This window comes from Juglans microcarpa x Juglans regia, chromosome 3D, assembly GCF_004785595.1.
Source record: "Juglans microcarpa x Juglans regia isolate MS1-56 chromosome 3D, Jm3101_v1.0, whole genome shotgun sequence".
Classification (NCBI taxonomy): domain Eukaryota; kingdom Viridiplantae; phylum Streptophyta; class Magnoliopsida; order Fagales; family Juglandaceae; genus Juglans; species Juglans microcarpa x Juglans regia.
This window is the reverse complement of record NC_054598.1, coordinates 31,959,999-32,032,087: the sequence shown is the minus strand read 5'-3', so window position 1 is coordinate 32,032,087 and position 72,089 is coordinate 31,959,999. Positions and strand designations below refer to the sequence as shown.

Below are 72,089 nucleotides of genomic sequence, written 5' to 3'. Positions count from 1 at the left end.
AGGACCACGCCCAGTTGTGAGTGGCGCATGAGGACCACACACAATGATTTTCGCAAACCACCACTATCTTTCGAAAGATTTGCAGCTTGAGAGTCTTCTTGTGCTACGCATATCTCTCGAGAGTTTCCAGAAAATTGTAGATCTGTCTTTTTCGACCTTGAGGGAAACAAAATAAACTAAAAAAATAGAACTACCTTGGTAGACAAAGTGGGTAGATGGAGAAAGAGGGAATGAATAGGAGAAAGAGTCCTCATCCGGCGAAAATCACATCTGGAGGCTTTTTACGAGAGAGAGAGAGAGAGAGATTGCATTTTTATCTAATCAATTCCTAATTGTTATCCAAACACAAAACACAATAAAACTTTTCCAAACTTCCAAACAAAATATAAAAAAATAATTTTTTTTTCAAATTTTAAAATAAAAATAATATTAAAAAAAATATATTCATCAAATTTTTTAACTTTATAGTATTTTTATTCAATTTTTTTCTCACTTTTTACAAAACTCAATAAAACATCTTATCTCAAATTATTTCATTACTATTTATAGAATTTTTAAATATGCTAAAAGTGTGTAAACCAACCCTAACTCATTACTAAAGTACAAAAACAAGAAGCCATGGACCATGGTGGATCGTTTTAGGCCTCGTTTAGAACTTGGACTGATCAATTCAGTTTAGTCTAATTTTAAACTGAATTTAACATTCAAACACTCAATTCTCAAATCACTAAACTTATCTCAATACAAAACTTCTTTACATGTGGGACCCACATCCTTTTTCAACTGAACACCTCTTTACACTTAGGACCCACAACTTTTTTCAACTTCTCATAAATACATCTAAACTCATTTTAATATTCAAACACATTTAAACCCATCTTAAGGAAGTTTTATAAAACTCAATCTATCATCTCAACTCACTATTATTCATAAAGAATTTAACTAATTTCAATTCAGCTTAATATGCAAACCAAACCTTAAAGTTGTGACTAATAAGTTCCAAGAAAGTGGTATGATGATGAATGTTAACCAGCCTTGGGCAAGCTCGTGTGATGTTGGGAATGAGGTGAGGTGGATAAAGGGTGGGGTACTACATCGATGAGATAGATAATGTTAGGGCGGCACTATAACCACCGATATCGAGATCCAGGTCCTGATAAGTTATTTTATCTTTTATTTATTTACTTTTTTAATGTAATTTTTTAACACTCTTAAATATTTTTTATTTAAAAAAATTTATAATATTATTAAAAAAAATATTTACTTAATCATTAAGTTAAAAAATAAATAAAAAATGGGACACACTACCAAGACCCAACATCGGTGATTTTAGCATTTCTCATCATGATAAGTATTCACGTGGAGGAGGGTTGATAGATAGTAAACAAAAAACTGATTATTTGTTATCAGTTCGTGCCAAAATAATATTTGTCGTCAAAATTATTCTCAACATAAATAATATTTTAATTGAAAATAACTCGTTATAAATAATATTTTTCTTACAGTGAATACTGATCATGAGAGACGGCCAATTAAGAAGAGTCAGCTCCAATTAAGAACATGGGAGTAACAGCGTCAGGCAGAGTTGGTTGCAAGGAGGGGTCAGGTGTGAAGTGGCTCAAGTACCTATAGACCAGATAAAATGAAATGTGATAAATTAATATAAAAGTTAAAAATAGAATAAAATATTATTAAAATATATATTTTTTAATATTATTTTTATTTTAAAATTTATAAAAATTAATTTTTTTAAAAATTTTAAAAAAATTATAATGATTAAATAAGATAAGATAAAATAAAATAAAATGAAATAAAATGAAATATTTTATAAAAGTAAATGAGGCCTAAATTCTCATAGTATTAGTATTAGTTTCATCAAAATTATCTTTAAAATTTGATAAAAAGTACATGATTTTTATAAATATAAAATCTCTTTAGTCATAATCCTATATCGAATTAGTCATTGAATTTATTAAAATAATAATATAATATTATTTTTTTTTATATTTTACAATTACACTAATCATATGTTAATTAATAATTTAATTTGATTCTTACATTAGTATTATAAGACAGTTAGAGATTAAATGTGAATAAAAAAAATTTTTAAAAATTAAAAGTAAATAAAAAATAGATTTGATGAATGAATAATAACTCTTTAAATCTGAAGAAATCTATCTAATAACTCAAAATTTTACATTTATCTTTTTAACTAATCTAATACAATTTTATTTTACATTTAATTAAGTTTTGATAAAATCAATGTCAATGATTTCGTAGGAGTGCTGCATGGAGATTAATGTTCGGAAGAAAATGTTTCAATCTAGAAGATGTAGCCATCACATCAAGAGGTTTTTGCGGTTTAGCGAGGTACCTAAGCGGTAAGAGCTAGGGAGATCAGTGATTGATTATTATTATTAATTTATTAGCTTATGGTATGGGAAGATGAGGTTACAGACATATTTGATGGCAAATTTCCCTTTGGGTGAGAGATAGAATAAGATCATCTCCATTATTATTTTTAAATAGATAGGAAAAATTCAATTCATAAGTCAGTGCATAATATACTTAATAAAATATTTATATAATATAATTTAATTTAAAAGTGAAGATTTAAAATTTAAATCTTACAAATTAAATCTTACGATTTAACTAATATAGATGTTATCCTCTAGACACTGATTTAAAAATAGAATAATTCAAATAAATAATATTTGTTTAGAGTGAAATAAGGAGTATTCTCGTCATTTTAATTAAATTATGCTAATAAGTAATGAAATGGCCAAAGTATATCATATTTCACTCCAAATGGATACTAGCCAAAAAAAATATTATTTATATTTATAATTTTACTCATATAACTATACGTATTGATGTGTCAATTACTGAAATTGTGAGAATTTTAAAATTTATAATTCAAAATTCCAATTAAAAAAAAAAAACTGATAAAATAGATTTGTCATTGCACGCATATAATATTATAGATAAAGTGGTATGTTTCATATAGGATTACTTTTTCAACAATAAAATTGAGAAAATCTAAATTAATTATTAATTAATATTTAAATGTAAGAAAATGCATGCTGCCTATTTGTCAAAATGTATTAAGCCGACACTGCATGCGTACGATCGATTGGCAATATCAGGTGACATTATTATTTATACAAAAATTTTATTTGAAATTATTTTTGCACACTTCTTTCACATTCTATTAATGTAATTGATTGTATTATTTTTTTTAATATAAAATAATTATTTTGATCAATTACATTAATAGAATGCATTAAAAATTTACAAAAATAACTATATATATCAAAACTCTTATTTATGTACTTATCACACGTATATATATTAAGTAAGAGTTGGCAGCGGCCACCAACTTCTATTATGTTCATGCATGTTGCAATAGGCAATTATTTAGTGTAAATTGATTTAAAAAACTTTTTTTATTTATTTAATTTTTATAACCGTGGATGTTCGGGTCAGCTTGCACACACCTCGACTAATTTCATGGGCCAATAGGTCATGTTAGAAAATCTATTTTTAACAGTAAAACAGTCTGAATGGACCATACTCACCACATTAGGCATGCTTTTCGAAATTAGCTCTTGACAAAAGATTCATAGAAAGTTTATATTTTGTTAAGGGGAGTGAAGCATTAAGTTGACCAACAGGTTATTGTAATTGGAAAACGAATTATATAGTTTTAAGTCCCACATATTACTTTTAAAAAAATAAATAAATATGAAATTCACATGAAAAGTCTATTTTTTTAATGACGAGCTTCATTTTTCAAATAGATGAGTATGCGTGACCTTTATATTTTAAAATTGTATCGAGTGTTGTTCACTATAATTTTATGAAGGGTTTGCATGGAAAAATAATAACAATTTTAATTAATATATAAATTTAAGAAATTAATTTTATTTGTAAGAATGATTAATTTATTCTTTCAAATTTGATCAGAAGTAATGAATTTTCTTTGAATATTAATATTCCTTTTAATACATTTACAAACTTGATAACTTTATCAGGCCTGAGAAAGTAAGTTTTTTTTTTAATTTGTTTTAGGTCGAGAAAGTAAGCTAATGACGTGTGAAAACTTAGAAATTCTTTTGTCAAAGGAGTTGTCTGTTCAATCTATAAGGTAGGTGATAAAAAAAAGAAAAAGTTTGGTAAGAATCTCAGTCTTCTTCGGATTTCTTGCACCTGCACATTGGATGCTGAAAGAATTGGAATCAAAACCTGTACAAAAAAAAAAAAAAAATGATGGATATATATATATATATATATTGTAAACTTTTAGACCAAATCATGGATCTTCTTATATCCTAATATTTTATTTATTTATTGATCTTTTCCATTTAATATCTTATTCATTTATTTGTATTCAAACTATGGACATAAAATTTAAATGATTAATAAATGTCCGTTTGGATAGTGAGATGAAATTAAATAATTTTAGATAAAAGTTAAAAATTAAATAAAATATTATTAAAAAGCTAAATTGTGTTAGCTCAGATTTGATCGTAGGGTTGAAAACCTTTGGAGTGGGAGAGAGGATAACCAATTTTGGTTTTGTCCTCAATTATTTACGTGTCATCTAATCCTTAATTACCTAGCTAGTGGCCTATATGCATGCCATTGGTGCATGAAAGCTATACGTCAAAGTTGGGTTTCCCTTCTAATAATGATAAAGTAAGCATTTATATATGGTCACATGAAAGAGGGAATGAGTTACCTAAAAGTTTGGTGAAAGCTATAGCCTATGATATTCATTTCCCCTTTAAATCCCTCTCAAATATACACACCCAAATCTCATCAATCCAATAAAACCAAAAGAGAAATTGTAAAACTAATTCAACATGTACAACTTTTTTAATATGGGTTCACCATTTTTATGAAATTTACTTAAATTTCGTTCCAAAATGTTTTTACAAGTATTCAAAAACATCTTTACAATATCCATGAAAACTCCTAACATCCGCATGGCCTTGTTTGGATAACAAAATATTTTTAGATAATTTTTAAAATTTTTCATAATTTATTTATTAAACACAAAACACTTTTTAATTTTAAATTTTAAATTTTCAAGATTTTCATATAATCATTACTTAATCATTATCTAATTACAAATTCAATACAACTTTCTCAAACTTTAAAATAAAATATAAAACCTAATACAACTTTTCCAAATTATTTCATCAGGGCTCGTTTGGATAGTGAGATGAGATTAAATAATTTTAAATGAGTTGGATAAAATATTGTTAGAATATTATTTTTAATATTATTATTGTTTTAAGATTTGAAAAAGTTGAATTGTTTATTTTATTTTAAATAAAAATTTGAAAAAATTGTAACGATGAGATAAGATAAAATAAGTTGAGAGTATTTATGTATTCTATTTTCTCTTTAAATTAAGCTTCAAGATTATAAGATGATTTTCTTTAACAAGGACGAGAATGAAAACTCGACTCCCTGATATGGTTCACGAGAGAACGAGACAAATATCATCAAATTACAAGGTCAAATGACAACTATCAAATTGTTAAAGGACTCACAAATAAATGATTTTTTTTAAAAAAAAAACAGAAACATCAAGACTATACAGATCTCATCTTTCTTTTCAACTTTGGTGCGAGGGAAAAAGGACACTTTGATTCGGCACGCAATATTAGAATTTAGAAGTGGTTGTTGCGTAACGGATGGGCCAATGAATACTGTGGTATACCAAGCTGGCAAAATTAACGCTATGATCCGGTTTGGATGGCGAAAATAAATGAGATAATTTAAGATTAAAAGTTGAATAAAATATTATTTTTTAATATTATTATTATTTTAAAATTTTAAAAAATTGAATTCTTTATTATATTTTATATGAAAATTTAAAAAAATTATAAAACGAGATAAAATTAGATGAAACACTTTTACTATCTAAACAATACCTATTTAAAGTAAAGTTTGAAGCATCAAAACTTTAGAGATTTACCATAAAAAGCATGATATATATATAAAAGCAGTTATCAATTGGCAATTGATATCTCTAGAAAGAAAATGCTTTAGCTCCCGAATCTCCGATAAAACATCCCGAAGATGGGTTCCAATAAATTTTTTTTTTTTTATGATATTGTTTTTTTTTTTAAATATATATTAAAAGGGATTAAAAAAATATATGAAAAAAAATGCACTAATAGAGAGAATCTCTGTAGAGCCATCGTGGCTGTAGTGCTTACCTATCTCTAGAAACTTGACCGTTGCCTTAAATTGAACAATCTCAATTGATATGATCCCTTCACGTACTTCTTCACCTTTCTGACTTGCTCCTGATTGAAAATATCAATACAAATATACGACTTGTGAGTCTGTGACTACTAAAAAAAGAAAAATTCTGTTCAATAATTATACACCACACAGAAATAAAATAAAAAAAAATAAAAATAAAAGTAGATTGGGCCACCATATCTCTAGCCACTAGATCGGGCCATCAGCAACTAGCTCGACTGTGCCGCGACAGGTGGCTTTTCTCTTTTTCTTATTTTTCTAAATATATAAAAGATGCAGGAAAAATAATTTTAAAAATAATATTTAAATGTTATCTGAACAGTAAAATAAAATGAGATGATTTTAAATAAAAATGAAATAAAATATTATTAAAATATTATTTTTTAATATTATTATTATTTTAAGATCTGAAATGATTGAATTATTTATTATATTTTACGTAAAAATTTAAAAAAATTATAATAATAAAATGAAATGAAATATTTTACTATTTAAATGATTAAAATTTTTAAGAAGAAACATATTGACGCGTGGCACCCTTTAATTGGGCTCTGCGTTCCCTATTAATGTTGATTGACAAAAAATTATAACAGAAATGGATTATTGCTAAAAACTCTAAAGAACAAGGGAGCTATCGATAAGAAAATCGCATAGCGGTCCTAAAATTCAAACCTATAGTACATGGGTGTCCTATCAAAGTTTTCTAAAAATTAAATGATTCGGTCTTATCTTACAAATTTAGGATAAAAGATTAGATAAACTATATTTACAGTTTTTGAATATGTAGATTTTGAATATATTTTTAAGAAAAAATTGGATAAATTTAGACTTACATAAAAAAAAATTATTATTAATTTTTTATTTATTTATTGTAGATTCCAATTTTTTCTCAAAAAAAGTGTGCATAATTTATCTACTCTAAAACTATATTTAACATTACGCATTTGGTTTTGAATTTGGTTTTGTTGTCGCACGCAGGGTTAAAAGTCATCAATTCCATCAATTTACTTCAAACGCATGGTATGAATACAGAAAAAATAATGATAGAGTTATTACCTTTTTATTACTTATTTATTATTATTTTTGTATTTGATTTTTTTTTAATTTTTTCTTAATGATTAAGGATGTTAAAAAAATACCTGAAAGAAAATAATAAAAAAATAAAAAAACTTCAAATATACTATAAGTAATAAATAAGTAGTAAGAATGTAGTAATCTTATCACTTATACCCATACGCAAAATAGTTCAAGTTCCGTACTAAATGAATACTACCAATTTAAAATGAATATACAAATTAAGGATCCTCTTCTTATGGCATGTCACGACTCTCTCTAGCCTAAATTCATTCCCCCATTGGTTTGTCTATTTGTTTGCAATCAATTTAAAATTGCCTTATTTATTGGACAGAGGATATATATGGAAGAGGTTGGCAAAATATATTTTTATATTCTTTATTTTTATTTTTTTCTTTAGCAAGTATATGGTGTAGAAATGACGAGTATAAGAACTCAATTAATTTAGCAGGAATAAAAAAAAAAATTTAAAACAATAGTGGTGTGCAGTGTAGGCAACTGGATAGAAGGACTCATGCAATAAATACTTTATTCACAAAGTGATTACACGAAAGTAGAAGGACTCATGCGATAAATGCTTTAGTCACAAAGAGGTTACACAAAAAGAATCCTATAAATTTATGTGAATTGATGTAGTTCGTTATATTATAAAGTTATTTTTATTATAAAATAGATCTACAAGATAACAAATTTACGTCAACTTATCAAATTATTTTTATATAATCATTTTGTTGTCGTAGTAGTCCGTCTCAAAATATGCATGTGGGGGAAGCATTTTGCAATTTGAAAACAAATTGATCAGTTGGTCAAAGTCTTGCTAAAGACTCTTTATCACCAATAACCCAATCTAGTGGTCCCTCCCTCCCCTCCAATGCCTTATAGACTATTTTATGAGTTTGCAATTGTTACGGTTCACAAAGTTGTTCCATTAATGTTTCATTTTCTTAAGCTTATGTAAAGGGTCACTATATATATATATATATATATATATATATATACACATATATGCGCCTTTATCTTTGGAATTATTTCTTCGTAATTGTCTCTAGCGTTGATGTAAATGCAATTTCACATTTGCACGAAAAGTATCTGCATGCATGCATGCAGGCAGTTTCACACGTGCACGAAAACTTTATTATTTGCTGTCTCTGTTGATGTAATCGATACGATTCCATTAAACATGACTAAATAATATTTTCAAGAAATATTTATTTATTACATCATTTGCTTTGAAAATAAGAATTAGGAAAGTTTATAAGCTACGAATAAAAGTAGTTCAGTAATCAAGTAATTATAACAATGATTTTTTCTATGGATGCATCTTTTATATGTAGAAATAAAAAAAGGAGAGAGAATTCGTGAATGTCATTGATGTAATCATTATGATAACATGTACGTGTTGCCAAAAAAATTTGTACCGGGTCCGAAGCTAAGACTAGGAGTTACGGCTTCTTTGAAAATGATATCGCGTTTGGGTAGTGAGATGATTGAGATAATTTATAAATAATAATAAAATTATTAATTAAAATTAGATGAGATATTTTACCTCTATATCCAAATCTGCCTACATCTTAAAATTTTTTATAATTTCATTCTCATTATACATCACTTAAATATAAAATATTTCAATTTTAAATCTTTAATTTTTTTATCTAATAATTATAATTTTCTCAAAATTATAAATAAAATACAAAATAAAAATAAAAATACAACAATCTTTTTAAATTTAAAAATAAAAATAATATTAAAAATATATATTCTAACAATATTTTAATTTTATAATATCTTTATTCGATTTTTTTTTCTCATTTTTCAAAACCCAATAAAATATTTTTAACTGGAATAATTTCATTATTATTCACAAATTATTTCACTATTATTCTCATCTTACCTTATTCCTAAAACATTTCTTAATACGAGATGTTTGGGACTAATGTTATTTTGCATAACACAATTAGACACTAGATTCATTCTAGGATTTTATTGTATCTAGGAGGAAAATTTGTTTCATAGAAAAAGATTGTTTCGAAGAAGGCTACACTGTAATGCGTCTTAACGCAATTCTTTATTAATTTTCTACACATAAACTATATATATATATAAAGCAAACACATGATAAGTAGTATTCTAGTTCCTTTCATCTTCTGTTTTCTCCATCACAAAAAGTTTAGACGTTGAATATGCAAAGTAGGGTCTCCATTAGTACCAAAAGTGATTAGAATGCCATGTGCAATGCTTATTTTAGTCTCGAACATGTCCGTATCTCGTACTCCAAATCCTTAAAATAATGAAATTTATAATGTTGAAAATTGGGGTTGGATGGTTGTTTAGTTCACTCATCTGATGTAAGATTAATGTTTGGAAAAGTCTTCTTACAAGTGATTTCATACACCAAATCGCGCATTGATGTTAAATGTAAGAGACATCCGTTTAATAAAATAATACGAAGACAAAAATTATTTTCGTGCGACAGAAAATATTATTCTCTCAAAAAAAAATTTCTTTTATTTTTTTCAATAAAAAAGACTATATGAGTGTCGGCACGCAATTTGATACGCCAAATCAATCGTACCTAGCTGGCCCTTAATGTTTTGACCAGAAATCGGAAGCGCATGGAATTAATTTTGCGATTAGATTTCAAAGGTGTCAGCATAATGGGCCCCAAACGAAGTTAATTTTCGGGTCTAATTACCAATTTGAATTGGGCTTCATCAATATCATTTGGGCTTGAGTTGTACTTTCAATGGATGAACCTAAAAGGTTCGGCAATCGCAGCCCACGAACCAAAAAGGGCAGAGAAATTAAAAAAATAATAATAATAATTTTTTAATCATTTAATATCGCATTATAATGATAAATTATGCTAATTAAAACAATGATGAATAATATTTCTCATTTATTAAGTATAATAAAATAAAATCCCAACATCTATTGGGTTATATTGGATATATAAATTATGAGTTTTGCTATTCATCATTCCCACACACCACACACTATACGTTTTTAAATTTTATTATTATTTTATTATTTAGTTTCATTCTTCTTAAACTAATTGAATTCATCTATTTATCATCTATATATCACACATTTAGAAGAGAAAAAAAAAGTGTAGCGTGTGATGTGTGAAAACGATGAATAGAATTTTTTATAAATTATTAGAAGCTAGATAGGTACTGTTCATGTCATGACAAAGAAGCTCAGCCAATCCAATCAACCATAAAAAATAAATAAATTTTCAAGTAGAAAAGGTGTTCGAAGAGAGATTTAGCTAGCCTCAAAGCAACATATTATTGTCCCTAGGCCATCTGAAATTTACCGCTAACTCTTATAACCTTATTGACATGGCACCATTATATAGTGTCAAGTGATTTATTTAAAAAGAAGTGTCAAGTGATTTATTAAAAAAGCCACAAAAAAATATATTCCAACATCTAAATATATAATGCATTGATGTGAGCTCGTAAGAGGGGGAGCCCATGCTCTAAACTTTGGAAATTAGTATTTACATGCATGCTAGAACATGCTTTTCTGATATACACTACAAGAGATTTGATCTTTAGAAGTAGACCAATTAAATTTCGTCTCTAAAAGTAATTATTTGGGATGAAATTTAAGTTTCGTCTCAAAACATGGATACGATTTTTTATGTATTCAAACAGATACTTATCTGTTCAAACTAGACAAATATTTCGTCTCAAACATAGAAAACCGTTCGAATAGACTACAATCCATTTGAACAAAGATGTAACGACTGTTCGAATGGTTTAGTATCTTTTCAAATAGTAATTTTGGTGGGAAAGTACATACAATTTTGTCAGGGAAGTTCAAAATCGTTCGAATTGAAATGTTATGTTGGAATCGAAGTTTTTTTGGTGGGAAAATCTGGCGATGATGGTTGCAACACGGTTCGAACGTATATTTTATGTTCGAACTATTTCAAACACCACATTTATTTATTCGAACTAGTTGTTTGGTGAAAAATTATAAATAAATCTGGCAGGAAATTGTTGCAACATTGTTTGAATAGATGTGTTACGTTCGAACATGAACATATTTCGTTCGAACGCTTAAATAAGCATTCGAACGGTGGGGTTTAATTATAATAATTTATTAAAAGGTATCAAAATACCTTCAAAATAAATATTATTTAAATTTATTAGTTATCATTTTCAAAATATAAAAAATATAGCTATATTATATAGTAGTATTTATGGTGAATTAATATATTTCATATGCATAAAAAATGTTAACTAAGATTTTTAATTAAATAAACATTACTTTATAAAGAATGTCATTTTTTATATTATCATGAACGGTAAGTAAAATAAGAAAAAATATTTTTAACAATAAACAAGCTAGCAAACACCAAAAATAAAAACGATACACCAATTAAATCTCAAAAATATAATGTTCGATACAATATAAAAAAGTGAAATAAAAAATAAAAGTATCTACTAGGTAAGGTGATCAAAATCCTCATATATGATAGATATGTGTCCCTTCATCTCCTACAGTTTCTCTATGATGCGCTCAACGATCCTCTGTATCTCATGGATCAAACGTCGACGATGCTCCTCAAGCAGGGATCGTACCTTATCCAAAGTAGCCCCAACAACTTGTCTCTCAACACCAACAGTAGTAGAAGTTGGATCACTCACCCTGTCACTATCTTCTACCACTGGAACATTAGCTTGAGTCTTCCGTAAGTGGCCCTTACTCCTGTTGAATGTGATTTTGTTAAGGGACCCGATCTGTGGCTGTCTCTACTCTGTCATTTGGACATTAACTCGTAATTGGACTAAGAGGTTAGAGATCATCAGTGAAAATGGTAGATTACCTCAACTCGAATAGTGTGACTCAGATTGAATGCAGATGAGGAAATATAATGGCAGATCAATTGGCTCTCCTTGTGCTATCCGTAACATAAATCGAGCAAGAGCTTGCTCGATATTGAAATCTGTCTTATATTTCCTCGGATATACGTTATGGGAAACAATATATAACTACTTCGCTTAGATAGTGTAACCGAAGATGAATTCACCTCGTGGTTTGAACATACACTGTTACTAAAAAATTATCTTATTATCTAGGAACTTCATACCACTAAAATAGATATTTTGCTTTCTAACATCTAGAATAATATTTATTATTGTAGGTTGTATCGAAATATGATTATAATTCAGAAGAACTCTCGCCAAAATTGTATGGCACGTGGTTTGTCCAGGCAGGCTATCCAATACTTAGGATGTTTGGTACGTGGATATAGATTTCACATGGCTGACAGAGAACGATACAGAAAACTTAAAATTGTGGGGTCGTAGTCAAATGAAGCCATGCGGAGGATAATATTGACTTCTACAGAGTTGTCGAAGATACCATAGAATTAAATTATGTGGGAGGATATATGATCTGGTTGTTTAAATATAATTGGTAGGATGTTTCAAATCCTAGGTTGAGAGTGCATAATGATAATTATTTTGTAAGTGCCAATACATCTCGCACATGATATGATGACAATCCTTTCATTTTCGCTTGCCAAGCAAATCAAGTTTTTTATTTAGATGATCTGGAGTACGGAAACCCATGGTGAGTAGTACAAAAATTTGCACCAAATGTATATGATTACATTCCAGAGACAGAAGAACAACATGAAAAATTTGATAGTCCAACAAATGAAGAAGCATATCACGAGAACGAATCAGGCATTAATATATTTGTTGATCTAAGCCAATATGACATAGTCCCATTATGTAGAGAAGATGTTCAACCAGAAGTAATTGAGGGTGGAATGTCAGAAGAACATGAGTCAATTGAAGTGTCTAGTAAGGATGATGGTGATTGGTCTAGCAAAACTGATAGTGAAAACAAATGTGCCTTCCAAACGCAAAGCAATTCATGTGCCATCTCCATCCATTACCGACTCACCAATTGGTTCACCTACCATGAGTTGTGGGCCAACATCACCAGACCCAGAATAAGGTATTTTACCAAATTAAATACCCCATTTATTGCTCGATTTAAGTAATATACATTTTCAAGATAAAATAATTTAATTAAAATGTGCTTTAATTACTATACGTATATTTAACTGTTGTAAGTTAGCGCCAAGGTCGAGGCACTACAAGGGGTGTCTGCATAGAAAAAGTAAGGAAAGCGGAAAAAGTTAAAGTTGATAGTCTTGATGATCACGCTGGTGGCTCTGGGGATTCGAGAGCTTGGCTTGCTCTTATGTTAGTACCTTTACTCACTCATATGAACCGATGACTATATCCTCCTATGTTAAAGTTCTCCAAGATGTGAAAGATTACATCAAAAGTCGTTGCCTGGTAATAAGTTACTTAGCAACAAATTACATATAACAGATTAATTTATAATTAGTTTGTATTTATACTAATTGTTTATAATTTTTGAAGGATGAGTTTGAATTTAATTTTGACCGGTGAGAGGATCAATTATTGGTTGAGGAGCTGATGTCTAATGCATTATAGAGGTATAAAAGTCGATGCCATGCACACTATCAGAAGTTCAGTACTGCAACAGAGGTTTGTCAAAACCCATTCCAAGCAATGTCACCGAACAAATTGGAGAAGATTTGTGATATGTTTGAAGATTCTGCATATCAGGAATTTGGCTATTATCTTTTTTTTATAGTAGATAATAGATGTATTAAAAATCTAGATATCATATTTTCTTTCTTGTTTTTTAGCAACGGAGTACTGTGAACAAAGTAAATAGAGCAAATTTAACGATACGCCATCTCGATCTTTTCATCGATTATCTAAAAAATTGATAACGTTATACTAGTCCCCTTTAAATATTAACATATATGTTTTTTCTGATTTAAGTTATAATATAGATTTTGCTTTTGCAGGAAGAAGAAAGTTATACTGACTCTAATTTGACCCAATTGAATGTTGAAGTACATAAAAATCGTGATGGTGTTTGGACCAGTCCCGAAACAGAAGCAAATTATGCAATTTTAAGGTTTTTTTAATTATTTAATTAATTATTTATTTATTTCAATTGTTTAATAATATTTTTGTTACTTATACTAACTTTAATTTTTTTATAGAACAAGATGATATCACTTAAGGAAACTACTGTAGATCCATTTGATGAATCATCTGTCAACGATGCTCAGATATTTTCTCTAGTTCTTGAACCACGTTTTGGATATTTGAGAGGCTTAGGACATTGCGTGAAGTCATCCTCAACATCATCATCCTCTTCTCAAGTCAAATCGAATAATAACTCTTTAGGAATTAGAGAAAACAAGGTTAGAGATAGAACATTTGAGATCCAAGTAAAAAGAATTGCTAACCCAATTAGATCAGACAGCAGATTTAGAGGTGAGATTAGAAGAAAACATGGAGAAGAAGCTGGAGATTCAATCCCAAAAAATGTTTGAATAGTGACAATCAATGATGTCCCAAAACTCTATGCCACCACAATCCTATAACTTATTTTCTTGACTTATCTTTTATTTGAACAAATGTGATGTTTAAATTACATTATTTAATATTAGTTTCATATTTTGAATTAAAATCAGTTCTGAATCATGAGTACTGTTCGAACAAAAAATACCCAGTTCGAACGGTAAATTGTAATTTATAAACCAATGATAGCTTTTTGCCTTCCGTTCAAACTAGAAACCAAAACCATTTGAACGACTTGAGAAAATTTCAGTCCATTCAAAAATCCAAACATAGCGTTCGAACATAAACCCATTTGAACAGTTGTTTTATATTCAAACTGGCAGAGATCTTTTTCGATCATATTAATTTTGTTCGAACATCAATTTATCTGTTCAAATAGACCTAATTTGTTCGAACACTCTGTCCATTCGAATATGATCAAATATATTCGGTCGTTCGAATCAAGTTATATACCGTTCAAATAGGTGCGAGGATGTTCGAACGAAAGGTTTTCCATTCGAACGGTTTTTTGGGGTGAAAATATTTCATATCTAAAAAAAATTTCCGTTCGAACGCCTACGACTGGTTCCACCCAATTTCATCCCTAAAAGATTTTTTGAGACGAAATAATATATTTCGTCCCAAAAAATCTTTTAAGATATACTTTTTGAGATAAATTAGAGAGATTTTTTCGTCTTCAAAGACTTTTTGAGATGCAAATGATGTTTTTTGAGATGAAATATTTCGTCTCAAAAAACCAATTCTCTTATAGTGATAGACAAAATTAAGCTTCGAAATTAACCATTAAACTAGCTAGTCACTTAAGGGTCTTGATTAAATTACTGATCAAGGCTTGATAACATCTTATACCCTTAACTTTTTCGAGTTTATCAGGATTATGATTCTTTAAAAGTTCTGTTCGAATTTCACTTTTAAAATCTAGCACGAGAGGAATTAGATAAATCTATAAAATATGCATATCTTATAATATTTAATATTAAGTATTTAATAATATTATAAGACTAGAAACCCACGTGAATAACAATAAATGTTATTAAATTTCTTTAACATGCATATCTGTATATCATTAATATAAAGATCATCCATCATTTAAGGGCTAGAAAACAAATGTAGCAAACTTGAATTTCTTAAAACAAAAGGAAAATAAAAGTGACGCAATAATTAAACCCCTTTTAGGGGAAAACCCAACATGTTTACAAAGCAATGAAAAACACAAACATGCACGTAGACATGAATATTGTCGACATCTCTATATAGCCAGATCATGTAAGGTTTTGTACCATGCATGCATCATCCTGTCCTAAACATGCATGCATGCCCGCCTAATACGCCTTTTTTTCTCCTAAGAAAGAAGAACACATGCATTTGTCTTCCATTCGATCCTTTCAACCGAAAAAGAAAAAGCCACTTAAATATATTCCTCAATGCATTTTTCTAAACAAACAGCTTTTTGGAAAGTTCTTTTTTTTTTTTTTTAAAGTCATAAAGAATATCAAGTTTACGTTTCCCCTCTCTCTCTCTAGATCTCTCCCATTTCATTAGGGTAAAAAAGATGGAAAAAGAAAAAAAAAAAACAACAACAACACGTTTATTTCGCATCTTATTTCTCCTTTCACAAATTGCATGCATGGGAACATAACATGTATTACGTTTTACGACTTGATCATGTTCTGTTTCTAGAAAAAGAGAAAAAAACAACAACACGCACTAGTTATATATGTATCTTGTCGTGTTTTTTCTTTTTTAATGACAAGATGATTAGTATTATTAATGAAGTGCATGTTAATTAGATTGAAGAGAGTGGATCAAGCTGCTAATAAAAACACCAAAACAGCCGAGGCAATGCGAGACAGAAAATTAAAAAAGAAAATGATACCGATTAAATGGTCAAGTCTCAAATTTAGATGTTGTAAAGATGGTTGTTCCATTAAGTCACTTGTCGGATTTCTTCGACGTATCTATTGCATATGCATGCGGGCGAAATTTCACAATAAGAAGGTGTTGACATTTAAAAAGGAAGGTTGGTTTATATCGGCGTTTACATTGATCTCCATTGATCTCGGCATTTTTGTATGGGCTAGTGAATATACATTATTGCTGGCGCTTATTTATTTGCATTGGTAAATAAGAAGTTTTGCCAATATTTATATTGTTACACCGGTAATAACATACAGAGGAATGTTACGTACAGTCTCTAAATAGAGACGGCATGTACAAGCCTAGTCAATTTTGTTTTTAATTTTTTTTTGAAATTACAATAATATCTTTATCAAAATGATACTTTTTTTCATTTAATGAAGGATTTGGAGACTGTAAATATAATTTCTCTAACATAAAATTGTTCCGAGATATAAGTTGTTGAAGATTTTCAATCTTCATGACTTTTGAGATATAAAATAAATAATAAAATCTAATTATTCCTATCAGCTTAATCTTTTGGGATAAATGGTGATTATATGTGGCATTAGAGTAGAGGTCTTGAGTATTAAGATATAAAAGAAATAATGAAATTTACCTCTTCCCCATCAGTTTAAACTTTTGGGATAAATGATGATTACACAAAATAAACTTTTAAGTTCATTTATTGATTGCTCTCGATCTTCAAAATTTCTTGCATTCCTCTCTTTTCAAATACATCGCGATAGACAAATTGTTTTAAAAATATTTTGGTATAAGTAATGTTTTAGCTAAAAAAACTTGACTTGACATTAGTAAAAAGGTTTTTTACCCAAAAAAAAAAAAAAAAGTGTCAACACACTCTAACCTATTCCTACCCAAAACAAGAGCACCACCATAGCCAAAATAGAGAACTGTGAACGAAATGGCTTTAAGCTTCTCTATAAAATTTTTGAGTCATGTTGTTTGTACACGCTTGACCTTCTATGATTAGTGAGTTATGTAACTTTTTTGTACAAATGTTTATAGCAAAATAACTCTGTTTTTAATAGAGAGTGTCAGATCAATTGCCTAATATCGAGGTAACTAGAGGAAGAGGAAGAGGGTAAAAAATGGAAAGGCTCATCCGTACATATCAATACGAAAGAAAATAAGTTTAATATAATATGTGAGTTTTGATATAAAATTTCGAAGAACGAAAGCCAAAGGTATAGATTAAAAAAGAAAAGAAAAGAAAAGAAAAGAAAAAGGAGAGTCATAATCAAAATGAGAGAGAAAAAAAAAGAGAGATGGAGTGAAGTAGGAAGTAAAATAAGAAAGGAAGCGGTGAAATGGAAAGAGAGAGAATTTAGAATATGAGGAAAGGAAGCAAAGAAGGAAACGTTAGAAAGACAGAGAAGAGAGGGGAGTGGTGGGAGAAGCAGAGAGAGAGAGAGAGAGAGAGAGCGCAGGAAGGAACCAAAACCCGATTTCCCAATTCCCTCCCGATTCGCTTCCAATTCAATTCTATGCGATACAAAACAATACAATTCAATGGGATGAAAACAAAAACCGCCCAACAAACTCAATGAAATCCACCTCCCTTTCCTCTCTCCACAACACCAACACTCCGCCTCTATATACGCGTGTGGTGTGAATAAGATTCTCTCACAAGAGTGAGAGATTGAGCGTTTTAGAGAGAGAAATGGCGAGGTAAGCTCAGAGAGAGAGAGAGAGAGAGAGAGGGAGTGTCTGGGTAGTAGGGCTTGTTTGGGAATCTTTCGGTTCTTCAGCTGTTGGATCGGCGGGGAGATCTCGGATTTCGCAGGCCGCTTGATCCGTGCAAGGTGATATTTGTTTTCTCTGGTTGGCTTAGATTTTCTGTGATGCTAAATTTGCGTAGTTTCTGGTCACTTCTGGGATTTGTTTTTTTGGTTTTGTGGTTTTGGCTTAACTTAGTTGGGTTTGGTGGAATTTGTATCTGCATGTTAATTTGGATGTCACTAGTTTGGTTTCTGGAGTTTCAATTCAATTTCATGTCAGTTTCTGGTTTTCTGTGGATATATCAGAATATAAATGCTTATCCCGAAAGAGAATTTCCTTAAAAGATAAATGTTATCCGTGGGGTCGTGTTTGTTCTCCCTGGAAATTGTTTCCACGAACTGGGAAACTTATTATTTCAATATTGGACAGTATACCGAGGTTATATGTGGATTTTCCATTGGCTGCATGGCACAGATATAATGCCTGTGTCCCACAAAAATCAATTTCGAGATATTATCTTTATATCTTAAAATGATCATGTGAGGTCTTCTCTTTTCTTTACTTACGGCAAAAGAAAAAAGAGTAAATAAATAAAATAATGTTGCTATGGTCTATACTTGTTCTCCAGAAAATGTATCTAGGGAAATTAATTCCGGAGTTAGGTTGCATGGTGGATGTTTCCCTGGCTGCATGCATGGATTGCCTTTCTTGAGATGCATGGAGCCTTTAGGTACAGCTTGCCAGTTTATAGAGCGAGTCTGTTCCCACAATCCCTCAAAAGTTATTTTAACAATATGCGATAAAAAAATAATTGTGGAAGATTTTTAGTTTTCATCGATTACCCCAGAACAATTGGAGATATTATTGTCTATTCTGGGCTATGATTGTTTAGGGGAAAAGGGTGTTTTTTTTTTTCCAGGAAAATATCTTCTCTTTTAGTTCTAAACGTATTACTGACGTGGCATATGGGATCTTCCCGATGCTGCATGGAACAGGATCATGCATTTTGAGATTTGTCGGTTTATAGAGCGAATCTATTCCCACAATCCCACAAAAATGATTTTAGCAATATGCTATATAAAAAATAATTGTGGAAGATTTTATTTTTCATTGATTTCCCCAGAACAATTGGAGATACTATTGTCTATTCTGGGTTATGATTGTTTAGGGAAAAGGGTTTTTTTTTTTTTTTTTTTTCCCAGGAAAATATCTTCTCTTTTAGTTCTAAACGTATTACTGACGTGGCATATGGGATCTTCCCGACGCTGCACGGAACAGGATCATTCATTTTGAGATTTGTCGGTTTATGGAGAAAATCGGCTCCTGGCTTCCCGGAAAATGATTGTAGAGAATATTTTCATTCTGCCACTTCTAATAGATACATACTTTATTAGAAGATATTGTCAGAGTGGAGAATGTTTATGATTTTTGATAGAAAAAATCGGATGTAGAATAAGATTCATGTGAGATGACACTACATAATGGGGATGGATTTGGGATTTGATTTTCATCCTTACCACATTCAGATGGAAAGGAAACTTTTTGGGATATGTCTGTTTCCCTAAATTTGGAGCCTAAGCTTCAACTGAAGAAACAGGAGGAAAACTATATTTTCTTGTTTTGAATAGATAACTGAAGTTATAAGGTAATCTCCTCATTCTGTATGCATGGTTTGACACCTGTTGAGATCTACGGAGCCTTGGATACAGTTTCACAGGTTATGGAGTGAAACAGTTCCAGCTGTCCCAGAAATGATATAGGTTTATTACGGTTTTAACATTAGATTCTGCTGTTATTCACTTTTCAAGACATATTTCTTTGCAGATCTAGTTTTTAGCATGGAGGATATTTAAAAGTCATTTTTTTTTTTTTACACCTGTCAAAACTTAAAAAAAAAAAAGCCTTGGTTTATGAATCTCTACATCTATAATGAACGGGATGAGGTAAATTTGGGATATGATTTTCATTGTTTCCTAAACGCCCATTCTTCTAAGGAAAACGAGAGATTGGTGCCGGAGCTCAAGTATTTCTTTCTTAATGCGCTCTCTCGTTGGATTGTGCTTCAAAATTGTGCCACTTTTATATCTCTACTTTTCAAGAATTTTTGGCACCTTTTCCTTTTGCTAGTTAGATAGATCTATTGTAAGCTTCATGTGTACTTGGGTAACATTCTCTTTTGCCTTAATAAAACTTATGCGACTTATAAAACAAATATATCATTTCCCTAAGGAATGCTTCCTGGGCAAAAGTTTGTCTGGAGGGGAAACTAGGTTGCGTTTGGGTAGTGAGGTGATCTTAGATATTCTGTGAATAGTAATGAAAAAGTAATAATAGAATATTGAATAGTAGTGAATAGTAGTGAATAGTAGTGAAAAGCAAGTGAAAAGTTATAATAAAATAATGAATAATAGTGGAGTATTATGATAACTGACTTTAGTTTTAAATACATTTTCTTTTTCTACACAGTTCAATCAGATAACTGACTTTGCATGATATATCCTCCTCTAAATAGGCAAATCCACGGCCCTGAGTCCTTGGCCCCCTAAAGTTGTGAGGAAAAAATATAGAGTATTCCTGTGGAACAAAGAGGGAAAACAATAGCTAAAAAAGGAAAATCTGTATGGTTATAAAACTTGGTCATACTTTAAAAGAAAATCTATATATACATTCTAGTTTATGCCGAAATCCATATTTTCTTTTTAGTAAATAAGCCATTTTTGTCACCAAATTGATTTTGGTGGTCTGATTGCATATTTTTACTATACACACACACACATATTGCTATCAACTCTTTTATTTTTAATTTATTTATCATTCACAGTGAAATCCAGTATTTGTATATTATTTTGTGTTTGGTTTGATAATTTCTTTTAGAATTTTTTTTTTTTTTTTACAAACAAAACTTACAATTTCTAATGTAAAATTTTAGAGAAAAATAATGGATGCACTTACTTAAATGTTTCGATATCTCAATACGTTTAAAACATGACAAAAATATTTTTTTTATGAATAAAAAACATGAAAATATATAAGAAATTTTTCTATTTTTAAATGTTATTATTTTTTATGTGTGCATCTACTTGAATTATGTAAATTTGTTAATCGAAAAATTACGTGAATTTCTACTTATCAAAGAAAATTACTTGAATTTCATGTTCTTGTGACCCTTCTAAAATCTCTCTATTTTTTTTATATTTATTTATTTTCTATTTTATTTTTAATACTTTGTTAAAGTTCCCCAAATAATTTCCAACCTAACAGCTTATTTAACCCCCAAAAATGCCCGCTCCCTACCCAAGATCACAGTAATGGCTTCGTCTCTGCTCCTCTTGCTGCATGGCAAAGTATAATACACATTTTGAGACGTGTGAAGCCTTAAATAGAATTCACGGGTTTATGGGGAAAGCCTTAAATGCACTTTGTTGGTTTATAGCAAAAAAAACATTGCTGGAGATACATACTTTATAAGGGGCTTAGTTACTTAGATTGTGCCGTTTCATGTGTGTATACTTTATTAGGAATGTAGTGTTTATGAAAATATCTATATTTACATTGTCTAAAAAAACATTGGGTTGGGGGGAACAGATAATATTATTATTGCAATTTATTACAGAAGCTTTTGTTTGTGTGCAATAGAAATTGACAACATTAGTATCTACATCTCAGCCTATGATGTGAGTGGTGAGTTGTAAGAAAAAATAATTATTAAGGCACAATATCACTGCCCTCTTTGCATATTGCTGCTTTAAAGGGCCCCCCCCCCCCCCCCCCCAACCAAAAAAAAAGCGCGACAGAAAAAGATGAAATGGCACTCCTGTCGCTTTTAAGGATTTTACACCCTCAACAAAACCAATTATGACCTTGCGAAGCTTAGACAAATATGAAGTATTCAAGGGATCATCACCGTAACCATCATTGTCCCTCCACCCCCATGGGGCACCTTCCTTTTGTTCTCTAGAAAACTAACTCTCTAGGTAACTACAAAAGAAGAAAATAGTCCTATGAGAGAGGGGAGATACTGGGAGAGAGAGAGAGGACGAGGAACTATTGGGTAACAGCAAGATTATAGTGATGGAGGAGCTCAGAAACATGTCAAGATTGACTGGAAATTTAGATCATCATGATGGTGTGAGGATGAGTGTATGTTACAAGAGTACAAACATGCTATATGGGAGGTCTGAGCAGGATTAAATGTTGTATGAAACATAATTATAAAAAAATGTTGTGTGAAACTTAACATAGATGGTGGGTAGTGCTGTAGGCCTGTAGCCATGAGTTTCTCTTGCTGCAATGATGGTCAGGTTTGACTGCAAAAGATCACCAAATTTTTTGGCTACGTACCTGTGCTGATTGCTTTGCATATAATTAGTGCTGCTAACTTATCTAATTGCTGGGTCATTCCAGGGTGGACTTTTCTGGACTTTTCTGGTTTAAATAAATATGGATCTTAGGAAAACATGCACTTTAATAAGTATCACCTCGGGAAAACATTTACTTTTTTCAGTTATAATTGTTTATGGTTTATCTTTGATAAAATTTACTTATTTTGAATCTCATTAATGGCCATTTAAGGATGGATGTTATTGGCATCCCACACATCAAATGCAACTAGTGAGAGTATTTGTGAAAAGAGAAGGAAACAACAATTATGGTATACATGTTCTCTTAATAGGAGAGGATATCTTATAGGAATGTTGATTTTTATTTAATGCATGCATCTTAATTGTTGATCTATAAGGTTGATTCCCAAAATGCATGACAGTGAATAATTGTGGTTGGCAAGCCCTTGGTAGTTTCTATAATGATATTTTACTGCTTTGCTTTAGAAATAAACAAATTAGTTATGTTGAACGTGTTGGTAATAATGTATTCATCTTTTCTTGTTTCTTTGGCATAATGTGCTTGTCAAAGGTAGAAAACCTGGACATCGTGGGTTCTTTTAAATTTTATGTGCTTTTATGGTGTAAAGTGCAAAATTTTTTTTAATCTTTTGATTTTTCAGTCTTGGTTATTATATATGCATGGAACTTTTGCCATGCAAGGAGGGCCACAGAGGTGGGGACCTTGTGCCTTAAATGCATTAGTGGCTAGGAGTCTCCCCATGCATGAACTGGGTGTGTGGGTTGGGAGAGATGCAATCTCCATCACTAACCTGCCCTATTTGAACAATGCTAAGCAAAGAAAGAGAACAGTCTGCTGACTTGAGTGTTTCTTGCAATTAAAAATGCCTGGCTTTTGAGTTTTGAGGTTCACTACTCTTCAAATTCTGCACTTTGGACCTGTCTGACTGACCCTGTCTAACCACCCAAATGCATGCCGCATCAAAACTGGCAGGTTTCCTGGGTTTCAAGCAGATCATATCTTCCATACACTTTAAACTGACCATAGGTGGAGTCCAAATGGTTCAACTGCCTATGGATTCATGGAATGTCATCCAAAAGCATCGGTGTCGTTTAGAGACCAGGAATCTTTAAAGAGTAAAGTTTTTTTTTTTAACCTATAGTCAAAACCTTGTTAATGCCTTTTTGAGGCTAGCTGTTATGGTATTCAAATCTGTGGATGCAATGCATCAATCAAGATGGAGTGCTTACAAGTTACAGGAGAAGAAAAATAATAAAAATAATGATGGAAGATGTTGTTTGAATACAAAAGAAAAAACACTGATATTGATTATGTTTTTGACTAGTATGTGGCCTTTTAAAAATTTGTGCGCACAAAACTGTAGCACCGGTAACAAAACCTGAGTGATTTTTCTTTTGTCTAGTGTTCTGAGATTGTTTTGTTTACTCTCTCTCTCTCTCTCTCTGAATCTGTCTTTTTACAAAATTCCCAACTGTGTCTTGAGCAGAAAGTTTTTTGTAAGGTGCTAACTATTTTATGCTTTGTTTTCTCTGTTTTGTTGAATGCCATTGACTGCTAGATTTCTTTCGAGGGAGGGGATAAACACGGAATCATATACTTTGTGGTAGAATCATCTTCAGCTGTCTAATAGTTGAGATTTTTATAGTCAGCAAATTTGGGTGTGATTTTATTATATCATCCCTTCTGACACTTTGCTTTACATCTTCCAATTTCTCATTGAACAGTGTCCTGGACCACAAGTTGTTCAAATGGTGTTCAGATATTCTCTTGAGGAACCAACTGGGATAATGGAAGGAGCAGGTCCTGAAGCACCAGCCACAGCTGGTGTGCAGGGTTTTGGTGTAAAACAGCTTCCCAAATCCTATGATCAAGAGTATGGGTACTTACAGAAGGATTTGTTGTTGACAAATTCTCTATTGGCTAGACATAAGGGCTCGAAAGATGTTGAGAAATGCTTGCTGGACAAGAAGGTGCATATTCCTCATTTTGAGTGCATGATACCGAAGAAAATCAAGCCAACAATCATAGCAAGTTCTGGGGAGAAGTGTGATGGTCAGGCATCTGATGATAGCTTCCTACCAGGTCTCACTGATGATGCAGCATTAGATGTGTTGGCCTGGAGCAATAGATCATACTACCCAAATCTGGCCTGTTTGAACAAAAAATTCAAGTCCTTGATTGAGAGTGGAGATTTATACAAATTGAGGCGACGACTTGGTGTGGTTGAGCACTGGGTTTATCTTGCCTGTATACTGATGCCATGGGAAGCATTTGATCCTGTTAGAGATAGATGGATGAGATTGCCCAGGATGCCTTGTGATGAATGTTTTACTTATGCAGACAAGGAGTCTCTTGCTGTAGGGACTGAGCTACTTGTCTTTGGCCACGAGTTATCAGGATTTGCAATTTGGATGTATAGCTTGCTTACTCGGGATTGGTCAAGATGCCATCTAATGAACTGGCCCCGCTGTCTGTTTGGCTCAAGCAGCCTTGGGGAAGTTGCTATTGTAGCTGGGGGAAGCGACAAGAATGGTCATATTCTAAAAGCTGCTGAGCTTTACAATTCTGAACTGGGTACCTGGCAAGCTTTGGCAGATATGAATGTCCCTCGCAAACTGTGTTCGGGCTTCTTTATGGATGGGAAGTTTTATGTGATTGGGGGAATGTCAAGCCATACGAATCGTTTAACATGTGGTGAAGAGTATGACATGGAAATGGGAACATGGAGGAGAATACAGAACATGTATCCAGTTTCTGGTGTGGGGAGAGAGCCAGCTATGTGTTCCCCTCCTCTGGTAGCTGTTGTAAATAATCAGCTTTATTCTGCTGATCAAGCAACAAATGAAGTCAAGAAATATGACAAGATCAATAACTCATGGACAGTTGTGAAGAGGTTGCCAGTTAGGGCCGACTCATCCAATGGTTGGGGCCTAGCATTCAAGGCATGTGGAAACAGCTTGTTAGTGATTGGAGGACACAGGGGACCTGAAGGGGAAGTTATTGTGATCCACTCTTGGGAACCAAAGCAAGGAAACCAAGACTGGCGCATCCTTTCTGTCAGGGAGCGAGCAGGTGCTTTTGTCTACAACTGCGCGGTAATGGGCTGTTAATTGCTTCCTTTTTTCTGTTTTTTTTTGTGTCTGTTCTGTTTTTTTTAGTGCAAATCGATCATTGACTTGTGGAAAAACCAAATAATTTTATCAATTGGGACGGTAAAGCATGTTTTCTCTGGTATCTTTAATTTGAAAGTTAAATTGATAACTTGTGCAGTCTTCTTCTGTCAATGGCGCTTGTTCATTGATCTGCAGCTTCAAAAACAAGCATAATGATGTTTGGTATTTTCTCAGAATCATAATTTTCTTGCCTAAAAATAAAACATGCATGGAACGTCATAATGGACGGACGTATCCCAGATCCCTTCTCGAAGTTTTTACCGATACACTCATCTCTGTTTACCGATACACTCATCTCTGTGTGTGTCTGCAGGTGTTAACTGGTCTGTCTCTAAAGTACCTATGTCGCTTTTCACCTCGTGCATAAGTTTAATGTCAATTATTAATAAAAACAACAAAGGATAGTGTAGTTCTTTCTTTAAATGCTGTACACGTACGTTGTATTATCTGAGAATTCAATGAATGAAAGCCGGGGGTTGAGAGTTAGAAATATATATGGTTGATGTAAAGAGGATTGATTGATGAGTTAATTTCTGGTCGCTCAAGCAGCTGTTTCAAGTAAACGAGTCGTTTGCTTTGCACGTGCCTAGGTTTGCCATTGCGGTAAAGCTACATTAATTATTTGAAGGCCAAAGTCGGAGCTTTCATTAAGCACGCACACGCACACGCACACGCACATATTTGTATGAAAAGCAATTCAAAAACTGTGTATATATAGGTTCGAACATTCACTCGAGTGATGAATTTCAAGTGTCCTTGAAGAGTTTGGAGAAAACACCATCTCACTTCTTCATAAATCACTTTGAACCCTGATAAGTGTTGCGAATGTTTGTGAATAGTTGTGAAAAAGTAATAATAGAATATTGAATAGTAATAAAAAGTAGGTGAAAAATAATAAAAAATAGATGAAAAGTAATGTAGGTAAAAAATAATAATAAAGTAAAGAATAATAGTGAGAGTGTTTGAGAGTACTTGAGGTACTTTTTGCCGCCAAACCCTTTAAATACGACTCTGCATGGCCCATGCACGCCAATGTCTCCTGTTTCATCAAAATATCTCATCTCCCAGACTATCGGTTAATTGTATTCGCCTTGTTCGATGTACATGACGCTAAAATGAGAATATGTAATACGATGTATTTTACACCATGGAATAACTAGAAGTTAACAATCGACATCATCGTGAGAGATGACACCAGGAATATTAGGGTTTAATATTGAAAGCCAAGCATCCAAGTAGTACGGCACCGAAGGAGCAAGCTTGATGGAAATAGGGTTAATAACTTAAGGTGGTGGTTGTTGGATTGATTGTATTGGATGAGCATAACTATGATAAGTAGGCGAGCATTGGCTGCAGTGCTGGTGGAGGTAGTGGTGGATGGTTGCAGCAGATGGAGGCATTGGCGGTTGAGGTTGAGGGGTTGCTGGCTTCAACGGTGTGGGAATTATAATAAGATACTGGGTCGCATATCACTGGAATGGTTTGATCTTTCTCTGTTGTACAGACCGATCGTAGAGAAAAATTAAGTGAATGAAAAACAAGGTAAAATGCACCCATCTGTATTGATAAAGCGCAGAAACAGAAGGCTTTCATTACACTCGAAACATGGTTCTTGTTCATTTATTGGATCAGCTCGACGTTTTTGTACTTCTACCACTCACCATTTTTATTTTCTACTCAATCTCAAAAGGTAGTGGTGGAAAAAGAAGTGGAGCCAGAATATATATATATATATATATATATATATATATATATATATATATAGACACACACACATACATATATTCTCTCAAAAGGATGTTAAAGGATGCAGATAACCTAGGATTTTTTTTCCCTTTCTTGCTAATCTCCCTAATGGAGAAGAGCTGAGTAATTAATCCATTACACAGATAAATCTTTGAGCCCCCGGCATCTAATAAATTATGTTCTAATTTTAATAACAACTTACTTAATATAAGTCATCATCGTTATTCATGGGAAATAAAATAAACAACGAAGTTGGAAATATTAATATAACCCCACTGTATAGTACTCGTGTAGGGTGAATTTGCAATGCATCCTCTAAATCTAATTTTTGACAAACCACCTCTGATTGTTATAATTTCATTGTACACGAGTGATCAAACAAGAATCTATAATGTACATTATAATATACATTAACATAAATGACTTTTTTTAAAAAAAAAAATTGATATGATTATAGAAAAATTCTATTATCAAGCCGATGCGTAAAAACTAGTAAAGTGATTACATGGCATAACTTGATTTGGAAGATAAATTTTAGAATTTGAATCTTAAAATTCAAATTTTACCATTTAAGTTATGTGTATAGTTTGCTTTACACACCGATTTAATAATAGAATAACTCATGATTATATAACATTTTTTTTTTGGGAAGCAATGAGCTTTGCTACTGTTCATCCACATATCCAACCTCCATTCCATATTTAAATGAAAATGAAATAATATTTCAAATTAAGTTAAAAGTTATTAATGAAAAATGATTGTCATCATAGGGGTGTTACCCACACCATACTATGTATGATAGCCCTCTCCACGCCCCTCGCCCCGCATGGGCCGAGAGGTGGGGTTTTCAGCCCCGCCCTCACATCCTAGGGGCAAACTCCCAATCCGCCCTGCCTTCCACCTACTTCAATAAGAGACTACAATCCACTAGACCTAAAAGTTATTTCTAGGTCCAAAAGTGATAAAAACACATTTTTAGACTTAAATTGTAAATTTAAATTTGTAAATATGACTATAATTTTAAAACTATGTAGTTTTTAAATTTGCTTGTGCATATTTTATGTAAGTTGTAGTGTAATACAAGAGTTCCATATTATTTAAGTGTGAGACTTGTATTGTCAAGACAATCTATAAAAATGTCACCCTACTGCACTACAACTTACACAAAATAGTAAGTAAAAGTTCTACTTAATACATATCAATATATTTATATGTAGTGAAAATAATAAATATTTATATAAAAAAAATTTGGGTGCCGGGCCCTGCTGCCCACCCTAACCCTAACGGATCACATTCTCAGCTCATGCTTTTTTAATCTTGTAACCAATGAATTCGTAAAAGTTCATTAAACTTCAAAGGAAAGTGGATTAAAAAAAAAATTAAAGGAAATCAAAGAACTTGTTAGTTATTACTCTTAATCATCAGCATTACTCTAGCGCACCATACAAAAGAGCTTTTGGTTTGGAAGATCAAAGATTTGGAGAAATTTTTCCGTTGTGAAGATCGAAGATTTTGTTTATTATATAATGGCTAAAAGTTTACATATGCTGTTTTTACATAACTACTGCTTAAAACGTTTGCTAATTCTCTTAGGAGGGGGGTCTTTCCTCCCCTCCCAGGCCCTCTTCCGCTCGTTCTCTTTCCTCCCCTTCCCCCCACTTACCCTAAATTTTGTTTTGCCTGATCTATGTTCTTTAGAACACCTACATCCACCACTCACCTGCCCTTCACCGATTTCAATCCGCTCAAATGTACCCTTTTGCCCTAGTCTCTAGTCTTGATCGCCGACGCATGGATACAAGCAGTCACCTTTAGAAATGAAATCAAAACTAACCTAATAACCTCATCATGTGATGCACATCCATACAAAATGTTTCTGTCCACCTTTAAAAAGAAGTTACTAAAACTAATCTGCACACAAGAGTTCACATAAATCACATTAGTTAAAGCTAATGAAATAAATAAGAGAGAATAAAACAATGTCTGTTGCAATTTGATTTATTTATTTTTATATAGAAGTTATATACTACCTACTCATCACGTTCATTGCCCCATTATAGCACCCAGCAACTCGGCAAGAATTTAAAGAGCATGGTAATTGTAAATTCATGTCTCAGCTATGATCACAACAAAAACTGCCTTTGGTAATGTCCCCATCCCATTGCAATCAAAATAAATCGACATGCACTGACTGGATTCATCTTTTTCTACCACTCCATTTGCATTGAAAGAATGGGGTATTTTCAAACTATTGAATTAACGAAATCAGATATTACAAACACAGTAGCATTCAATATAATAGTTGGTTACTCCAGTCTTCCATACAAAATATTATACACACAAGAATAATCCACACCAATATTCTGACCCTTGTGTTCTTGGATTTAGCTTCCTCTTCTTTCCCTTCACTATCCATCGTTCTTTGACTGCTCTCATAGTATTCTTGCCTTGGGGTGTTTGATAACTTCCCTCATATCATTGAGAATTAGACCTGCAATAATAATCGTGACAAATTACTACCACACACTAATATGGGAGGAGAAAAATGGGCAAAAGAAAATTAAATGATGTGGGTATAGTTTTTATAAAAGAAAAAGGGACATGACATCTCATAGAGGTAATTGGGGATATTGTCTTAGGTAGGGCCCAACTGGCAAGTGGCAGAAATAGATCTATTTGCCAACTCCATGCAGCTGGAACGAAAGCATAGTTGATCACGTTCAAGAAGAAAGAAAACAAAGCATAGAATGGATAAATTTGACTGACATAACACCCCACATGGCCAAAAACCCAATAATGGCAAAATCTATTAGTGTTTCGTAATGATATGTGGAAATATGTAATTCCCAGGTTCAAAAAGCAATCCTACGCACAAGCCATTTAACTCCTAATCATAAAACTCAAGTGCTGTTTGAAACAAATTTCCCTTTGTAATCCTCAGAAATTTTCGAGATTACAAGCAGTAATCTGGTGTTTTAACAGTGGTGTAATCTAATTGAAGCAAAATTTCCCATCTCCTAAGTCCCAAGATTTCAAAATCAGATATAAGGTGGACTGATTCAACAAATATGGTGCACTCCTAAGATTTTAGAATCAGTGATAGGATGATGGATTCAACAAATATGGTGAGCTCATTAACAGCCACATCCACAAAGGGAACTGCAAATCACGCAATCTATTTAGAAGGGTCATGAGTAGTGACCTGGATATTGTACCTTTTTGGGTCTTGAATCTGGACAATTGTACAAACCTCCTGATCAACAATCATAAAATCAAGGTAAGCAATTGGATGATTCAAGTACTATGGATTAAGTTATGAACAACTGGAGCTTTGATTAAATGAAACAAAATAGTATCTGATTATCACACATACTTGCTGCAAAATTACATTAATCAATTGGATGTTTGTCGGCTTGTCGAGACGTATAATGTGCAGAAAGCAAAAGCAGAGAAAGGAAAGCACTGGCCACAAAGATAGCATCAAACCAACGGTGATAAAAGTCAAACTGAATATCTCCCAATACATCCGTTATGATCATCCTGCCAAGAGAAGCCAACCCAGACAATACCATTTCATTAAAATAATCTAATAGCTAAACGGACATGGATATTACAGTTGGATGAATTAAGCATTGGCCGGTTAAGATATTCAGTTCGCTTGCACTTCTAGAATTTAATAGTTCAGAATCAAGAAAAATACAGCAGCACACATTATATATTTATTAACAAATACTAAAATTAAAGGAAATTATAAATAGATAATTCCATCAAACAATTCACCCATACTTAAAAAAGTTTTTGCCTCATCTGACAAACAGCATCACAATACCTGGATGACTTTACTCAACATATTCAGTAGGTGGACAGTGTTTTCTAATAGTCAGAAACCCTTTGAAGAAACAGAAATCAGAAAAGCATGAAGAAGCATGGCGGGTGACAAAGCTCCAGGTTTGGATGGATTTTCTATGGCTTTTTCCGAACATGTTGGGAAGTGATCAAAGAAGATATAACTGGGGTCTTTAATGAATTCCATGAAAATGGCATGCTCGAAAAGAGTCTCAATGCAACATTTATTTCTCTCATTCCAAAAAAAACCCGGCGCTGTGGAGGTAAAAGATTATCGCCCTATTAGCTTGGTGAGCAAAATTTACAAGATCCTTTAGAAAGTTTGGTGAATAGATTGAGCATGGTGGTTGAGAAGTTAATCTCAAAGCCTCAAAACGCCTGTCTGAGGTAGCCCGGGTAGGCAAATTCTTGATTCGGTGCTCTGTGCTCTCTATGCTCGAGAGATGAGGCTTTGGCCCGAAATGGTGTTCTTGGATCAAACAATGTATCTCTACTGTTTGTTTTTCTGTCTTGGTGAATGGCACACCAAATGACTTTTTTAAAAGTACACGAGGCTTGAGACAAGGTGACCCTCTATCTCCGCTACTTTTTGTTTTTGTAATGGAAGCTTTTAGCAAGATAATTTTAGGGGTTGTGGAGGGCGGGTTCTTATCTAGATTCTTAGTCGGGGCGGAAAATATTGGCTTACTTCACATATCTCACCTATTATTTGCTGATGACACCCTAATCTTCTGTTGCACTAGTCATGATCAAATTCGAGCTTTGATGACACTCCTTTTATGCTTTGAAGCTGCTTCAGGGTTGAAGGTGAACTTGGCTAAATTAGAAGTAGTTTTAGTGGAGAATGTTCCGAATGTGGAGAGAATGGCTCACATCTTGGAAAGCAAGATATCCCAACTGCTGATGGAATATTTGGGTCTTCCTTTGGGTGCCCGGTTCAAATCGAAATCTATTTGGGATGATGTGCTAGAAAAAAAAAGTGCAAAAACTGGCTAGTTGGAAGATGTACCAATCCAGAGGTGGCAGGGTCACTTTAATCAAAAGTACCCTATCCAACTTGTCAACCTACTTTCTATCACTATATCCGCTTCCCACCAAGGTGGCTCATCACATGGAGAAACTTCAATCAGATTTCTTGTGGGGGGAGGGGGGGATGAACGATGAGTTTAAATTCCACTTGGTAAAATAGGATATGGTGTGCTCCCCTATCTCGGAAGGAGGATTGGATATTCAGAACTTACAATTTTTTAACAAAGTTTTGCTTGGCAAATGGCTATGGAGATACCACAATGAATGGGGAAGCATTATGGAGAGCTGTCATAGAATCGAAGTTTAGTGAACCATGGGGAGGATAGTGTTTGAATGAGGTAAGTGGGCCATATGGGCTGGGACTATGGAAACACATAAGAGAGGATGGGACACATTCAGGAAATGTCCATTTTAAGGTGGGTGATGGATCCAAAATCAAAATTTGGCATGATGCATGGTGTGGCAATAGGACACTCAAAGAAGCTTATCCAGAATTCTACGGCATAGCAAGAATGAAAGAAGCCTCAATTGCGGACCTCTTAGCCCCGGTTTGGATTGAAAACTCATCTCATCTCATCTCATCATTACAATTTTTCCAAATTTTCCCACAAAATATAATAAACAATTTAACTTTTTCAAATCCCAAAACAATAATAATATTAAAAATTAATATTCTAACAATATTTTATTCAACACATCTAAAATCATCTCTGAATCCAAACGGGGCCTTAATACTATCTAATGATACTCCCCAATGGAACGTTACATTCTTTAGAGATGCACGAGATTTAGAGTTGACACTTTCTTGGAGTTCTATGATCTAGTGTACTCCACCTGTATAATGAGTGGAGCTGAAGACAATATCTTTAGGCGCCCTTCTAAGAAAGGGAAGTTCACAATCCACTCCTACTATCATGCCATGACCACACATAATATAAATCCATTTCCATGGAAGATTATTTGGAAGACAAAAGCATTGAAGGCAATTTCTTTTGAATGGACAGCCTCATTAGGGAACATCTTCACAATAGACAACCAACGGAAATGCCATATCATAGTCATGGAATGGTGTTGTATGTGCAAAAAGAGTGGAGAATAATTTGTAGATCATCTATTACTACATTGTGAGATTGCTACGACCATGTGGAATGACTTCTTTGCTCGGATGGGATTAGCTTGGGTGATGCTGAAAAGGGTAATCAACCTCCTAGCTTCTTGGCGAGGTATTCAGGGCAACCCTCAAATTGCAACAGTGTGGAAGATGGTCCCAATTTGTTTATGGTGGTGTATTTGGAGGGAGAGAAATGCAAGAAACTTTGAAGATCAAGAGCGGTCAATGGATGAGCTTAGAAGTTTATTTTGCAATACTTTACTCTATTGGTCGATTGTAATTAATTTTAATGGCATGTCTTTTCACGACTTCCTTGCATCGCTAAACTAGCATGCATAAGTGACTCTCTTGCATGTCCCGTATACTCGGGCCTTTGTCTATTTTATGCTCAATAAAATTTTGTTTATCAATAAAAAAAATAGTCAAAGCATGACAATAAAAATCTGTATGAATTAGTTAAGTGCTTGCTTGCTTTAAGCCTCACTAATTCTACTTCTTCTGATGTAGCATTCATGGAAAGAAATGTGTCAGCTAGCTTCCAGGCTAACTCTATCGGTCATCACAATAGAGATCTGTGGATCAAATCCCAATTTTACCAGGTTTGGAAGGGAAGGGCTCTTTGGCTGAGCATTCAATGGAAAGTTACATAGGATCGATAATTCTGCCTACAAAAAGAAGGATTCACAAATCATTGGGGCATCGTTTTTGAAATCCGCAATTGTTCTGCAACCTAAGTTTCCTTACAATGATATAAAGAAACGACCCCAAGAAGATTGTCTTCAAAGGCTAGTCCTCGTACCCACCACATATTAAATAATATGAAAAAAATCCTCCCACCTCCTAATAATTTTCCACACCCATCCCCATCTTTTTTTCCTTCTATTCTATTTTCTTTTTAGTTCTGAAATCTTAACCCTTCCATGAGATCTCTTCCTTCAAAAGTCAAGTCGAATGAAAGAAGGATGTATCCACAAGAGAAGAGGTAAGGACTCCTCGTAAAATTATGGATTAGTCGTGCACCTGTGCAGTGCATGGGAAAATTATTAATTATTATTATTTTGATAAGTAAAAATTTTATGAATAGAAATCTACGTGAAGCCCAAGTACACAAGACGTATACAAGAGAAGGTGCCTAGTTAAGCCCATTGAAGACGGAGAAGAAATAGATACAAGGAAATCATGAACATTAAGTCCATTGAAGTCGATAGCCAATGACCAAAGAAATAAAGTGCAGAAAAATATCTTCTACGCTCCTCTACAAAGCGTTCCTTATCTTCAAAATGCCAATCATTTCTTTCCCGCCAAACACGGCAAAAGGCATATGGAGACCATCTTCCTAATATTTGCATTTTGTGGAACACCATGGCCTTGTTTGTTTTCGCATATGAGATGAGATGAGTTGAGATAAAAATTGAATAAAATATTGTTAGAATATATTTTTTTAATATTATTTTTGTTTTGGGATTTAAAAAAGTTGAATTGTTTATTTTATTTTGTGTGGAAATTTGAAAAATTTGTAATGATTAGATGAGATAAGATGAGAATGGTTATGAAAACAAATGAGGCCCATATGGACTCCTCCAGCTGGCGAACAGATCAACCACTCTCCCAAACAAGACCCATGTAAGTCCCACTCTATTGAAAATCTCATCCCTAGGGCCCTAGCAACCTCACAATGAGGAAGCAAGTGATCCACCGTTTTACTGCTCTGCTTGCACATACAACACCAATCGATCACTATAATCCGTCATTTTCGTAGGTTGTCAATGACCAGGATCTTCCCAGAACAGGATGTCCATACAAAGAAGCCACCTTGAAAGGGGCATTACTACTCCATATGCTCTTCTTGTGAAAGGAAATGTTCTCCCAATTATGACCTTATAGGAGTGAGTAAAAAACTCCCCTAGAGGGGGCACAACATCTTGTCTACCTCTAGTTTTTTTTTTTTTTTTCATTGAGTAATATAGGCTAAAGAATTATGAGCATATGCCTACTTCCCAATCATGGACAGCCCTAACAGAGTTCACCTTCCAATGGTGGGAGCCACCTGAGATCTCTGTAAGCTCTGCCACCGAAAGTCTCCTATCTGTGTGTCATCTTATTAACAATTGGAAACGTGTCCTTGAAGGCCCTATCTCCACACCATACATCACGACAGAATCTAATTTTGGACCTGTCCCCCACCTCAAATCTGATGTGTCAAGAGAACATCCCCCATCCTAGTCTTATGTTTTTCCACAGGCCAGCTCCATAATCACCCCCCCCCCCCAAAGCACTACTGTATTTCGAGTCATTTACAATCTTCCACAAGGCCTCCCTCTTATGTTGTAATACCACAACCATTATTATTAATTAATAATTATATATTATATTTATAACTTGATTTGGAGTTTTATAATTAGATATTATATTTACCTCATGCATGCCACCCTGTGTACTTGGCTAACGCCTTTTTTCTTATTAATAAAATTTAACTTACAGAAAAAGAATACTCCCCTCCAAAACACCAAGGAGCATCCCAACAGCAGTAAACACCCACCATTTCATCCCATAAAATACTCCTACTATTATTCACATTAGGACCATAAATCCCCACAAAAGCCCATTCAAAACCATCATCCACACATTTGAATCGACAAGCAATCAAAAACTCTCCCACATAATGATCTACCATCTCCACTAACCTCCTATCCCACATAATAATAATACCACCTGAAACCCCTTTCGAAACTAATTCATTCCATCCCACACATTAACAGCTCCATAAACTGTTCACAATTGTCTGATTAACCAACTACAGCTTGGTTTCTTGAAAACAAATAACATTAGCACTCCACTTTCGAATCATATTCTTTACCCGAAGACGTTTTCTATAATTGTTCAGCCCCTTCACATTCCAAGAGATGATTTTTGGTTTCATTGATGACTATAAAGAATCCTCTCCTTGCCTTTATCTTTAAAGGTGCTTCCTCCCTTTGCATTATAATTAACAGAGCACGATAACCTCTTCAATTCCCTTTCCTTAAGAGCGGATTTAGCTAATGAAGGTTGACCAGCCTCTTTAGCTATTAAAAGTGCTCTAAATAGTTCCTCAAATCTGACACAAGAGATTCCCACACAATCCTTAATTTCATCCGCTTTCCTCATCACCCAATCAGATGAGGAATTGGGCCAATCAATTTCAGAAAGGATAGAACACAACGGATCAGGATCCATTTCTTCATCAGACTCCCTGAGCTCTCCTGACTCACTTGCCTCTGTCTCCTCCTCCCCTCCAAGAACCATCTGCATCTCAGAGTTTAACCTATGGGTCTATTTCATTCATATCAATAATATTATTTCTTACTTATAAAAAAAAAAAAAAAGAGTTTAACCTCTGGGTACAAGGGGACCAAGAAACAAACTCCTCAAGGGACCCAGTGACACATTGATTACTTTTCAGTGAGCCCAATCAAGAACATATTCGATCTTTGATAGCATTGTTGATATATTTTGAAGCTGTCTCGGGTCTTAGGATTAACCTAAACAAGTCTGAAATTGTACCAAGGGTGCCGTAGGTAATATTTCAGATATAGTTCTTCTACGGGCAGGAGACTTGGCGCAGAGATTACGCACGAAAGAGTTGGGATTGCCACATGAACTATAACTAAAGAAATAAAATAAATAAAAAGAAAATGGAATATGATTGCCCAACACGAACGAAAGGCTGAAAGCTTCAAAACATGACTAGAGGCGTTCGTCGTTCCTCCGCAATCCATTTTCACAACCCATTTCCGACCCCATTCACGTTTGTCTCCCTCATTCACATTCATCATTTCTTCATCTCCAAAACACTGATTTTCGCAACCCATTTCCGAAACCCATTCACGTTTGTTGTTCCTCCACGACCTGTTCATCGGCTGGGTTGTGTTGCACTCCTCCGCCACCCACCCCACTGTCAAAGCCCCTAAGAAAGTTTGAAGACAAGTTTTCTTTTTTTCCTTTTTCTAGGATTGAGCTAGCTATCCCTGATCAGTTCCTTCTTCTTCTTGTGTCTTGGCCCACGTTTTGGTCTCCATTTCCTTCATTCTTTATCGTTTTAATTAGTTTTTGCTTGTTCTTGGAGAGAACTGAGAAGAAATCATATCATCTTAAGAGATGACTGTGGCTCCAGAAGGTCAAAGTGTTACCCTTGATCTTCTCAAGAAGAAGACAACCAAGTTCGCCAGTGAAAGAAATTGGGAGCAGTTCCACAGCCCAAGAAACCTCCTTTTGGCTCTGGTATTATATATTTGCACACCAAACCCTTGATGACTATTCTCTCTTCTTCTTATTCATGACTGTCATGCCATTTAACACTCAGCTTGCTTATGGCCATTTGGTTCATGATATCTGTTAAAAACCATAAAGGTAGAGAATCATTTCATATTTTCCCCTTTCTTTATGGACTTTGGTGGATTGGACCAAACAAATTAATACAACTGAAACTGGTTGGATTGACAGAGAATGGAGGAGGGAGTCTGCCGAAAATGGAAGATGGAGGAAAATGGAGGGAGAACGAAAAGCTGGAAGAGTGAAACCGAAACACACCGGATCATTTTTCCTGTGGATTTGTTTGCTTTTCGTGCGCAATCCTTATGCCAAGTCCCCCGCCTCCATGATTTTTCTTTCAGATTTGGCTAATATTTTGGAGTGTAAGATTGCTTCACTGCCACTGAAGTATCTGTGTCTTCCCTTGGGGGCTCCTCACAAATATGTTTTGATATGGGATGGGGTTATTGAGAAGATTGAGAGAAGGTTGGCTAGATGGAAAAAGTTATATTTGTCTAAAGGGGGAAGAATTACTTTGATAAAGAGTACATTGTCTAATCTTCCTCCGTATTTTCTTTCACTTTTCCCTGTGCCAGCTGGGGTTGCTAGTAGAATTGAGAATTTTTATCGTAATTTCTTATGGGGAGGAATAGGAGAGGAAAAGAAGTTCATTTGGTTAGTTGGAATAAGGTTTGCAACCAGTTTCTTGTGGAGGATTGGGGGTGAGAAATGTGAGGTTGTTTAATAAAGCACTCATTGGAAAATAGCTTTGGAGATATCATGAAGAGAGAGATGCTTTATGGAAGAATGTTGTTGCTGTTAAATATGGGAGTGGGTGGGGGGATTGGTGTTCTAATGAAGTTAGAGAAGCATATGGGGTCAGTTTATGGAAGGGTATTAGGAAAGGTTTTGGGGAGTTTTCTAAACATATTAAATTTAAGGTGGGAGAAGGGAAGAGGATTCTCTTTTGGCATGACATTTGGTGTGGGGAATCAGCTCTTAAATCAGATTTTTCTTCTCTTTACAGGATTGCAAGGGATCAAAATGTTGTGGCAGATTACCTTCAATGTACGGATAATAATATCCTATGGAATGTTGACTTTATTAGAGATGCAAATGACTGGGAAGTGAATGTTGTTTCAGATTTTCTGGGAAGAATTTATAACTCAAAAGTGATGTAGGGAAGAGAGGACAGGCTATTGTGAGATCATGCTGGAAATTTCAGATTTTCAGTAAGTTCTTTTTATAAGGTGCTTAATTGTCATTCTAGTAGCTGTGTATTCCCTTGAAAAAGCATTTGGAGGGTGAAGGTACCTACTAGGGTGGCGTTCTTCAGTTGGGTGAATGCTGTAGGGAAAGTATTGACACGGATAATCTTAGCAAAACGTGGTTTGTGTATAACTGATTGGTGTGTCATGTGCAAGAAGGATGGTGAATCTGTAAATCATCTTTTTTTTTAAATTGTGAGGTGGCAAAGTCTTTGTGGAATGAGGTTATTGGTCGGATGGGTTTTTATTGGGTGATGCCTAAGGAAATTGTGGATCTCCTTGCATGTTGGCGTGGTTTTGAGGCAAGGAAATGTGCTACTGCCAGATGGATAATGATTCCTTTGTGTTTAATGTGGTGTTTATGGCTGGGAAGGAATGGGAGACATTTTGAAGACAAAGAGCGTTCTTTTGAAGATCTTTGTTATTTTTTCTTTTCTACTTTGAGTTTGTGGGCTAGGATCTTTGTAAGGAATGAGGATAATGCACTGAATATGTTTCTGTCGTAGTTTCCTGCTTTCTAGTGTGTAGTAGGTATTTCCTTTGTATACTTCCTGTGAACTTGGGCTATGCCTATTCTTGGTAATAAAATTCTTATTAATTATAAAAAATATATATATATGGAGAATAGATAGGAACTTGTATGCCATGTACTCTTCCTTCTTAAACTACAACTAGGACCCTAATTAGAAAATGACAAACTTCTACAAATTATACTGACATAAAGGCCACAAATGCATGCCCATTGATGCCTATTATCAATAAAATCCACATTTACATATCAAATAATATATATATGTACATGTTTATGCCCAGTGATAAAACAATAACACATACTTTTTTTTATCGGGATTAAACAATAACACATACTAATAAAAGAAAGCGATGTGGATCAACTACAGCTAATGTCCAACAATAATGAAGACAAGGAGCGATCGGTGGAGGATACTACATTACTCTTTGTTAAAACTTTACTCCTATGGGCTAAAGCTGTAGATTTCAATGGCCTAGATTTTCATGATTTTCTTGTCTCCTTTTCTTCTTCCTAAATAGGTGTTACCTCTTGAATACCCCATTGTATACTTGGGCTATGCCTATTCTTATTAATACATTCGTTTACTTATAAAAAAATAATAATGAAGTTACCAAAACAATCGTAGACAAGATGAATAAAATACTAATTCTTACGATCACCATGGGCCAATAGTTTCCAAACCATGCCACAGGACTGATAGCTTTAGTCTTTGGGTTTGAAACAGGATACTCTGTCTAGCTGTGGGAATTGATGTGGCACCATTTATCTTTTTCAGATTTGTCTTCTCCCAAAATCTATGGGCGAGTTTTTTTTAGTAAGCATAGAAAATTCTATAAGCAAAGAACACAAAAGACATAGTCCAAGTACGCAGGATGCATACAAGAAAAACACCTATTCAGATATAGAAAAATATACAAGAAAATAATGAAAAGTTAGCCCATTAACAACTCTTGTGGTTTTCCAAAGGAAAAAAGTATTGAAAAGGAAACTTATAAGCTCTTTGTCACTCATTCGCAATCTTCGAGAGTTCTATCATTCTATTCCCTCCAAATACACTACACCAGACAAATAGGGACCATCTTCCACACTAAAACCTGTGGGTGAGTTAATATAGAATAGAATTCCAATCACACAGGTAAGAGAGAATAGGGTCCAGGTTCACTGCAGACTTCTGCCAAAACAAGTGCCAAAATGGGTCACAGGTATGCACATATTTTTAATGCAAGTTTCTGGAAGCCCCACGGCAATAATGGGAATTATTAACTCTCAAGTCCGTGCAAAATCATTAGCACCCACAAGTAGGTTGTTAAATATAGCATACCACACTAAAAAAAAAGGAACAATGATAAATAGCATAAATAATGAGCGTACCTATATTCTGTCGCTAAGCTTTTCCTTATCAAAAGAATAGAAGAAACAAAATACATTCCCATAATTTCTGACAGAAAAAGTACAACATTGCTTGAAGATCCACTCCCAACTCTGGAAACTGCAAAAAAGAACTGCACACAGCCAAAAAGTGCAAATTAAGATCCAGAATAATAGAATCCACTGAGACACTGTTTGTACCACGTTACAAAGAAATATTGAAGGAGGAAATCATCCTGCTGGTCCTGGCATGTAACCATGCCAATCATTTCAGAATGTTATTCACTTTCTTGTCTAATTAGAAGAAGTGAACCAATGTGTTCCAGAAAGTAAATCAATAATTAATGATCTCACTTTTATCATTTAATAGCCATACATCTGTTAAGAATCTTCCATTAATGCGAAATTATGGGACTACATTGAGCAAGTCAGGACTCCTTTGTCTAAAAGCTTCATGGCATAAGAGTTTTTGGACAGAAACTTCAAGTAATTTTGATATTTAGGTTTGCTTTTGTAGGAGCATTTAGCTGCCTGCATCACTTCAGGTATGAACCTTTTACCGCCTCGGCAACATCTTAATCATTCAAATGAATAACATTTTTGTTTGTTACTAATGAACATGTGCTCGAACCTCACAATAAGAAGCTTGCACTCTTTCAGATCAAAAGAGCACAAGTAAATCATAATCATCTAAATTACATAAGTAACAGATTGAAATTCAAAGTTATCAGAAAGCCGGATTACCTTCATTAGATTTGTTAAGAATCCCCGAACAGATATGACCACCAATATTCCGATGAACAACAATGAGATATACTGCACAGGAATAATGAAAGAACGGTAAGAGAAATGCAGTGTCACCCTAGATAGAAAAATTAGATCACTTAAAAGTTGCACATAAAAATACCAGCAGCACAAGCACCATGAGATTCTTTTGATTATTGCCATCAAACTATATATTTTATTAGTATTCAAAATTATACAACACCCAAGAACCGGCATTTTGCCTTTTCATTCTTTGCACACAAACACCTAACTGTGTAGTTATAAGATCAAATGTATTTGGAGAAACAAGGCGCCTCTTAAGGCGAACTTTTTTGCTTGGACAGCTTCTTTGGGAAGGTTTAGCTTCTTTGGACAGCTTCTTTCAGCAAGATTTTGACTATGGATAACCTACGGAAATGCCGAATGATTGTCATGGACTGGTGCTGATGTGCAGAAAGAACGGTAAGACTGTGGATCATCTTCTACTGCATTGAGGTCGCTAGATCACCATGGGATGATGTCTTTAGAAGATTGGAGTTAGCCTGGGTTATGCCTACTAAGGTGGTTGAACTCCTGGCCAGTTGGAAGAATTTGGGCAGAATTCCACAAATCACAGCTGTGTAGAAGATGGTTCCTATATGTATATTCTTTGGTGCCTATGGAAGGAACAAAACGATCGGACTTTTGAAGATAAAGAGCGAGCATTGCAGGAAATTAGATTGTTCTTTGCTAAACTTTGTTCCTTTGGGCGGGTGTTGTAGATTGTAATGGACTAGATTTTCGTGATTTTCTTGTTTCTATCTCTCCCTCTTAACTAGGTGTAAACTCTTGTATACCCTCTGTGTACTTGGGCTACGCCTATTCTTATTAATAAATTATTATTTTACCTATAAAAAAAACTATAGTGGAAACCAGGCTACGGATTTCTAAAAGATAAGAAAATTCACAAGCATGTAACTTGAATTATCAAAAATAAAAATCACACATATACCCTTTTTTGATGAAGTAAACATATACACCTATACATTTACACATAATTGTGTGTTCAAGCACCAAATTATCCTTTTCACATGAAGAAAATGATCGTTTAAATAAGATCTTCCAAGATGAAATAACAATGACTTTGGCTGAAACTCAAGTACTGCTGGAAAACATTCAGAACACAAAAATGTGACACTAATCCTGGTTAATGACACAAGTTTAGGATGTTATGCCCCTTGCTTTCAGTCATAAACTAATTTTAGTCAGTAACAGGGCCTAAAGAATGAGTAAAGAAGAAAAAAACCCACAATGAATGAAAGTAACGGGACAATGGAAAATAGTGCATCATCAACTATTCCCCTCTTTAGAAACAGGACTATACTTTTTTTAAAAAAAAAAGTAACAAGTAGTTGTATTGATAAAGATAGTTGTATTGATAAAGATAGGCATAGCCAAAGTACACTGGAGGTATACATATGAAGTATACCAATTTAAGAACTAGAAACTGTTACAAGAAAGTTATGGAAGCTGAGACCATTTAACTCTAAAGCAATGGCCCACATAAATAAAGTCTTCCAAAAAAATCTCTTAAAATTCTCCGAAGAACGTTCACAATCCTCAAAAAGTCTATCATTTCGTTCTCGCTAAATACACCAGAAAATACAAATAGGAGCCATCTTCCACACTGCTACAATCTGTGGTGTCCTTGTGATCCCTCTCCAGTTAGCTAGTAGTTCCACCATCCTTCCCGACATTACCCAAGCTAGTCCCATGCTGCTGAAGAAGTAATTCCACATGCCCCTTGCAAAATCACAATGTAATAGTAAATGGTCTACTGATTCCCCACTATTTCTGCACATACAACACCAGTCCATAATTATAATTCTCTTCCTTATTAGATTATCAATGGTTAGAATCTTCCCTAGAGCTGTTGTCCAAACAAAGATTGCAGCCTTGGGGGTGCTTTACTCCTCCATATGTTCTTCAATGGAAAATTGGGCCTAGTTTGAGCTGAAAGTATATCATAAAAGGAGCGAACCGAGAATTTCCTTTTCTTAGAAGGTCTCCATTCCATTGTGTCTTCAGCTTGAACCCCAACAATAATGATGTTATACAGCAAGTTGAAGAACTCCTCCAGCACACTCACTTCCCAATCTTGTGCCTCCCTAGTAAGGTTTATATTCCATAACTGTGAACCATGACTAATCTCCCTCACATCGGCCACCATAACCTCCTTATCTCGTGCAATTATAAAAATATTAGGATAAGCATCCTTAAGGGATGCATCTCCCACCCACACATTCTCCCAAAAGCTAATTCTGCTACCATCCCCCAAACACAACTGAGTGTTACTTGAATAATCCCCCCACCCTTGCCTTATATACTTCCACAACCCAACCCCGTAAGCCCCCCTCCCCTCATTAGAACACCAACACCCCTTGCACTCTCATACTTTGCATCAATCACCCATTTCCATAAGGCTCCCCTCTCATGATGATAACGCCACAACCATTTCCCTAATAGAGCCTTATTGAAAAGCCTAACATTACGGACCCCCAACCCACCATTTCTCAAAGGAGTACACACTTTATCCAAACCAACTAGATAAAATTTAAACTCCTCACCTAGACCACCCCACAGAAAATTGTGTTCGAGTTTCTCAATCCTAGATGCAATGATTGATGAAAGGGGAAATAGAGACAAGAAATATGTGGGAAGGTTAGATAGAGTACTCTTCAAAAGTGTGATTTGCCCCCCTTTCGATAAGTATAGCCTTTTCCACCCGGCTAACCTACGCTCTAATTTCTCTAACACCTCCTCCCAAATTGTCTTGGCTTTGAAAGTTGCTCCCAATGGAAGACCAAGATACTTCAACGGCAGCAAAGAAACCACACAACCCAATATGTTGGCCAATCCTCTAATATTTCTTACCTCACCCACCGCAACCATCTCTGTTTTAGCAAGGTTTATCTTTAATCCAGATGTCGCTTCAAAACATGGTAAAATGGCCTTAAAAGCTTGAATATGTCTTGCCTCATCCTCACAAAACAGCAACGTATCATCTGCAAACAAGAGATGAGAAAAAGTGGTAGAGCCATGGTTAGCAACCCCCTGCTGAAAATCCTGAACCCCCCCCCCCCCCCTCCTATCGCAGCCGAAACCATTCTACTATTCTACTAAGAGCCTCTATCACAAGTACAAATAAGAGTGGTGATAGTGGATCACCTTGTCGTAGCCCCCGCGAGCTATTAAAGAAACCGTAGGATCACCATTTACCAAAACTGAGAACCGAGCCGTTGTCACACAATGCTTCATCCACCCCTGCCCTCTTTCCCCAAAACCACATCTACTTAATAAATAAAACAGAAAGTTCCAGTTGACGTGATCATAGGCTTTCTCCATATCCAGTTTACATAAAATACACGGTACTCCCAACTTAAGCCTGCTGTCCAAGCATTCATTAGCTATAAGAACCGAATCCAATATTTGTCTACCTCTCACAAATGCATTTTGGGACTTAGAAATAATCTTATCCATAACAGTGCTCATACTGTTGGCAAGAACCTTGGCAATTATCTTATACGTACTGCCTACAAGGCTAATAGGCCTAAAATCTTGCACCTCTATTGCACCTACCTTTTTAGGGACAAGTGCAATAAAAGTAGCATTCAAGCTTTTCTAAAATTTTCAAAAATGAAAAGAATTTGTGAAAAACCTGCATAATCTCCCCTCCCACCACCTCCCAACAAGTCTGAAAAAATGCCATAGTGAAACCATCCGGACCCAGCGCTTTATCCTTATTCATCTTTCTGATTACTAGTCATACCTCTTCCTCTTCAAATGGTTGCTCTAACCAAACCATGTTGTTTATCTACTTTTGGTCTCCGTGCATACTGTTCTGTCAATAGTTATTCAAAGTGTCCAGCAACGTGCTCTCTAATTACTGCTTGATCTGAAGATAAACCTCCATCAATAGTCATGGACTCTATGGCATTAAACCTCCTATGTAAGTTTGCAACCCAATGAAAACTGCCCATTGGTTTGGTTTAAAGCAATCATTCATACATGTCAGCAACATGTGACATGGCAAAAAAATAAAATATATACACAGGAAGCATAAATGATCAAGACTCAAATGGTCTATTGGCTGTATTTTATGAATTGTCTACGAGTCTGTGCCTAGTCGGAGTCCAACCATGTAGTAGTATCAAGTTTTAAAAAGTGTTGCAAACTATATTTAGTAAAATGGAGTTAAGTTAAAAGGACAGATGCTGAAGATTTCTGAAGTCCGGTTGAAAAGTCAATTAGAATTTACTTAGGCATATGGTAAGCAGTGTTAACAACTAACCTGCGACAGTAATGCAGCATCAATTCCTATATCAAAGAACTGCAAAAATATGGTTATAGTCCTGGTCACAGGATCAACTGAACCAGCCTGTCAAGGAGAGATAACCATGCAATACATAAGCACGTCACAAGGTTAATCGAACACATATTAAAGAATTCTAAAATGTCAAAATTATAAATTCAACATGAACATATCAACAAAAGGGATCATTAAGAGATGATAAAAGTACCTCCTTGAAAACAACACTTTGCAAAGACTGCACAGATCAATTAGATCAATCAGGCACCTCACTTTCTATGCAGTAAAAATCCGATTCAGAATAGGAAGAGTATTCAAAGGGCATAACAAACAAGAGACTAAAATAAGATCTCGTCAGAAAGTTTGTAATTCTAAAATTAGATGGTTAGGAGCACAAATGGGAATAAATACAAAGCATAAGAATTACCTTAAAGTCGCCGTTTATAGATCTTATAGAAAACTTAAACTGTGCACATTGGAATTTTTCTTTCAGATTCCAAAGTAGGGACTTATCCAAAAGTTTTCACAATGGTGGAACTGAGACATTATCCCCAGTTAATGGAAAGGATCCACTTTGAATGAGAAAATCATGGATAATTAAATTTGCTATATTCCAATTGGACTGTTTCCTTAAGCAACAATTATGTAAGTACATTTAGATACCCGAATATGGAGTTCTTAAACCATAAAGCCCATAGGTTTTAATTTCTACTGTCCAAATGGAGACTGAAATAAAGGAACTTGGTTAAGTAAAGCACGAAAAGTTGCTGGACTTGCCCAGTAAGTCATTGATGCTCATTTTGATTTAATCATACCAAAGAGAGGCTAACACAGGGACTAAACCTCTTCTATGTGAATTAGGGAAATGATATCACTCATTTGAAAGTGATGCAGCCACTATTTGTGCATGGTGTTGCTTAGTAACTCTTTTCTCCAAATGTGAGGGAATATATAAATCAGGAAGATAATATTCCTAATAGCCATGGTCAACAGTCCATAAATAGCTGTGATGCATTATTCCAATATGCGTGTTCAGCTGTATTCAGGCCCAAAAAGTTTGTATAATGAACACAGATATTTGGCTGAACTACATATTTCCTTAAAAATCAGACAATTTTCAGTAAATAATCCAGAGACCCGACTAAAATTCTGGGACAAAATTTGGGTCTGGACTTGAATCAAGTCATCAGGTCCCCATTGAAAAAGTGTTTATCCAGGCTCCCAACATCACAATTCCAAATTTATCAGAGTATTTCTATCTTTGACATTTGAGTCTTTAAAAGTTCCAAATCCTACTCGTTTTTTCCCCTTTTTTTACGAACTGGGTCAGCTATACACAATACAGGGAATCTTAAACCCACAACCTCACCCACTACGTGTCCCTATGGAGATAAGAAGTTTCATTTGAATCAAAACTGACTCAAACTCTTGGATTTTGCAGAATTTAAACCCACATTTCAAACGATACTGCAAAATTTGACTAGCCGTTTTAATATCTTCAGGTTGTGTAGAACTTTGTGGATTTGAAGGAGGTAGTAGGATTTGACTTTCGACCCCAAACCCTAATCCCAATATTTGCTACCAATCAAATAAGGTCTTGAACATGCAAAATTCAGCGAAAAAGAAATGAATTGTCCAGAACTTACACAGACAATACCTTAATCATTTTGTACACACAATAGACAGAACATGCATAGCCAAGCAGATTCTGCATGTGACCCCTCCAGGTTCGAGAATAAGCAGCAGCCTCCTGCAAGTTAAGGGAAAAAACTGATATTTACCTGTTCGGGCATTTTCATTAAAAAAATAAAAAGATTGCATTACAAAATTCAATAATGTAACCGTTAGTAGCAATTTGCAGCATCATATAATCACAGAAAATAAAACTAAGATATTATTCTTTATTTTCTAATTAAGAAAAAATATTGTTATTGTCTATTTAAAACATTATTCTTTGTTTTTTATCGGTAAAGAAAGTTTTATTGAGCATAAAACAAAGACCCGAGTTTGGGGTCGGGTCTGGTGTATTTTGGGTTGTTTTTCCACAGGCTTTTTGGGTAATTTTGGGCAAGGTGTTTTCTTGTATACATTCAGTGTACTTGGTTTCTCCTTTTGATATATATAATTTTTACTTATAAAAAAAAATAATAATAAAACAAAGGCCCGAGTAAACGGGACATATAAAAATTATTCTTCATGGGAAAGAGAACACACTATTAACAAAATTACTCCGTAAACAGAAAGTTATAGATAGCAGCAACAGAAAACAATGCAATAATGCTTAATTATGTTGAAAAGCTCCCCACCAATGAAAGAAATTGTTCTCCAAATAGCAATATACTCCAGAAGGCCACACTATTTCCTTTTCAAAAACGTTAAGAACTCCGAAAAAAGTTTAGTAGAAATCAACTTCAATCCATAGGTTATAATGCTATACTCTCTGATATTCATTGATTCATAATTTTTTGAGAATTTTCTGTATTATGGAGTACTACCAGAATCAATTCATTTTGCACAATTTTTCAGAAAGTCCAGGGCTCCATGGCTTATATCCTGTTGATAATAAACATCTTTTAGAAAACTTTCAGTTAAATTTATTATCAGAATGCTACATATACATATCAAAATGTGAACAATATGTACATATATATATATATATATATTTAGAAGTCAAAATATAACTACATATTTATATAGAAATGTAATTGTGAAGAGAAATCACCTATTAGAATATGTATATTATCTCTTAAGTATAATAATTAAAATATTAACAAATATAACACTATCAGCTCATAGTCTGCTTGTCATATGATATTATATGATATAAACATATATGAACAGATCTTCCGTTCATGATTTTCTGATGCCGCTTTCCATTTCTTAGAATGTATTTAGGTGTTTTCTTTTGTATATTTACTGTGGGCTTCGCCTATACGTTCGTTTCTAATAAAATCTCTTCTTACTTATCAAAAAAACATATATGAATTATAGTCAACACTAGTCATCATATATTTTTAACTTGTCATACTAGAGAGAGAGAGAGAGAGATGGTCTAAGAAAAAGTCTAAAAGCAAAATTCGTTAGTTTACGAGCATAGTTGTAACGCCGTAATAGAAGGCCCAAACCACATTCCTTATACTCCAAAAGGACTAGTCATTGATACAATTGGAGCTCCATTGGAACCTTATAAAGAGCAAGAATTTCTCATTCTCAAGTAATATGAGATCTCATTCATAACCTACCCTTATCCTTATCATATGGAGTATCACAATCTCCCCCCCTTAAATTCCCAACGTCCTCATCAGGCCTATCCGTTGTAGGTGGTACAGCTCAAGTCCTACATTTCTGGTTGGGATAGGCTCTGATACCATTTGTAACGCCCCAATAGAAGGCCCAAACCACATGGCCTATATTCTAAAATAACTAGTCAATAATACAATTGGAACCCCATTAGAACCTTACAAAGAGCAAGAACTTCTCCTTCCCAATTAATGTGAGATCTCATACATCACCTACATTTATCCTTATCATATGGAGTATCACAATCTCCCTCCCTTAAATTCCCTACGTCCTCGTCGGGCCTGTCTATCGTAAGTGGCAAGGCTCAAGTCCCACATTTCTAATTGGGATAGGCTACCATTTGTAACGCCCCAATGGAAGGCTCAAACCGCATACCTATACTCCAAAAGGACTAGTCAATGATACAATTGGAGCCTCATTGGAACCTTATAAAGAGCAAGAACTTCTCATTCCCAAGCAATGTGAGATCTCATTCACCACATACCCTTATCCTTATCAAATGGAGTATCACAATCTCCCCCTCTTAAATTCTCAACGTCCTCGTTAGGCCTATTCTTTGCAGGTGGCACGGCTCAAGTCCCACATTTCTGATTGGGATAGGCTCTAATACCATTTGTAACGCCCCAATGGAAGGCTCAAAGTACATAGCCTATACTCCAAAAGGAATAGTCAATCATACAATTGAAACCCCATTGGAATCTTATAAAGAGCAAGAATTTCTCCTTCCCAAGCAATGTGGGATCCTATACACCACCTAGCTTTATCCTTATCATATAGAATATCACATTCTACCCCCCCTTAAATTCCCGACGTCCTCGTCGGGCCAAACCATCGTAGGTGGCACGACTCAAGTCCCACATTTCTGGTTGGGATAGGCTTTGATGCCATTTGTAACACCCTAATGGAAGGCTCAAACCACATGGCCTATACTCTAAAAGAACTAGTCAATGATACAATTGGAGCCCCATTGGAATCTTATAAAGAGCAAGAACTTTTCCTTCTCAAACAATGTGGGATCTCATTCACCACCTACCCTTATCCTTATCATATGGTATCACAATAGTAGAGCTTCGTTTGGGCATTATATTTTTTTTGTACTGAACCTTGCATTGTTATGACTACCTAGATTGGCATCTGCTTACTACTACATATTTTGAAGGGGCAAACTTAATAGGTACCAATTCAAATGGTACAATATAAATATTTCTCCTTCATTAATACAATTACTCTAATAAAAAATACATGAACAAAGGGATATAAAATACGTTTCTTTTCTCCACCGTGTCGGGGGAGCAAGCAGCACATAGCTCGTGTATGCAATGGTATCTGCTCAGAAGATTATGGTGTGGTGTTTTTAAAAGCACACATCAAGGGAAAAGCACCAGCACAAAATAAAATTGTAGCATATGGCCCAAAGACCCCGATCATACATAAGCATAAAATCAGGTGCCTTTTGTGCTAAATGCAAAGCACAAATAAGAGCATCCTTAAAAGTTTTTGAAGTCAATCTCTCATAGATTTCATCTTTTTTTTTTAAAAAAGTAATAGAGAATTTATTAAAAGAGCAACGGAACACCTGTGTACACAGGCAATATACCAAAGATAGCACCCATTTTCAAGAGATACAAGGAAAGAACAAATTCTTTTTTTTTTTTCTTATTGACAAGATGGTTGGGTATTCCCTATTATAAGATCACGGTTGCAGTACATGGTAACTTCTGTACCATAGCAGGAGTCGCATAGCTTTCTTACCATACAGCAGGACTATGAAACCTTTTACATATTAACCTAAGAACTCATGTCATGCACCAAAATCCATATAATCTGCTTACAATTGTATCTATTTTTACCATACTGTTACAGTATTTCCGTTTTGAAATATTGTTCTTCATATAAGGTAATAATTCATTACAACACACGAAAAGGGGTACAACCCTAGTACATTTGATGCATACAAGAGAAACACAAAAATTCAACTTCCTTGCAAGTTAATTTCTCATTATACAGCGCTCTGAAAAAGTATCATAGCTTTCAGCAAAACCACAGCATTAGCAAATATGTAAAAAGTACTGCAGAAGAATGGCAGAAAGGCTATGTTCAAATATCAAGAAGTATATACAGAAAGTTATCATTGGCAAAATAGGGCACTAAGTGTAAATTGCTTATAAAAATAAAAACCTTAGCTTGCCGGAGCTCGTAGATTTCCAAAAATAGCTGCTTTGAGAGCTCTTCTAAAGCTTGTACCTCCGCTTCCATGTTTTTTATGTCTTTAGAAAAATCATAATAGATAAATTATATCATTACACAAGAAACATTATTGAACAGTGGAATGATAAACTATAATGGGATGAGGCCTCTGCAAGGCAAAAGAATAACTGTTGATACCACGAAAAATAATATTAAACCTGACTCTATTAATAATTCAAAGAGTGTGTCAAGTAACATAGCAAAACCACTACAGTGACATTATATTCTGCACACCCAAACAAACATGCTGCATCTAAATGCATTGTTTATAACAGTTCATGGTAATTAAAAGTGAGCATATATGTGTAATTACCCTATTCATTACTTGTGTACAAGAAAGTAGGAGAAAGATTACATGGTTATCCAACTATTTTCTCCTAAAAAGCATATTTCAAAAAAAGATTAGTTATCAAAAAAAAAAAAAAAAGGCATATTTCAAAAAAAGATGAGTCAGTACATCTGCTTGGCATGATCATAAGCCTTTTCCAAGATGATCTTACAAGTGATACTGAAACACCCTGCCTAAACTTGAAGTTATTGTTTATTCGCAATACAGAGTAGTTTAAACCAACGTCCTCCAACAGTCCCACAATTGAGAAGAGCAGGATATTAGATGCGGAACTTCCAACTTCTTCAACCAAGTATAATGTAATCAACTTTTTTTAAGCTATAAGAATTTCATTAAGAAGCACAAAAGGCACAATCCAAGTACACAAGATGCATATAAGAAAAACACATCTAGAAAGCAAAAACAATATAAGAAAATCATGTGGATTGAACCCATTAAAGTCTATAGAAGCTGTCAAAAGGGGAAGGTATTGAAAAAGAACTCCTTCAGCTCCTCCATTGTCCGTTGTTAAGGATCAAATTCCTGCTACAACCGCTGACAGAGGAATCACGTAAATAATTGTCATGCACGGCATTGCTATTTGCACTATCTGCTGCATCCACCTACTGAGAGCATCATCTGCTCTGCTGCTGCTACGTACATGCACTGCTCCACTCATCTAGTTGTTCTCTGCTCCCAGCTGCGTACACTGCTACAACTCTAATACGCCGCTCCACTCATCTAATATTCCTTATTCTTGTCTGTACATAGTCCTATAAAAGGAGTCCTTGTAATATATTTACATTTAATGAGAACAGAGCATATTTTCAATATTGCCTTCTTCAACATGGTATCAGAGAGCCCTAAAGGACTAAACGTCCATGGCCTCCATATCTGATTCTTCTTCTCCCACCCTTCCCCACTCAAATCTCTCTCACACCATTTCTGTCAAGCTCACCCCTGAAAACTATTTGCATGGAAGGTCCAACTTGTACCTTACCTTCGTGGCCAAGGCCACTTTAAATATGTTGATGGTTCTTGTCCACCACCCAAACCACTGCTCGACAAAACCACAACTCCAAATCCAGAATATGAAATCTGGCTGCAGCAAGATCAACTCGTAATGTCAGCCCTCATTTCCTCCCTTTCCGAACCACTAATAGGTCAAGTGGTTGGTTGTCCCTCTGCCCAAGCAGTTTGGCACTCTCTTGAGTCAACTTTTGCTTCTGTTTCCCAAGCTAGAGTCATTCAAACCCAGTTGCAAATAGCTTCCCTCAAGAAAGGAGTTGATTCCATCTCCACCTATTTTCGTCGTGCCAAAACCTTATCTGACACTATCGCCTCTGCTGATCGTCCCCTACCTCCAACTGAATTTGTTCCCTACCTACTCGCTGGTTTAGGATTAGAGTATGATGCTCTTGTATCCTCTGTTACAACCCGTCTAGAACCTATTACCTCTGAGGAGTTACTTGGGCATTTGCTGGCCCAAGAAGCTCGATTAATCCACCATTCGAATACTAGTTTGTTTACAAATGATGCATCCGCTAACTTTACAGCCAAATTCCATTACCCTCAGCGAGGTCGTGGCCAGTATCATGGTCGTAATACCACTCGGGGGCATGGTCGTGGTGGTCGATATAATTCAGATCGATCTCATGGTGGTTTTTCAAGTAACAATGGTCCAAATAATTCATCTTCTGCAGATAATCGCCTCATTTGTCAAGTGTGCGATAGGCAAGGTCATTCAGCTCTAACCTGCCTTTATCGATTCAACCAAGCATACACTGCTTCTCCCACTGCAACAACAAACTTCACTAACTACATTTCAGATACAAGTTGGTACCCAGACACAGCCGCAACCCATCACATTACAAGTGACCTTGACAAATTGAACTTGCAAGCTGTTGCATATCATGGAGATGACCAACTGCGTGTTGGTGATGGTTCTACCATATCCCCATTTCCCACACTGGTTCAGGCTCTCTCCCCACTTCACATTCTAGTTTTCTTTTAAATAAAATTTGTTGTGTTCCATCATTTCAGAAAAATCTCATTTTCGTTGGACAGTTTTGTATCAACAATAATGTCTATTTTGAATTTTTCTCTGATTCCTTTTGTGTCAAGGATTGCAAATCGGGGACCCTTCTACTCCATGGGACAACAAATAATGGACTATATAGCTTTTCATCACCTTTCATTCAACCTCATGCACTGACCAGCTCCATTTCCTCATGGCATTCATGCCTAGGCCATCCCTCCTTCAAGATAGTTTGCCTTATTTTACAGCAACATGGCTTATCATATGATCCTACTCAGCTTCCTTTATTTTGTAATGCTTGTGCACAAGCAAAATCCCATCGACTTCCCGCTTATGCTAGGCCACATAAATCTGTTAAACCTTTTCAGTTAATATTTTCAGATTTATGGGGCTTCCCCTTATGTATCAGTTGATGGCTATCAATATTATGTTTCTTTTGTTGATGAATTTTCTCATTTTACTTGGATTTTTCCTTTGAAATCAAAGTCTCAAGCATTCAATGTTTTCCTTAAATTTAAAGCTCATGTTGAACTCCAATTTAACACAAAAATACAGCAATTCCAATCCAATTTGGGACGTGAATTTCGGCCTTTTTCTAATTATCTCTCAACTTGTGGCATTTTGCAACGTATAACATGTCCCCACACTCATACATAAAATGGCATTGTTGAAAGAAAACATCGTCACATAGTTGACAAGGGTTTGGCTCTCCTTGCACATGCCTCGGTTCCTTTAAAATTTTGGTCTTATGCTTTCATTCATGCAGTTTATTTAATCAATATTTTACCATCCCCTTCTCTGGATAAATCATCTCCTTTCTTACTTCTACATCAAAAGGATCCAGATTACAAGTCCTTTAAGTCCTTTGGTTGTGAATGCTGGCCTCTCACCACTTCCTATAACAAGCACAAGTTTGACTACCGAGCCATGTCTAGTGTTTTTCTGGGTCTAAGTCCTCATCACAAAGGGTATGTGTGTTATCACATCCCAACAGGCCGCACGATGTAAAGTTCAATGAACTACTTTACCCTTTTGCTCACCTTTCTTTACCCAAGCCAATCACGGAACCCACCCACACAGCTTTACCATTATTCAACATTCCTTCACAGCCTCCATCTTCACAATCCTCTTCCTCCATTTTAGGACCTCATCCCTCTGTTACTCATGAATCATCAACTTCACAAAGTTCTTCTCTGGACTTGCAGCAGCCTGCACCTTCAATAGTCACTCGGTCATGCACTGGTTCACTTCGTCCACGGCAGTTTCATGATAGTACCATTAGATGGCCTCCACCAAGAGCACTTCTCTCAGACACCACATCCATTCCTAAAACTCCTTCTCGCCTCTCTATTGCTCAACAATACAACGAATGGTGTAAGGCCATGTCAAAAGAATTCAATGCACTACTTGCAAACAATACATGGTCCTTAGTTCCAGCCAACCAAGCTTCTAACACCGTGACTTGCAAATGGGTGTTTCGCACAAAGAGATTGGCTGACAGCACTATTGAGTGACAGAAGGCTCGATTAGTCGCCAAGGGATTTTTGCAGCAATCTGGAATTGACTTCAACGAGACCTTTAGCCCAGTTGTTAAGACAACAACAGTTCGTCTTGTAATTGCACTTGCTATTTCCAAAGGATGGACTATTCGGCAATATGATGTCCAAAATGCATTTTTGCATGGACCCTTACAAGAGACAGTATTTATGTCTCAACCCCCTGGCTTCACTCACCCTCAATTTCCCTCTCATGTATGCAGGTTGAATGAGGCGATTTATGGACTTCGGCAATCACCTTATGCGTGGTATTCACGCCTCAGTTGCCGTTTAGTTGATCTCAGGTTCAATATCTCCACAGCTGATCCATCCTTATTTGTTTGCAACAATGGTGCCACCCATTTGTTTGTACTTGTATATGTTGATGATCTATTAGTCACTGGTTCCTCACAATAGGCCATACAACTCCTCATTCAAGCTCTTTGTGTTGATTTCCCAATCACCAACCTTGGTAAATTGCATATCTTCCTCGATATTGAAGCTTCCTACACTCCCAGTGGTCTGATTCTCACCCAACAAAAGTATATACTTGACTTGCTCAGTAAAACAAATATGCTCCTTGCCAAGCCCGTAAAATCCCCCATGGCCACCTCTGAGAAGTTAAGTGCTTTCACTGGAAATATTTTTGAAAATCCCACTCTATACCGTAGCACAGTAGGATCACTTCAGTATTTGTCTTTCACCAAACCATATTTGGCTTTTGCTGTGAGCAAAGTATGCCAATCATGCATACACCCCGAGTCCCTCATTGGCAAGCCGTAAAACGAATTTACGGTATCTCAAACATACTTCCTATGTTGGCTTACAAATTTCTCCTTCTCCCGCAACAAATCTTGTGGCCTTTGCCGACGCCAATTGGGCTGGATATCCAAACGATCGGCGATCTACCAGTGGGTACTGTGTCTTCTTTGGCAGCAATCTCATTTCATGGTCCTCAAAGAAGCAACCAATCGTAGCACGCTCGTCCACCGAAGCTGAATTCAAGGTTGTCTCCAATGCAACTACAGAAATAGTATGGCTGCAACATTTATGCCGTGATCTTGATGTTAATTTATCCATTGCACCATTGCTTTACTGTGATAACTTGGGCGCCACTTACCTGTCTTCCAACCCTGTTTTCCATGCTAGAACTAGGCATGTGGAAAATGATTTCCACTTTGTTAGAGACAGGGTTCTTAACAGGTCGTTAAATGTTGTCTTCATTTCTGGAAAGGACCAGCTTGTAGATATACTCACCAAACCCTTATCGGCAGCTCGTTTTCTTAGTCTAAGTTCAAGTCTTCGTCTTCAACATATGCCGCTCAACTTGAGGGAGGATGTTAAGGATCAACTTCCTGCTACAACCGCTGACAGAGGAATCACGTAAATAATTGTCATGCACAATACTGCTATTTGCACTATCTACTGTGTCCACCTACTGAGAGCATCATCTGCTCTGCTGCTACTACGTACATGCGCCGCTCCACTCATTTAGTTGTTCTTTGCTCCATGTTGCGTACATAGCCTGCTGCTACAACTCTGATACGCCGCTCCACTCATCTAATATTCCTTATTCTTGTCTGTACATAGTCCTATAAAAGGAGTTCTTCAACATCCGCTCACAATCCCCAAAACTTCTATTGTTCTTTTCCCTTCAAATACACCATATGATACAAGTAGAAACCATTTTCCATATAATATGTGGACTACGACCTAACCCTCTCCAAGACTCAAAAAGGTCCATTGCTCTTATGTGCATGACACAAGCCATCTCCAACCTTTTCACCTTGTCATACGCTTCGAGCATTGTTAGTGTTGGGGTGGATAGGATGTTATGGATGCAAACCGGGAATAAGAAGTTCATTGTTCAATCATTTTACAAAGATTTGCCTTGTCAGATTTGCTTGGAAGTGCATTTGGAAGAGTAAGGTGCCTTGCAAAGATGCTTTTTCCGGTTGGAAAGCATCTCTTGGGAAGATCTTGACCATGGACAACTTGAAAAAATGTGGTCTTATTGTTATGGATTGGTGTGATATGCGTAAGAAAAGTAGTGAATCAGCGGATTATTTAGTACTTCACTGTGAGGTGGCAAGGGCACTATGGGATGAGATCTTTAGCAGGACCAAACTTGCATGGATGATGTCTAGGAGGGTGGTAGATCTCTTTGCTTGGTCGAAAGGCCTTCAGGGCAACCCACATTCTGCTGCTATATGGAGAATGATTCCTTTATGTCTCGTGTGGAGCATTTGACTTGAAAGGAATGATCAGAGCTTTGATGATAGGGAGCACTTTTTAGATGAGCTTAGAAGTTTCTCTTTTCACACCTTAGTTCTTTGGGCTTCTATCATTGTACTCAATGGATCTAGTTTTCATAACTTTCTTGTATCATTCTCTAGCTCCTAACTTGTAATTAGGTGTTCTCTTGCATATACTCCATGTACTTAGGCAACACCTATTTACTTGTTTCAATAAAATTTTATTTTACTAATCAAAAAAAGTATATTAAAACACATACCTTCCAACAAACATATATTCTGCAAGATAATAAGTAGAATATTATTTTAAATGTAAAAAGAGAATGACCTTGCTCTGTCTGGTCCTCTTGCACAGATCGCACAACTGTGCCTATAATTTGTTTAAAGAAGGATCTAGCCTTTACCTGCACCAAAAAAACTTTTACTCAGACACAAGTAGACCATTACAGAACTGAGGCAAGGACATGAAACATACAAAAGTTTACACTTTGATCATCTTGTTAATTTTTCATGATGAGTCATGTTATTAATTGTCTTCCCTAAGAAGCTCTAATGTTTTTTGGAAGGTAAATGAGATTGAAATCAAATCAATAAGGTCCATGAGATCCAGATTGAAATTGGGCACAAAAACAACTCACGCCTCTGGAAAAAATCTGCCCCACAGTGCCTATAATCTAACACCATCCATTCCAAGACCCATCATTCCATATTTTTACATATTACATGCACACAGAAAGTTTGCAGTCAAAGGCAAATTGTGCAAGTACGGGACTTGTGAAAAACATCATAATCTAGATGTACAAAGTCATCATGCACAATGTAAACCACTAACATAAAAGACGTTTATAGTTAAATTGCATAATCCCATGATTTTTACGAAGATTTTTTTTGTGTATAATTTTATCCTCTTTGATTATGCAACAGGCTTGCTTGATTGTTATATTTCAGAAACCCCAGCCTAAGTGTAAAAGAATTTCACACATACATTTCACTAGTTCGCTAAAAAATGTTCGATACTAAAATTTCTTACTGATACCGTATATGGTGTAACTAGTGTGCATCTAACACTAAAGACTTTTTCAGGAAGTTAATTTTTAAGGGCACGAGATTGTATTTCTTACCATCTAACACTAAAGACTTTTTCAGGGAGTTAATTTTTAAGGGCATGGGATTGTATTTCTTACCATGATTGTTGAGAGAGATCAATATACAATTGCTACACGTCTTCATATCTTTAAACTTCTCACTTTTAATATTCTCAAAGTTAGTTTTTCTATTATATTTGGTAGTCATAGTCACTTGTAAATTACCATGTACAAAAGTTATTTGCAAATATGATACATATTCAAAGATACACAAATGTATGGACTTGGAATCACTTGCATCTTAACAATTGTCATCCATTCTAACAAAGTAATCATTTTTTTATATTGAGGTATCCTAGAGACTGCAAATGCAATGTCTTTTACACAGTTAAAACTAGGGCCCATGTAACGCGTCCCCATCACACAAATCAAATCAAGTAAATCATTGGCTTTTCACCGATGGGACATGGCCCCTAGAAATTTTTTGCACCCAAGGGTTCGAACCTTAGACTTGGAGGGAGTAGTCCACCAAGACCAAGGCACTCACCACTTGAGTCAACCCCTAGGGGTTCGAAGTAATCATAAAATGAGCGTTTATGAGAGAAATTTGCAAAGAATAGACATCTCATGAAGTAACATAAAAATGTTTAAGCAAAAGAATTTTAACCATGAGGCCAGCATCCATGGAACCAAAGACATCAAAAGTTTAAAACGAGAAGAAAGGAGCTTGATCAAAGATATAGGCAGATAAGTCAACCTCCTCTGATCCTTGAATACGCTTCATCTCCATTTGACAAAGAATAATTTTCTTTTTCTTTGCAATACAAGTCTCAATTGATTGCATTAGTTGTCTTTCCAAGGCCTTCACCTCATATTCCTCAATCTCTCTATCACATTTAAAAAAAAAAACAAACAGAAGCATAGGAAATCAGATATCACCGGAAATCCAGAAGAAAACAAACTGAAAAACATAATATGAGTAAATATGCTTTCCTGGTAATGAAGCTTTAACATCATAAACACATTTGTTGTTTAGTTTAGGCCCCCCTTATTCAGTTGTTTTTAATCTAGTTATCTATTGTACTTCTTTTCGAAAAAAAGTCTTGAAATTGATTTAGTTGCATGCTTTTGCAGTGAAGTTTCTGTTTGATTGAAAAAGACTGATACATGGAGTTGTGAAGTTCTGCAAACTGATTTCATTTGAAAAGGTGCATGCTGAGCAGCTCAAGCCTCTAATATCCTACTTGGGGCTGGCTAAATAGACCATCCAAATGGACTTTTCTTCATCTTGTCCCTACTAGGTGCTAGATGTGACTTTCACACCCTTGGGTTTCAGCTTAAGTGCTGATGATGCCTAAGCTGCATACTGTGTCTTAACATCGTTTATAATTTTTTTTATCAGAACATTGCTTATATTTTTTATAAGTAATGTGACTAAATTTTATCAAAGAGTGCAAAGGCACTACCTTAGTACACTAGAAGAAAATATTACGTGTACCTAACTAACAAACTTATCCCATTAACCATGGTTAGTCTACAGCTATCTTACAAGTCTTTTCATTCCATTCTACACATAAAGATTTATGAGTCACCCCTCCCACCCACATCACAAGGACATACAAGGAGAGTTGTATGCATTCAAAGCATGGATATCTTAGGATTTCATCTACTTGATTATAATGATGGTGAGAACTCATAAATAAGATAAGACTTAACCCATACCATTTTCTTTCTCCTCCTCCTTCCTTTTTCTCTTTTTCCCTTCTTGATTCCTTCAGCACAATTTACAACTAGGATTTCATTCCACTTATGCCAACATCTTCATGTACATGTCCCAAAACTGCCATTCCATCCACATACCTGCACCCAATGTGGAGGATTGCATTTGGATCATCTAGGTATGCAGTGTTGGCCCTTCTACTACGCATGTAGGCAATTGGGGCAACCTACCAAAGACAATCAAGTCCTATAACAATCAATCTTAACTTCTTCACAGCTTATTGTTCTATTCTTGCTGAATTTGTATTCTATAGTTCTATCCACCCCCTCCTCCAAACCCCAACCCTAGTCCTAGCTTAACAGTGATGCAGTAATTGGATATTTATATCAAAGAAACTCATCCTTCCATCATCATGTCCATCCAAAGATGATAACAAAGTTGTATCAATAATTTTGAAAAATTGGTCAAAAAGTATTCTTGAAAGCATGATCAAGCAAAGTCCAAGCAATTGCAGAAGAGGTAAGAATGTTCAGAAGATAGCATAGGGGAGAGAGAGAGAGAGAAGAGTATAGACAGGAACAATAAAAAGTTATGCTTCACAACATAACAATATTACAATATTACCTAATGAAGAGGGACAAGTAACTGTATGGCAAATTTACAGCTCCAAAACCAGATAGGACGGCCATGACAGTAACCCCAATGACCCCAATTCTACTGACCAATTGAGGCATTGTGAAGAAACCTGAGAAACAAAACCAAGAAGAAGCCAACAGCTAAATAATAGTAGATATTTCTAAACAATTAAAAGTGTAATTTACTAACAAGCATGAAGGAAAAAACAAATCGAAGGGAAGAAAAGGAATCAAAAAAAAAAAATGCATGCAAGGAATAAAAATGGATCCACAATGTTTAGAGGCTCTGGATCTATAAAGAAGTCATACAATATATTCAAGTCTATCCATTAGGTGGATGAAAAATAGGTGACACGCCATGGTCTTAATAGTTGGATTTTCAAAGGAAATGAATTGCAAAGAAAGGTGTTATTCTGAGGGTTAAAGTGTCACCTTTAGTAGCTTGGTGGTTGTATCACAGAAAGAGTGGTAATTTTTTTTTTTTTTTTTATAAGTAATCAAAGATATATTAATAAAGATAGGCAAAGCCCAAGTACACAAGAGTGGTAATTTGAGGGGGTAAAATGTGTTTTTCTCAAAGAAAAAAGACCATTGACATCCTAAATGCTTTTTTTATCATGTTGTGTTGTCAATTTAGACATTGTGTATCTAATGCCTTCAGACATAATCTAACGATACAAGTTTCATATTGACATACTTAATCTCAACAATCCATGAATTTTAAATCCTCAACACAACTCTCACCATAGATGAAGGAATCAATTTTAATTGTGATATTGAGTAAAAGTTGTGATGTTTGGAGTTGACTAGGTTATGCCTAGATGGGTGTTGGAGCTTTTGGCGTGTTGGAAAAGAAAGTCTGGTTGAAATGATATTCATGTTATTAGGAATGTGAACCTTTCCTGCCTAGTATGGTGCATTCCGAGAGAATGAAACGCCTCAAGTTTCAAGAATTGTGAGAAGACAAGCTCAGCTTTACAACTTTGTTGTCTTGAATCACATTTTGAGTGTTATTCCATTAATGCCCTCGTTGGTGTTTCTAATTTTGTAGATTTTTGTACTCTTTTTCATTATCTTTGATTTCTATTGAATGTTTTCTCCTGTAAACTTGGTTTGGGTTCCTGCGTTTGTTTACAATATAAATGATCCTACTCGCAAAAAGATGTCTTTTCATGAAATTCTCGCTTTTAGATTTATATCATTAGCTTTCAAGTACTAGAACTCCACTTTTATTTTCTCAGCCACTGTTTAAGTTTTGTCTATAAATTAAAGCTCCAGTTTTGAGAATTGGCATGTGTGGCATAAAGTCAAAACTTAAGAAAAAACAATGAGATATATGCAAATTTACCGAAAGATTGTGGTAGCAATTTAAACAATAAGAATAATTGTCATAACAATGGGGAAGGGGGGGAAGGGGTTCTTATTAGGCTAAGATGCAAGGGAACTACTCATGACAGCAGAAACATTGGGGCATACAGACATAATTCATTAGTGCATCATCTATTTGTAAAGATTCAACAAAAGACCAAGTCACATATTTGACTTATACTCTGAAAGGAATAGTCATGCTTACAATTGGAATCGTTTGGAGCCAATATAACACAAGAACTTTTCCCTCTTAATTAATGCGGGATCTCATTAAACATCCTCTCAGACTAAATCCACGGTATTAGAATCTTCCCCTTTAAATCCCTAACATCCTCATCAAGCCATTTCGTTGTACGTGGCATAGCTAAAGTCTCGTATCTTTAACAAGAGATTTGCTTTGATATCATTTTAACAATGAAAAGAAAGTTCATGCCTCATATAGACATATACACCAAATGACTAGCCAAGTTGGAGTCCCTTGAAATTATTATAAACCGCAAAAACTTCTCCCTATCAATAATATCCCCATTCATCACCCTCTCATAGTAAATTTGTAGTGTTACACATTAAATAAATAGGATAAGCAAGTGTCAAAGAAAGAGAAGATTTATCTAAGAGTTAACAAGGATCAACTCAAAACCTTTGTCAGGTGAAGGCATGGGAAAGTGAATGCCCATTCGCCAAAAAGCATAAAGAAATGCGAGCAAGAACAAGATAGCTCCAAGTGCAGCCCGTTCCTTCCTTACACCTGAGACACATATTCAAATTAACATGGATGAGGATAGAGAGAAAATTACCGCAGTGATGCTCTTATAAATTTTGCTTGTAAAAGGTGATTGTGTTCTAGTATTCATTGATTTACATTAGGCCTATATGTTTTTCTCATATGCATCAGCATACCGGTATCCACTAGTTAAACAGCATAATTTATGATCTTCTTACTCAATCCCAAATATATTTGACCCAAGTTATTATTTTTTTTATTGACAAAAGTGCTTTAACGACCCGCTCATTAAAAGCAACCAAAAAGTCATCAAGTAAAGGACCAGACCTATAAAAACTTGATACATAATATTTTATATTGATAAAAGTGCTTTAACGACCCAGGGAAAGTGCTAACTACATCTGATCTATAACCCAAAAAAACTAGTCAATTTGAAGCTTCCCTAAAATCACTCATAAAGCCCAATTTCACTTAGTAAGTAGCCATAGTGGGACTTAGCACCTATGACTAGCTTTATAACTTATCCACGTGGGTTTCAAATTCCCAACATGGAACTACGGTGTTACAAACCGCAAAATTCTCCATAATAAGCAATTTATATTTGTGGAGAATTTTGCATGTTGAATAAAAACACAAAATTTGCAATTGAGACAAGGTTGAGCTTGATATATTAAATAAAATTCAAATAGAGCCAAAGGCCCAAAACCTTGTTGCCCAATTGAGCTCTATGAATAGAACGGTTAAAAACCAAGCCTGCACATTGCCACATCAACTCTTAGGGCTGATTTGGATTCAAAGATGAGATAAGATGGTTTTAGATAAAAGTTGAAATAAATATTGTTAGAATATTATTTTTTAATATTATTATTATTTTGAGATTTGAAAAAGTGAAATTAGGATTTGAAAAAGTTGAATTGTTTATTATATTTTGTGTAGGAATTTGAGAAAGTTGTAATTATGAGATAAGATGAGATGAGACACTTTCTGAATCCAAACAAGGCTTAATGAAATGAACATAGACTGAGATCGTGACAATAACTAAATAAGTACATCTTAAACTTTCTGTATGAATCTGTTACAGAACATATACAGTAGCAAATTCGAAACATGCAAGAGGGCTATTAGCCAACTATAAACACCAATTCGTACACTGTGTACTAATTTCTCACATATTCAATCAAATAGTTGTTACAAAGGCTCCACACAAACATTGCATCGGTGATTCAACAAAACAGCTATTCCTGCGTACAAACGATATTAATACTAAAAGATTGAACACTTAATGAGGCTAAGTGATGCAGTAACTGAGATTTAGCTTGTGTGTGAACTCAAGCTAAACCAAATCCAGACTAAAGAAAGATTCCAGAGAATCAATTACAATACAATGTAATGCACCAGGGAACTCCTAATAATCAACACGAAGAAACTTTTCTACATAACATTTTTTTTTTTTTTTTTGATAGGTGACTTTTCTATACAACAATTATAGCAAATGGAGGGAATAATTTAACGAAATTAGTAAAAATTTAGTAAAAGGCAACGTACCGCTGTTGCAAAGCATCAAGTAACAATGATAATAAGGCAGCATGAAAACCAGCAACAGTATCAAACAAAATAAATCCAGCTTCCAGTTCATCCATCGTGCCCTGCAGCCAATACGAGACAAAATAATGAATTAACAAAAAAGAGTCATCCACGGAAAGATAAGTGAAAAAGAGAGAAATTAACAACTCGGTAGTTTCTCAGGAACCAAACAGAGAGGAAAGAGAGAGAAGGGGAGAGATATGTACTCCTTGGAGAGGATAGGGATGATCTCGAAGAGGACGAGCTGGAAGAGGTTGCAGGAGAAGGCGAAGACGACGCTGAAGATGATCTGGACCAAAACACGCTTCTCTTCGTACTCCTTGTAAAGCCTGCGATTCAGGAACCAGAGCCCTGCCCAGCCAAGTAGGCACAGCGACCCTAAAACAACCACACTCTCGTAGATCGCCCATCCCCACCACCCCATTTCTCAAAAACAAAATCCCTCTCTCTCTATCTCTCACTCGGGTTCTCTTTCTAGATTTGAATGTGTGTGTTTCTCGCAAATGGCTTTTCTGATTTGTTAAATAGTTCTGTTTTGAGACAAGAAACCGTAGTGTTTAAACTTAAAAGGAATGGATTAGTCAGTTAATGCACTAAAAAATACAAAGAATGAAAGTATAATTTTGATTAAGAAAGCGTTATTCAAAGTAAAATTATAAATTTATATACTTTAATATTTAGATTTATTTTATAATAAAAATAATTTTACAATCTAACATATTATATCAAGTTACATCAATTTGTGAGTTTATTTTTATAAATTTTTTTTGTAATTAAAGTATTTTGATTTTTGATTTTTTTTTTCTATTTTAAGGAAGGAATAAAAAAATATACTAAATAAATATAAACTTTACTATTAAATACATGATTTTAAGTGAAAAATTTTTAAGAAATATTGATATCAAGATTATTGCTTTGGATAAAGTCTTTTATAATTATTTATTATTCATTTTATCATCATTTAATGCAATCATGTTATTTAATTAAAAATGAATTTCAATCTTATAAAGTTATTCTTTATTTTGTAAAAAGTTGTGAATTTATAATTTTATTACTTTTATAAATGAAACTCTTATTAATGTTTGGATAAAAAGAATTGGAAAGGTTTTAATAAATAAGGAAGAAATGAAGTTGGGATAAAAAGTTCATAAGTTTTTACTAATGTTGTGTTCATTCCTTAAAATAAGTTTAAATAATAAATGTGTAAGAAATATTTTTAAAAAATAATTATTATTTAATTATTTTGGGCTGCTTAATTGATATCTTGTAACAATTAGGTGATCCAAATTAGACTATATTTTATTGGAAACTGACACGGCAACAAAAGAATCCACACACTCACGTGGCATATTAGTATTTTTCTCTCTCTATAAGATTCAGAGTCCCTCCCCTCCCCCCTCCCTTCTCCCTCTCTCCTCCATTTCTCTTCCTACATTTTCCTTCCCAGACCCACACGAACCGTCGCCCACAACCCGTCAACAGTCATCTTGAATGAAAGGACATTTTAAGAAAATTTGTAAATTATTTTAAATTGATGTACACTTTCCTAACCACTTGTGATATTAATGTTGGAAAAGCTCTATTGCTCTAGTGAGGCCATCCAAGCTATGGAACCCACCAAAGTGAAATGATCCTAGTAACATTGAAAAACTTGAGATACTGAATGTGTAAAAATGTTGTTTTTGCCAATATTTCCCAACGTCGTGTAAAAGGAATGTATAAAAACTTGTGTAAAAATTTTTCTTCCCATTCCATCTCGCGTATATCTACCGGCGAGCAGGGCTTCAACGTTAGAGACTGTAAAGAGAGATAGATGACTTAATGGGTAGAGGAAATGGGAAAACAGATAATGGAAGTAGAAAAATTGAAAAAAGTAAAGTAAAGAGAGATAGATGACTTACTGGGGGCCGACGGAAGCAGGGCGGGAAAAAAAAGTTATGAAATGGGACAATGGGTTAGGAAAAACGACGATGGGACTAAACAGACAGGTTGGCATGGCAGTGGGACAACTTTGCTAAGTTAAAAAATAAAAATATTAAAAATTTAACAAAAAAAAGAAGCCTGACGGGCTCCCTTTTTATTTAAAACTTGGCTTGTTGTTTTGGTTTGCAAGTGGTGGTTAAGAGTCTAAGACAGTTTACCCAAGTCCGGATTTGAGTATTTGACTATATTTGACTCTGGACCCTGACATGTGATGCAGTCTGGGTACCCGTCCAAGTTAACCCTGGTCATTATTCGGGTCAATGCTTGAAAGAATCTCGATTTTTGACCCAAAATTCTGGTGGATCAAATTTTGTAAAAAAAAATCCAGACGGGTTGTACCTAAGTTAAGCATAACTTAATTTTTTTAAAAGTAAATATGGGTTACAACCCACGGGTACAGGACTAAAACTCGATATATGCCTCATGTACCCTTATTTGCCCTTGAATATAGGCGGGTGGATAATCCAATTATCTGCTCGAAGAAAACCCAGGTCGATAACTACCTTTGAAACTCTGTTATCCTGATTCCAAATTAGCAAGAAAAACTAGCCTAGATAAACAACGTTAATGGTAGGGATATAAAAATTAAAGATGAATCCTCCTTTCAGTTTACCTTTAAAATAATAAGTAGGAGCTTCCTGCAATCATTCTCAAATTTAACTACCCATTAACTTTTGCAATTTTTCATAGTTTATCGTCTTTGGAGCAAACCAAAATTTTATGCAAATGGAGATAGACCAAAGATTTATGGTAGAGTGAGAGTTGGACAAGCCACGAGGCGGGAGCTCTCTCCTCATTTTCTCTCACGTGAAACTATTATACAACTATAATAGAAGGGATTAGACGATCCATACATGTCATTGATGGAATATTATAAGATTCTACTATTTGACACAAAAGAGCCGTGCACCCCAAATTATTTGTAGCCATATCCTCGTGGGATTCTTATTTGGACTTCATTGAGGAGAATATTTGCATGGATGCTAGGATGTAATCTTGTTGAGTTGTTTGAATGAAGATACATTTTGATTTGTACACGGCTAAATACTCTACTAGAATTTGATTTGTTATGACTTATGATGACGACAAGGATTAATCTATTGGCTCACACTTCATACGTAACCTCGTTTGTTTACAAAGGTCAAATGAAATGAGATGAGATAAATTTGAATAAAATATTATTAGAATATAATTTTTTAATATAATTTTTATTTTAGATTTGAAAAAATTGAATTGTTTATTGTATTTTGTGTGGTAGTTTTGGAAAGTTATAATAATGTGATAAGGTGAAATAGTTTGGAAAGTCACCACGTGGACCGTCGATCATTTCTAGCTTCACCACCACAGCCTCGTCCACGAGGGTTATAAATAGTGCACCCCGTGTGTGCAACTCACCATGCACATGAGACAACGTCTCGACCCAACTGTGGCACGACTGGGGGAGGGAGCCGGTTGCTACCTTATTGTCCAATGGCGTCTTCCATCTCTACCAACGTGGTCCCCAACCATCACGGCGGGCACGAGAGGTCCCCGACCACTACTCCCCAATGACCACACGGTAAGCTTCTCAACCACCCAGTGGGCACACTCCCACGGCCATGCTTTTTTCGACAACCTATAATGGGCCCACGCTCGTCCATTGGCTTTCTACAGGCTTCCTGACCACGCATGTCCCGACCATTCATGTCTTGATAGTTCGAGTCCTGGCCACACACTTCTTGGCCACGTAGTGTGTTGCTTGGCCACCTAGTGGCGGGCACCTATCTGTCAGCTAACCACACACATCTTGGCCAGGCTACTCGGCCCCTGTCAGCTGCTCGCCCAAGTTTTGTGCCATGTTGCCCCACGTTCATGTTCAGTGCCATGTTGCTTGGTCACCTAGTGGCAGACACCTCCTTGCTCGGCCATCCATGGCAGGCAACGCCCTACCCAGTCAGATGATGACCAGCCCTTGAGTCACTCGGTCACCATGGCGAGCAAAGCATTGCACGACCAAGTCTCCTCATCACAGCACCGGCCTAACCACACAGAGTACACGCCTCAGGATGATGCTTACCCAAGCAAAAGTTCACGTTGCATGGGCCATGCAACGTGCTCCACCAACCAGCCAATGTGACGTGCTCCCCCAACTGGCCCATACAGCATGATTGCCCAATCTGCACCACCAACCTACTTGCCTAAGTTTGCTCACCCAATTTCAGTCAATCAAAAATCGACTACAACGACTAAAACTCCTCAATTTGTCTCTCTCAAAACTTGTGTGAATTTTATGTCTACTGAAAAAGTTACTTTCTGTGGCGCGGAGCATTGGACACTGACAGCATGGCCCCACTTGGGCATCGCTCGGACATCCCAATATAGCTCTATTGGAACAAATTGCCTGGCACTAACGTGCACATAGACACATCGACCTCTGTCACCGCCAAAACATGGCAACCTATAGGCCTCAACCAGCAAGCCTCCAACCTTCGCCGCGCTTTGGCAGAGCAAGTCAGGTTTGCCACCTCATTGTGATTTGGGTTGTCTACATTAACCGAATTGACCTTTTTTGGCACGAACAAGTGTCTCCTTCAGCAAAGTTGAGTCCATTGACTTCCCTAACACAACAGTTAAACACAAGTCTCTTGACTTGCCGACTCTCGCTCCTGCCAAGCCAAGTCTCTTGACTCTCCACAATGCATTGTTCGGACTAGAGCCCCAGGGCTCACCCACACAACCAGTCGAACACAAGTCCCTCGACTTGCAGACCTTTATGCCACCAAGCTGAGTCCCTAAACTCGCCACGATGCATTTGTCGGGCTAGAGCCCCAGGATTAGCCCACACGACCAGTCAGACACAAATCTTTTGACTTTCCAACTTTCGTGCCACCTCGTCATGATGCATTGGTCGAGCTAGAGCCCCAGGGCTCGTCCACACGACCAGTCTGACACAAGTCATTTGACTTGTCGACCTTCATGCTGCTAAGTCGAGTCCCTAAACTAGCCACGAAATCTAGGCCGCTGCACTAGTCCCAAGACTTGCCCATATGGTCATTCGGATACAAATCCCTTGACTTTCTGACCTTCGTGTTGATACGTGTCCTTAAACTCGTGTCGAGTGTTGCACTCGTACCATAACTGCTGCTAACATGTTACCTCCAAGAACGAGACTTTGTAGTTAACGGGCCTCCAAACTCCACAACCGCCTTGCACGGGTTACCTTTGGGAACGAGTTGACGGGTTCAGCAACCGTCTAAGGTGGATCCAGGGGTCGATGAGCCCTCTGACCTTTTTGTGTAGGTTACTTCATACAAATTCCAACACTAATAGCAAATTGGAGACATTAATAGCGGCTCGCACTGGAAAAGAAACATTTCACCAACAAAATCGAAAAACAAAAACATCGGACGAATATATATTTTTCAATAACGACAAACATGCATGAAGATGAACTACTTGATTAATCATCTTACACGCTCGAGTACACCTATTGCCACATCCGAACTCCGCGCTTGTATTTTACACAGTCGAGTACACCTCATGCCACATTCGAGCTCCACACTCGCATCTTACAGGGTCGAGTAAACCTTCCGCTCCGATACCTCTCACCACATTCGAGCTCTGTGCTCGCATCTTACACAGTCGAATAAACCTCTCACTATATAAGATTTTCACATCTTATGCAATCGAGTATACATTCTGCCAAATTTGAGCTCCGTGCTTGCATCTTACGCAGTCGAATACACCTCCTGCCACATTTGATTTCCGCGCTCGCATATTATACGGTTGGGTACATCTCTCGCTACATCAGAGCTATGCACTCTCATCTTACGCAATCGAGTACACCTCCCGACACATCCGAGCTCTGCGCTTGTGCCCTACGTGGTTGAGTATATCTCCTGCCACATTCGAGCTCCGCGCTCATCTTACACGATCGAGTACACCTCTCGCCTAATTTTGCGCTCGAAAATCTTTATCGCCTAATGCAAGTGAAACGACCAACTAGGACCAAATCCCAAAACTTATTTTCTTACAAATTTCTACAAACAACCTCTATCGTATATTTTATCTTAAACATTCTCAAGACTTTTTTTGGAGCAAATCGACTTTAAAAATCACGGGCAACTGTAAGGAGGAAAATATCACAAACCCAAGCAGACCAGGCTCAACCCACCAAATGACCATCACTAGAAGATAAAGGAAGAGAGAAGAATGGGAGACAATGAGGAGACAAGGGAGAAGAGTGTGTCAGGAGGAAAAGGTGGACAGTGTCAGGAGAAAGTAAGAAACCAATAGGCAATTAGACACCCAAAGGGAAGGGGGTCATGCCTCACCACTGCAGGGAGGCACACGAAAACAGAAATTAGATAAAAAGAGGATTACTACTTCTTCTTCTCCAACTTCTTCAACCTGGCGAAGGGAGCTCCAGCGAGAATATATTCTTCAACAAGTAGATCTCGAACTTCCATTGTATAGTGAGAAATGAGAGACTATAAGAGATTGTAAACTACTCATATTATAGTGAATTTCTCTTTCCCAAACGCTCGTGGACATAGACATTTTGTCGAACCACGTAAATCTCTGTGTCTCAATTTCTTTACTTTCTTTGTATTCATTTTCTATACACCACCATGGATGACGCATCAATATCGTACAGCCACACCGGACCACTACCAGGGGCTCTAGACCATATTGAATGAGGCTTGAATCGTTCGAGCAGGCTGTGAATGACTCATTCTCCCCTTCTGGCCTATTGTGCATTTTTTTCGGCATTAACAACTATTTTAAAATCTTAAACCATCTTCATACTTATGACAATATAGATCAAACCATCAACATGTAAGCAAACAACCGGGAAATCTACAATACCTTCATGCTTAATATACAGTAATAGCTCACTTTTGCCTTTTTGAAATTATTTTTGCCGAAAATAGCTATCAATCTTACTATTACATCCTCTTGGAGCTTGTTTTATGTCATATAATGCCTTTCAAAGTCAGTACAGTTTGTTTTTTTCACCTTTCTTCGCATAGCCCTTC

The 72,089-nt window shown here is 35.3% G+C and overlaps 2 protein-coding genes and 1 long non-coding RNA gene across 6 annotated transcripts; 1 reads left to right on the top strand and 2 right to left on the bottom strand.

Moving 5' to 3' along the window:
* The first annotated feature begins 18,015 nt into the window (after positions 1-18,015).
* On the top strand, positions 18,016-26,611 carry LOC121254960 (F-box/kelch-repeat protein At5g60570-like). Of its 3 annotated transcripts, XM_041155210.1 has the most exons (5): positions 18,016-18,514; positions 24,518-25,888; positions 26,064-26,224; positions 26,255-26,416; positions 26,452-26,611. In XM_041155210.1, exons 2-4 carry the CDS (start codon positions 24,542-24,544, stop codon positions 26,331-26,333), a joined length of 1,587 nt encoding a protein of 528 aa, XP_041011144.1. In that variant the 5' UTR covers positions 18,016-18,514; positions 24,518-24,541; the 3' UTR covers positions 26,334-26,416; positions 26,452-26,611. The 3 variants fall into 3 exon arrangements, with proteins under 3 accessions (XP_041011144.1, XP_041011145.1, XP_041011146.1); XM_041155211.1 differs by lacking the exon at positions 26,064-26,224 and having other exon boundaries at positions 18,019-18,514; positions 26,280-26,420; positions 26,456-26,611; XM_041155212.1 differs by lacking the exons at positions 26,064-26,224; positions 26,255-26,416; positions 26,452-26,611 and having other exon boundaries at positions 18,020-18,514; positions 24,518-26,056.
* A 3,227-nt stretch (positions 26,612-29,838) lies between these two features.
* LOC121255733 (GPCR-type G protein 1) lies at positions 29,839-65,621 on the bottom strand. 2 transcript variants are annotated; one of them, XM_041156223.1, is made up of 15 exons: positions 65,295-65,621; positions 65,050-65,150; positions 63,421-63,528; positions 61,402-61,522; positions 59,815-59,944; positions 58,301-58,376; positions 51,748-51,836; positions 47,927-48,019; positions 46,481-46,507; positions 46,252-46,338; positions 41,901-41,972; positions 41,160-41,290; positions 31,086-31,252; positions 30,915-30,965; positions 29,839-30,203 (listed from the first exon to the last, which is right to left on the bottom strand). In XM_041156223.1, exons 1-13 carry the CDS (start codon positions 65,510-65,512, stop codon positions 31,102-31,104), a joined length of 1,404 nt encoding a protein of 467 aa, XP_041012157.1. In that variant the 5' UTR covers positions 65,513-65,621; the 3' UTR covers positions 29,839-30,203; positions 30,915-30,965; positions 31,086-31,101. The 2 variants fall into 2 exon arrangements, with proteins under 2 accessions (XP_041012157.1, XP_041012156.1); XM_041156222.1 differs by having other exon boundaries at positions 30,928-30,965.
* Positions 49,523-51,732, bottom strand: LOC121255734. The gene is made up of 3 exons (XR_005938849.1): positions 50,599-51,732; positions 49,945-50,323; positions 49,523-49,676 (listed from the first exon to the last, which is right to left on the bottom strand). It is a non-coding gene; the product is annotated as an uncharacterized LOC121255734 (long non-coding RNA).
* Positions 65,622-72,089: the final 6,468 nt, after the last annotated feature.

Excerpts from the sequence above, each read along its gene's own strand:
- LOC121254960 (XM_041155210.1), top strand. The coding sequence starts at position 24,542 with ATGGTGTTCAGATATTCTCTTGAGGAACCAACTGGGATAATGGAAGGA. Across the intron at positions 25,889-26,063 it reads CTTTTGTCTACAACTGCGCG|TCTTCTTCTGTCAATGGCGC; the intron begins GTAATGGGCTGT and ends TAACTTGTGCAG. Across the intron at positions 26,225-26,254 it reads AGATCCCTTCTCGAAGTTTT|CACTCATCTCTGTGTGTGTC; the intron begins TACCGATACACT and ends TGTTTACCGATA.
- LOC121255733 (XM_041156223.1), bottom strand. The coding sequence starts at position 65,512 with ATGGGGTGGTGGGGATGGGCGATCTACGAGAGTGTGGTTGTTTTAGGG. Across the intron at positions 41,973-46,251 it reads ATGCTGCATTACTGTCGCAG|TATATCTCATTGTTGTTCAT; the intron begins GTTAGTTGTTAA and ends ATTCCTGTGCAG. Across the intron at positions 41,291-41,900 it reads TCTTAACAAATCTAATGAAG|TTCTTTTTTGCAGTTTCCAG; the intron begins GTAATCCGGCTT and ends GGCTGTGTGCAG.